Raw genomic sequence first — 70,050 nt, forward strand, 5'->3', positions numbered from 1 at the left:
AACTTCATCCCATTGGAATCCGCCCATCTCTCCAGTCTATCCAGATCCCTCTGCAGAGCCCTCCTGCCTTCCAGCAGGTCGACACTCCCTCCCAGTTTGGTGTCATCAGCAAATTTGCTGATGATGGACTCAATCCCCTCATCTAAATCATCAATAAAGATATTAAACAGGACTGGACCCAACACAGACCCCTGGGGAACACCACTGGTGACCACCACCAGCTGGATGCAGCTCCATTCACCAGCACTCTCTGGGCCCGACCCTCCAGCCAGCTCCTAATCCAGGAGAGGGTACACTTGTCCAAGCCATGGGCTACCAGCTTTTCCAGGAGCATATTATGGGAGACAGTGTCAAAGGCCTTGCTGAAGTCTAGATAGACCACATCCACAGCCTTCCCCTCATCCACCAGGTGGGTCACCTGATCGTAAAAAAGAGATCAGGTTGGTCAGACAGGACCTGCCCCTCCTAAACCCGTGCTGGCTGGGTCTAATCCCTTGTCCATCCTGAAGGTGCTGTGTGATTGCACTGAGGATGATCTGCTCCATAACCCTGCCAGGCACCGAGGTCAGGCTGACAGGCCTGCAGTTGCCAGGGTCCTGCTTGCAGCCTTTTTTGTGGATTGGGGTGACATTCGCCAACCTCCAATCATCTGGGACCTTCCCAGAGAGCCAGGACTGCTGGAAGATAATGGAGAGTGGCTTGGCGAGCTCTTCTGCCAGCTCCTCATCACCCTTGGGTGGATCCCCTCTGGTCCCACAGACTTGTTAGGATCCAGCTGGCTCAGTAAGTCGCTAACTACATCCTCCTGGAATACAGGAGGGCTATTCAGCTCTCTGTCTCTGTCTATCTGCTCTAGAGGTCAGTTGTCCTGAGGGCCACCTGTCTTACTGCTAAAAACTGAGGCAAAGTAGGTGTTAAGTACCTCAGCCTTCTCCTCATCTTTGTTAACTATATTTCCCTCCAAGTCCAACAGAGAATTGAGGTTTTCCTTGCCCCTCCTTTTGCTATTAATGTATTTATAAAAGGACTTTTTGTTATCCCTAACTGAATTAGCCAAATTAACTTCAAATTCCACTTTTCTTTCCCTAATTTTTTTCCTGCATGACCTAGCTCTCTTCGTAAATTCTTCATAAGTAGCCAGCCCTTTTTTCCACAGTCTGTAAACTTTCTTTTTATCCCCGATTTCTTTCAGAACCTCCCTATTTAACCAAGCCGGCCGTCTTCCCCTCCGGCTGGCCTTTTGGCTCACTGGTATAGCCTGTTCCTGTGTGCTCAGAATTGCCTGCTTGAAGCATGTCCATCCCTCCTGGACCCCCTTGCCTTTAAGGGTTGTTTCCCAGGGTATGCCCTGAATTAGTTTTTTGAATAGGCCAAAATCTGCCCTCCAGAAGTCCAGAGTAGAGGTTTTAATGATGGCTCTCCTTACCTCCCTGAGGATTGAAAATTCTATTATTTCGTGGTCACTATGCCCCAGGCAGCCTCCAACCACTACATCATCCACCAGCCCCTCTCTGTTTGTAAACAGTAGGTCTAGCAGGGCCTTACCCCTGGTAGGCTCATTTACCAGTTGATGAAGGAAATTATCCTCTATACACTCCAGGAACCTCCTTGACTGCCTCTTCTCTGCAGTATGAAGCTCCCAGCAGATATCCGGCAGGTTAAAGTCACCCACAAGCACAAGGGCTGGAGATTTTGAGACATCTGCCAGCTGCTTGTAGAATAATTCATCTCCTTCCTCATCCTGGTTGGGCGGTCTGTAACAGACACCCACAAGGATGTCAGCCTTGTTGGCCTTCCCCCTGATTCTGGTCCACAGGCACTCAACCTTGTCACTGCTGACCTCAACTTCAACAGAGTCAAGAGACTCTCTAACATATAAAGCCACCCCTCCACCTCTCCTTCCCTGCCTGTCCTTTCTGAAGAGCTTGTGGCCCCCCATAGCAGCACTCCAGTCGTGGGAGTCATCCCACCACGTTTCTGTGACAGCAACTATGTCACAGTTTTCCTGCTGCACGATGGCTTCCAGCTCCTCTTGTTTGTTTCCCATGCTGCGTGCATTGGTGTACACGCACTTCAGCTGGGCCATTGATTTTATTCTCAACTCGGGCTCTACACCCTTAGGCTTATTTCTGGAGAGCCCAGTTGCCGCCCCTTCCCCCTTCAAAACCTAGTTTAAAGCCCTCCTAACTAACCCTGCCAACTTACGGGCTACAGTTCTTTTGCCCTTCCCAGACAGATGAAGCCCATCTGATGAAGCCAATCAGATGCTGCCGGGACGTCTCACAGAGCTGAGGGAAGAGTTTTGATGTTTAAAAACATGTATCATCTTTACATTTTTTTTTATACTGGCCATGGATAGAAACTTTCTGTGGCTCTAAGTCTCACCAGTTCCAGATCTCCCAAAGAACCCAAACCTGAGGAGTTGTGGTTCCCTCTCCAGTGGCACTTGGAGCTCCCTCCGTACCCAGAGCACAGAGCTCCCTTGTCCCACAGAGTCCTTGGAAATGGAGGCATTAAGGAGACAGGACAGGCTGTGGGGACCAGTTGCAGGGCATGGTCAGAGATTTGGGGTGGTTGTGAGCCCAGGGCAGGACCTGGCACTTGGCCTTGTTGAACCTCCTCCAAGTGGCCTGGGCCCATGGATCCAGCCTGTCCAGATCCCTCTGCAGAGCCTTCCTGCCCTCCAGCACATCAACACTCCCCCCAGCTTGGTGTGCCCTGGGAACTGCCTGAGGCTGCACTCGATGCCCTTGTGCAGATCCTTGAGAAAGAGATTGAAGTGCCCTGAGCCCAGTGCTGAGCCCTGGGAACACCCCTGGATGGAACTCCATTGCCCACCACTCCTTGGGCCTGGCCATCCACACAGATGTTTGCCCAGTGAACAGATGCTGCAGAAGGTGTTTGACAAAGGTCCTGTAAGCCCAGAATATTGGGATGAGTGCAGATTTAGCTCCTCACAGCATCGAAATTCATTCCCTTTCTCCCTTTTCCTACCTTTGTGGATTGAGGGAACTTGTGACTTCAGTGTGTGACTCCCTGTGTGCAAAGGGCAAATATGGACAGAATCCACATGGGCTGGTTGTCTCTGTAGCTCTACATCTCCCCCTGATGTGGCAGAGCACACAAACTGCCCATCCCTGTGTCCCTTTCTCCACTGGCTGTGCTTTGGTTTGGCCCAGAAACCTCCTGAGGTCCCTTCCAGGATGAGTCCCAGTGCACTGCCCTGCACCGTGGGCCTTCCCTTCCTGATGCAGCCTCTGTGGGGCAGCAGAGCTGGGTCAGTGCAGGGACAGGGCTGGCTCTGACAGGGGCCATGAAGCCACTGCCAGGAGGTGACAGCAAGGACAGTTTGCAAAGAACAAATTTAGATAGGGTGCCTTTGTTGGAATCAAGGGGGTCATTGTGACACCAGAGAAAGTCAGGGAATCAATGAGCTGTTGTGAGACTTCAGGGTCTCATGGAACCAAAGGAACCCTGGGACAGTTTGGAACCTCATGGAGTCAAGGGTCTATTGAGACACTGAGAACCTCATGGAAGCAGAGGAATTCTGGGAGAGTGTGGAACTTCATGGAATCAAAGGGCAATTCTGACAGTGGAGGGCCTCATGGATCTGAAGGAAAGCTGGGAGACTGCAGAATCTCCTGGAATCAAGTGACCAGTGTGACACAGGGTCCTCCCAGAAGCAAAGAAACCCTGGGACAGTTTGGAACTTCCTGGAATCAATGGGCCATTGTGACACTGGGGAACCTGATGGAATTGTGTGGCCATTGTGACATTGCAGGGCCTCATGGAATAAAATGAAACCTTGGACACTGGGAAACCACATGGGACTGAGGGGTGCTTGTGACCCTGCAGGACCTGATGGAACCAAGGGAAGCCTGGGACACTGAGGAAACTCGTGGAACCACGTTGGGCACCATCTGCCACGGCTCGAGGGTAAAAGGAAACCTGGGACGTGACACTTTATGACCCTGCAGAATGGCACAGAATCAACATTGTGTCACTGCAGGGCTTCACGGAACCAAAGGAATCCTTGGACACTGTGGAACCTCCTAGAAACAAAGGGCCACTGTGACACTGAAGAACCTCATGGAATCAAGGGGCCGTTGTGGCACTCCTGGGCCTTGTGGATCCAAAGGAATCTTGGGATGCTGTGGAACCTCCCAGAATCAAGGGGCCATTTTGACACCATGGAAACTCATGGAATCAAGAGTCCATTCTGACTCTGCAGGGCCCAGGGAAGCAAAGGAATCCTGGGACACTGTGGAATCTCACAGAATCAAGGGAACAATGTGACCCTGCGGAGTGTCGTGGAGATGAAGAAGCCCTGGGAGACTGGAACCTCATGGAATCAAGGGACCGTTGTGACAGTGCAGGTCCTCATGGAAGCAAGGGAAAATGGGGACACTGTGAAAACTCATGGCATCAAGGGGCCATTTTGACATGCAGGGCTTCCTAGAACCAAAGGAAGCCTGGGACGTTTGGGATCGTCCTGGAATCGAGGGGCCATCGGGACACTGCGGAAACTCCTGAAAGCAGAGGAACCCTGAGACTGTGCAGAACCTGATGGCAGAAAGGAGCCCTCGTGACACTGCAAAACCTCGTGGAATCAAGGGGCCACAGCTTCACATCTGGGTCTCATGGAATCAAAGGAAACCTGGGACACTGGGGAAATTCGTGGAAGCAGGGAGAGCCTGGGACACTGTGGAGCCTCACGGAATCAAGGGGCCATGGGGACACTGCAGGACCTTGTGGGGCCAAAGGAACCCTGGGCTGCTGCAGAACCTCACGGAGGTGGGAAGCTGCTGTGTGGGGGCCCCCACGACGAGTGGCTGAGGCTGCTGAAGGAGAAGTCAATTTGCAGAAGTGGGAGCCGTGGGCAATGCCACTGAGCCCCCTTGCCACGGTCAGTTACCATGGCAACCCTCATACATTCGTGTTGCTACAGTCGGTTACGATGGTGACCATCACACACTCCCATTGCCATGGTTGGTTACCATGGCAACCATCATGCAGTCATTGTTGCTACAGTCAGTTACCATGGCAACCCTCATACATTCCCATTGCTACGGTCAGTTACCATGTCAACCATAATACTTCCCACTACTACAGTCAGTTACCATGGCAACCATCATACAGTCCCATTGCTATGCTTAGTTACCAAGGCAACCATCATACATTGCTCTTGCTATGGTCGGTTACCATGGCAGCCATCACACATTCCTGTTGCTATGGTCGGTTACCATGGCAACCATCAGACATTTACGTTGCAACAGCCGGTTACCCTGGAAACTACCATACTTCCCACTGCTACTGTCACTTACCATGGAAACCATCATACATTCCCGATGATACAGTCAGTTACCATGGCAACCATCATGAATTCCCATTGCTATAATCAGTTACCATGGCAACCATCATACAGTCGCATTCCTATGGTCAGTTACCATGTCAAACAGCATACATTTCCGTTTATACGGTCAGTTACCATGGCAACCATCATGGACTCCAATTGCTACAGTCAGTTACCATGGCAACCATCGCACATTTCCATTGCTATGGTCGGTATCCATTGCAACCATGATACTTCCCACTGCTACAGTCAGTTACCATGGCAACCATCATACATTCCCAATACTACAGCCAGTTACCATGGTAACCATCATACAACCCCGTTCCTACGGTCAGGTCCCCTGGAAACCATTATACATTCCAATTGCTATGGTCAGTTACCATGGCAACCACAATACTTCCCACTACTACAGTCAGTTACCATGGCAACCATCATACGTTCCCGTGGCTATGGTCGGTTACCATGGCAACCATCATACATTCTTATTGCTATGGTCGGTTACCATGGCAACCATCAGACAGTCACGTTGCAACAGTCGGTTACCATGGAAACTACCATACTTCCCACTGCTACGGTCATTTACCATGGCAACTATCATACGTTGTTATTGCTATGGTCAGTTACCATGGAAACCATTACACATTCCCGTTGCTATGGTTGGTTACCATGGCAACCAGCATACATTCCCGTTGCTACGGTCAGTTACCATGGCAAACAACAGACATTCCCGATGGTACAGTCGTTACCATGGCAACCATAATGAATTTCCATTGCTATAATCAGTTACCATGGCAACCATCATACAGTCATGTTCCTATGGTCAGTTACCATGACAAACAGCATACAATTCCGTTTATACGGTCAGTTACCATGGCAACCATCATACACTCCAATTTCCATTTCTATGGTCGGCTTCCATTGCAACCATCATACTTCCCACTGCTACAGTCGGTTACCATGGCAACCATCATACTTTCCCAATACTACAGTCAGTTACCATGGCAACCATCATACAACCCCGTTCCTATGGTCAGTTACCATGGCAACCATCGTTCATTCCCGTTGCTATGGTCAGTTACCACGGCATCCATCATACTTCTCACTGTTACAATTGGTTACCATGGTAACCACCATACATTCCTGTTGCTATGGTCAGTTACCATGGCAACCATCATACAGTCCCATTGCTATGCTTGTTACCATGGCAACCACCATACATTCTACATTCCCATTACTATGGTCAGTTTCTATGGTAACCTCTTGATTCCTCTTGGACAGAAGCAGATGCAGATGAGCCTCCCTGTTGTCCACCAACCTGCCAGCTGTGCTCTAAAGGCCTGTGTGCCAATTGGGGTCTTGAACAAGACCCTGCACAAACCTCTGGGACTCTTTGCATCCTGTCCTGGTGCCTTTCCAGTGAATTCCAGGGCTATCAAAGCCAACTGGAATGGGCTCTTTGTCTCACTCCACAGTGCCACCCAAACCACTCTCTCCTCTCACCCTCACCCACAAAAGTTCACCCAATTCCTTCATCCCCCAGAGCAGCTCCACAGGCCCCAGAAGCTCCTTCCCGCTGAGGACACCTCTCTCCTGCTCTTTCTCTCCTGTGTCTCCTTGGCCTTCTCTCCCAGCCCATCACAGCCCTGCAACCTGGGAACTGTCTCAGCAGGCCTGGGCTGTTATTCCCTCCAAGTGGAAGGAAGAGAGACTTGGGGCTGCAGCTCCTCCTCCTGTGCCCCACACGCAGGGCATTGGGGCCTGTCTGGCTGCAGCCCCTCAGCGGGGGCACCGGGGTAAGAACAGACTTGCAGTGGGGAAAGCTGCTCTGAAAGCCCCGAGAGCTGGGGTGGGCAGAGGCTTTGCTGACAATGGCCTTGGGGGTGGACGTGCTGGGACTCAGGCCCAGGGGGAAAATCACAAGCCTGATCCCTGAGGAGATCAGCACATGCTGCTGAAATGCTGGGGGAGAGCAGAGCCAGCAGAGGGAGGAAACAAGTGTGGACAGCCTGGGCTGATGGGATTTGGACTCGTGCCTGGCCCGGCCTTGGCTGGGCAGAGAAGGGACAGCCTTTGTGTCCCTGCAGGGCTGGGATTCACTCCCTGCCCCAAAGGCCCCCAGTGTGTCTGAGAAGCCCTGGGTGGTGCCTGTCCCACAACTGCTGGGAATGGGGACGGGCTTCCTGCACAGGCCCTGTGCTGTCCAGGGCAGCTGCTGCACTTGTGCTGCAGAGCCCTGGCACCTCCCCTGGCACTACAGGCCCCTCTTTGGCTGTTCAATCCAGGCTCAGCTGCCCTCAATTAGGTTCAGCAGTGAAGGGATGTCCAGGAGACAACTGCCATTGTACTCTGAGGACATGTAGAAAATACCCTGATAAAGAACAGGAGAGAGACCTCTCTCCCTGTGCCACCTGACTCCATTTGGTCACCTGAGCACCTCTAGGGGCTGCCCTGGACAGAAGGAACAGTGACAGGTTCCCCTGTCCTACCTGTGGGTACTTTCTGTCCCTGAAGTTGGCCAAAGCAATGTCCCAGCAGCCTCCAAGGAGATCCCACAGCTGCTGCCCTGTCCCTAGGAACTGCTCCATTGGAGCCTGCAGTTCCCAGCAGGAATCTCGGTCACCTCTGGCCCCTCAGAAGGAACCAGGGCTTTGTGTCCCAGCAGGTCACTCCTGGCTTTGGTCTTCCTTCATTCCCATGGGAGCTGGGACAAGGAATCACCTGCAGGGGCCTGTTTTGGGCCCACTGAGCCGGGGCAGGAGGAATCCCAGACCATGGAGGTTGTGGAGGGAGCTGATTGTCCTTCTGGCTCCAGGTCTGCAGAGCCACAAGGAGACACCTCTGTTGACTCAGCTGAGTCCCTTCCCTCAGTGCAGGTGAAGGAGATCCCTCCTGGGCACTGTATGGGTTTCCTGTCTAATTAAGGGACGTGAAAAGGGGCCTCTTGAACTTAACTCTGTGTCTGTTTGGAGAAATGACAGTGCTGAAAGAAGTGTCTGTGCCCAGCTGAGAGAAGGAACATCATTATTTCCTTCAGCTGTGTGCCAGCAGGTACCCCTGGAGGCCCAGGGACAGCTGGAGGGAGCCCAGAGGGGCAGAGAAAGGGCTGCCTGGGGCTGTTGCTGTGCTGCTGAGCTGGGCCGGGCTCCTGGCACACAGGGAGCTCCTGGAAACCAAGAAAAGCTTCAAAGAGAGCAGCTCTGCTGGTGAGCAGATTTTCTGCACAGCCCAGCAGGGCTGAGGGCACTGCCTGCAGCACCCAGGGCACAGGAGAGAAGGAACAGAGATGAGAGGCAGCCTGGGCTGGGAGGTGACTGAGCTCTCACCACAGGAGAAACCTTCCCAGGATTTGAAGGAAGAATTCTCTGGCTGTAGGAAAGTTCAGCTTCCCTTCCTGGAGGCATCTCCTCAAGCTGGCACATCCCACAGCTTCCAGGATCTCTCAGCAGGACTCTCCCAGTTGCTGCAGTGCAGGGGAAGTGGCCATATGGCAGAGCAGGGCAGGAGCTGCAGGCAGCAAGGGCAGAGAGGAGAAGGGAGCAGGAGGTTCAAGGGATCCTGGGCTGGGAGGACAGGGCAGAGCTGCTCAGGGCAGGAACCTTGCCAGCCCTTTGCCACGGTCAGGCTGTGGCTGCAGAGCAGTGCAGGGGAGTTCCTGCAAGTGCCTCTGCCAGCTGCCAAATGGCAGCAGTGGCAGGAGCTGTCAGGATGGCTCTGCTGGATTTGCTGGGGTGCAGCAGGAGAAGCTGCTGCAGAGCAGGACTTGTTGCTGCCCCCTCAGAGGCCCAGGGCCAGAAGGTTCCCTGTGCCAGGGCTGGCTGTGGGGTGGGAAGGTGGGGGTGCAGCCAGGGGTGCCCAGGGCTGTGGGGCAGAGCAGGGTCCTGCCCCCAGGGCTCTGTGTGCTGGGGCAGGGACTCTGCTGCCTGCCAGGGGCAGCTCTCAGCCCGGCCAAGGAGCTGCCACGGGGCTGGGGGAGAAGGGCTGTGGGGAAGGAACAACTCCTGGGAGGGCAGAGCAGGGCAGAGTCCTTCTGATCTCCACAGTGGGCTGCAGGGATGAGGGCTGGTCACAGCTCCAGATCAAAGCAGGAAATTTCCCAGAAGGTATTTGCAAGAGGCACAGACAGACAGGGGGTACCTTAAAGAGAATGAACCAGTTCTTTCAGTGTTATACTCTGGGTTGTCTGGGTGCTGACTGAGACAGAGAAATCAATCTCTGAGCACAGGAGGAGACACTGAAACTTGAATTCTGTTAGATTAGAGGGGATGGAACCTGAGAGTATCAGACATCAAAACTGTCTTACAGATACATCAGTGTCACTTTCTCAGCCCTGGCCCAGGGAAGCAGCTGCTGGCAGGGACAGCTCCAGGCAGCAGAGCCCTGGGCAGGGAGTGGGGGGCAAGAGCCCCCAAAGTCCTGGGGGAGGGGGCGTTCAGGCAGCTCTGGGGGCCCTTCCCTGCAGCTCTGCTGGGCACTGTGTGCTGGGCCATAGAAATGAGGATTCCTGCAGTGGAAAAGAACCTTCCCCAGGTGTGATTGTAAAAATAAAAACCACAGTAACATTTATTCTAAGCTCAGGCTAAGCTTCTGCTCTGCAGCCCCAGCTCTTCTGAGTCATGAGTGTAGAGGTGGAACTTTGGGATTCAAGGTCTGTTACCTCTGACATTCCTTGTGTGAGAGCTCTACCAAAAAAGTTCCATGTCCCACTGCAGCAGAGCAAAACTGACTCCTTGGCAGTGCATTTGGTGACATTTGACACATCAATTTCTTTTAAAAATGCAGTTGCTTTTTCACAGAGGTCTGTCTTAACTGTTCCCTGTCTTTTCCTTTTCTGAACAGGCCCTATACTAAGAAACAACAAATGTCCAACAGCAGCTCCATGGCCCAGTTCCTCCTCCTGGCATTGGCAGACAGGCGGGAGCTGCAGCTCCTGCACTTCTGGCTCTTCCTGGCCATCTCCCTGGCTGCCCTCCTGGCCAACGGCCTCATCCTCAGCGCCGTAGCCTGCGACCACCACCTGCACACCCCCATGGGCTTCTTCCTGCTCAACCTCTCCCTCACAGACCTGGGCTGCATCTGCACCACTGTCCCCAAAGCCATGCACAATTCCCTCCAGAACACCACAACCATCTCCTACATGGGATGTGCTGCACAGCTCTTTTTCTTTGCCTTTTTCATGTCAGCAGAGCTTTTCCTCCTCACCATCATGTGCTACGACCGCTACGTTGCCATCTGCAAACCCCTGCACTACGGGACCCTCCTGGGCAGCAGAGCTTGTGCCCACATGGCAGCAGCTGCCTGGGCCACTGGCTTTCTCAGTGCTCTGCTGCACACAGCCAATACATTTTCCCTGCCCCTGTGCCAGGGCAATGCCCTGGGCCAGTTCTTCTGTGAAATCCCACACATTCTCAAGCTCTCCTGCTCACACTCCAAACTCAGGGAACTTGGGCTTATTGTGGTTGGTGCCTGTTCAGGGTTTGGTTGTTTCATTTTCATTGTGTTCTCCTATGTGCAGATCTTCAGGGCTGTGCTGAGGATCCCCTCTCAGCAGGGTCGGCACAAAGCCTTTTCCACGTGCCTCCCTCACCTGGCCGTGGTCTCCCTGTTCCTCAGCACTGCAGCATTTGCCCACCTGAAGCCCCCCTCCATCTCCTCCCCATCCCTGGATCTGGCCCTGTCAGTTCTGTACTCGGTGGTGCCTCCAGCACTGAACCCCCTCATCTACAGCCTGAGGAACCAGGAGCTCAAGGATGCCCTGAGAAAAATGATGACTGGATGCTTTTCAGGAGCAATAAAGTGCCTGTTTTCTGGTGTGTAGCATTCAGAATGGGCCTCCTTAATGGCCCAGCCTTCCTGCTCAGGTTTTTCGTGGAGGTCATCGGGTTCTTCCTGCAATAATTTTCTCTGCAATGAAATATTATTTTGAATCTGCCTTCTAATTTAGTGTCTACCCACTGTATTTGACCCAGAGATGTAAAAATGATGTTTTGTGCTCTCTGAGTATTTAAACAAAATAAAGGACCCTGCAGTGCCTTCTTTGTCCAAGACCCTTCTTCTCAGATGTTCCTAAAGGACAGCACACTGCAGGACAGGGTGTATTTGCAAACGGGAAGGGGACAATAATCCCAGCCCAGCAGCACTGCCAGGGAGCAGCAGGGCTTGGTCTTTGCAGAGCTGCTCTCTTGCCATTTCCACACTGTCCTCCTGAGCCCCTTTCTCGGGGTAAGGCCTGAGTGCTCTCTGAGCACAGTCCTGGGGGGTGGAAGCCCTTGGAGCACAGGCAGGGACAGGCCCTGGGAACTTGTGAAGCAGAGCTGGGCTCCCTTCCAGCATCTCCAGGATGCTCTGGGATCTTCTGAGGCCACTGCATGGACTGGGGCACTTCTTCTGTCACCTTGCTCCAGGGCTGGAACTCTCCTGCAGTGTCACCATGACACTCCTGCTCTCTGCTTTCCAGGTTCCATTTTCAGATCCAATCTTCCCCTCCTGTTCCCAGGGACATCCTGGGAGTGCTTCAGAGCTGCCATCCTGGGGCAGCTCCTGCCCAGCGTGGGCAGGCACAAGGTCTCTCCAGCTGCTCCTCTCCCCTCCCCAGTGCCACTGTTTTCTGCAGCCTCCTCATCCTTGCCCAGCACAGCCCTCCTGGCACAGTTGGACACAGCCCTTGTTCTCCCCCCTCCTCAGGCACCTGCCCAACCCCCTCAGCTCCAGCCTGATGGCCACAAACCTTCAGGGCAGGGAGGCACCAGGGAAAATGCTCAGGACACCCATGGACTGCAGGGAGAGACCACTGGAGTGGTGGGTCTGTAGGGAGAAATCACTGCTGCCTCCCTTCTGAATCACCCTCAGGACCTGGACAAGCCTGGATTTTGTTTTGTTTCCATGAGGCCCTGCAGTGTCAAAATGGCCCCTTGATTCCATGAGGCTGCACAGTGTCCCCAGGTTCCTTTGGCTCCAGAATGCCCTGTAGTGTCATGGTGGTCCCTTCAGTCCATGAGGTGTCCTCAGTGTCACAGTGACCCCTGGATTCCATGAAGTTGCACAATGTCCACAGGTTCCATTTCCCCCCGAGTTTCCCCAGTGTCACAATGGCCCCTTGATTCCATCGGGTTCCCCACTGTCCCAAGGTCCATTTGGCTCCAAAAAGGCCCTGTAGTGCCACAGTGGCCCCTTGATTTTATGAGGTTCCACAGTGTCCCAGGGTTTCCTTGTTTCCATGAGGTTCCACAGTGACACAATGGCCCCCTGGTTCCATGAGGTTCCAAAAGGTTTCAGGGTTCCTTTTGTTCCATGAGGCCCCAAATGTTAAATGGTCCCCTGGTTCCACAAGATTTCACAGTGTCCCTGTGTTTCTTTCTTTCCATGAGTCCCTGCAGTGCCACAATGGCCCCTTGATTCCAGGAGGTTGCACAGTGTCATCTCAAAGCTGAGCCCACCGAGATGAAAGTTTGGGGGAGATTAGGAGGAACTGAGACAAAAAGGATTGGCTATTTGGGGAAGAAAATAGGGGCCTGACCAACAGAGAGGAAAGATTTTGATGAGGTAAAACCAGGTTCAGGGACTGCTGAGGGTGCTGAAACACTGACTGTGCAAACATTCCTGATGGACCTTTATGCACTTTTTAACCTCAAGCCCCAACACTACCCAAAAGTGGTGCCCCTCCCATTGAAAGGAATCCACTGCTCTAATTCCAAGCCAAAAAAAGCCCAAACCCAGAACTCCACACTCTTATTTGTCCTCTAGTGCCCACCCCAATCCCAAACCTGTATTACCAGTATGAAAAGCCAAACTTTAATCCTAACCCAGCCCAAAAAGCTCTTCCCCTAATCATGACCCAGACACTGCCAGCAGAACAACAAACCTCCAAAGTTCTGCCTAATCCCCACCCTGAGCTCTAAACCCCAAGCCCTGACCATTGAGCATCCCCACAGCCCTTGGGAGCAGGGCAAGGACCTGCAGGGCCCCGAGCAGGCCCAGGGGGTTGGCAGAGGAATGGGAGGTGACCTGGATCTGCTCAGCTCTGCAGTGACCCCCAGGAGAAGGGCCTGGGCTCTGGCAGGGATGTCCTGTGGCACAGGGGCTCAGGATCCAAGTTCAGAAGGCCAAGTGCACATGGCAACAGCCAGAGCTGGTGCAGAGCCATCAGGGAGGGTCTAGAAATGCTGCTGGGAGGGGGTGGGAAAGCAGGAGGGGTGTGTGCAGCCTGCAAGGCCAGAGCAGCAGCAGGGCCAGGGCAGGACAGCCTGCAGGAGAGATGGCCAAGGGCTCTGGCAGGGCTGCAAGGCCCAAAGGCACCCAGGCCTTTGTCCCCTTGCCTCTGGCAGCTGCCTCTGCCACTCAGGCCACCACAAGCCACTTTCCTGGCAGGTTCTGCCCTTGGGTTCTGCCTCGCCCCTCCCTCAGCAGCCTGGCAGGGGTTGCCCAGTTTTGGGCCTTTGTTGTTCCTCCCCCTCCCATCCCAGTGCCCCCCAAACAGCCCTGAGCCAGCCGGGAGGGACAGGATCTGCTGGGCCAGGGCCTGGGGCTCAGCCCTTGGCCTTTGTGCTCCACAAAACCAAGGCAGGCTTTGCTCAGCATTGCAGGGGCCTGCCCAGAGCCTTGGTCTGCCTGCACTCCTGGCCTCCAAGGAGCTGCTCCAAGGAGTCCCTGGGGAGGCTTTGGCAGTGCCTGCCCTCAGTGGGGCCCAGCAATGCTTCAAGGCACTTGCAGTTTGGCTTCTGACTTCTTGAGCAGCTGCTTCCATCTTCTCTCAGTACCTCAGGATCATGGGCTGGGCTGCAAACACACCGTGGGGCTCATTAAAATGCAGAAATCCCTCAGGATCTCTTTGTCTTCCTTTAATTGTCTTCAAGGCAATTTCATAACAAGTCTTCAAAATTTGTACTTTTTTTTTTAATTCAATAATGGATATTTTTAGTTCAGAGGAGAGGTGATCTTGATGCTGAGTGTCTCCTCAGGAGATCCACACTGACCCTGGATGATCATCCTTGCTCCTCACCCCCCAACCTCACCAGTTCTGACATGATTCATCTTGGACTGAGAACTGATGCAACTCCAAACACACTGTGGGACTCATTAAAATACTGAAAAACAAATTATTTTAAACACTGAAAAACAAATTATTTCCCGTCCTTTGATTGTTTTCAAGTCTTAAAGTCTTCTACAGCTAATTAGAGTTTTTTTGTACTTTAGCTAAGGAGGAAGATTTTAAAGTGGAAGTCACAAAAAATATATATTTTTTTGATGAAAGGGAATTATTTACACAATGCCTTGGGATGCAAGAGGATCAGGGCACAAAGGATTTTTATCCAAAGACAAGGGGGCAAAAGAGTTTAGTAGCACTTAATCATTGACCAATTGAACAATTATCAAGTGATTCAATATCATTTGCCACAATTTTAACAGTGACTGAATTAGAGATTCACAAGAACAACATTCACACCACAGTCAATTCACACCCACACCCAGGCAGAGATGTGTGCACACATCAATAGCTGGCTGTGGAAAGGTCCCTCTCCCAAATTCTCCTGTTGTCAGGGAAACACTCCCCCAAATCCCTTTGTGTTTGCCACCAGACAAGGGTCCCAGCTGGAGGAGTGTTTGTGGAGGGGGGTCAGAATTGTCCTGGCCATCAGCGCCGCTCTTTGGAGTGTTGCAAACTGGAGGGTTCCCGAGCTGGGAGAGGCTGCCAGAGGTGTCCCACTGAGAGGGAGGTGCTGGGGAGCTGCCAGGGCCTCCCTCAGCCCCGCTGGGTGTGGGCTCACAAGGGGACTGGCTTTAGTTATCTGCTGAATTTCCATCCTGGGGTCAGGAATGACTGGAGTTTCCAAACTATTTGGGAATTGTATCCATACCGTTCCATTTGGGCTACAATTCAGGCAGGGAATGTTCCAAGGCTTTCATGGGATGACTGATTATCCTGTGTTCCCAAACTGTTCCACTCTGGATTGTTCCCACCTGTATCATCCAGGAGCACCTGGTCCAGTCCAGGGACACTTCCCCACAGCCCTGGGCCAGTCCAGGGGCTCTTCATTGCTCAGCTGGTTTGGTCAAGGCTTGTCAGGAGCTCCTGAGATCATCGACCAGGCCTGAGGAGAATGGGGGTGGATGCACCAAAACAGAGGCTTCTATGAAAAACTTTTTGTAGAGACTTCTCTGAGCACTCTCCAAGGTGTTTGCAGATGAAAACATTGTGTTCATAGTCTAAGGGATACATTTTACCAAGGCCTGTACTGGAGGAATATGGGACAATGGCTTTGAACTGAAATAGGGGAGCTTTATATTGGATAAAATGAAGAAATACTTCCCAGTGGGGCTGGCAAAAACTGCATCAGGTTCCCAGAGAAGAGGAAGTCCCCTTCCTGGATTTGTTCAAGGTTCGAAACTTTGAGCAGCCTCAAATAGTGAAGATGTCACTGTCCATGTCCAGGAGTTTGGACCACATGAGCTTTTATATCCCTTCCAAGCCAAAGCATTCTGTCATTCTTTGAGTCTAAAGTCCCAAAACTCCTTCTCCAAAGAATTTCCATTGCTAGGACATGAATTACCATGTTTTTGAAGAAGCCATTCTAAGCCCAAAAGGTAAAACATTAATTCCAAGGAAGTTCCAAGGTATCTGTAGGAAACTTAAAGCAAGTGGGTCAATGGTAGAACCTCTCAGGGTGACCTTGCAGCTGAGGATGGGGGATTCAGCCTTGGGCTCTGAGACTCATGATGTGCAGCCAGAAAGGGGATTTGGGGACTGGGCAAGACTTGTCATGGGATGTCTAGGGAAGAACCAAAGCAAGGGTAGGATCACAGTGGTTTCTGAAGGACCAAGTATGAGAAAACAGAGAGAAAAAGGAATGAAAAAGCTGGTCATGGTAAACAGGAAGATGTTCAAGACATGTCCTTGGCTATGCCCTGCAAGTGATCCCTACAACCTGTCCCCTTTTTCTAATAACTCCATTGCCAAGAAGTTTCTGTGGGGAGGGACCTCTCTGCTCCTGGCACAGATTGTGGCCCAAATTCCAGCCACTGCAACGGGAAACACAACTAGTCAGGTCTTGTGTTCTTTGGGGCGCCAGACTCTGCCCAGACTGGGGTGTGTGTGTGTTGGAAGCACAAAAGAGTGAAGCGAATGCAAAGCTAAACACCCAATGTAGGCTGACTTTGTCCCTAAGTGGGGGCTGAGAATTGGACCCAACATGTGCAGGGACAGATGGAGGGGTTTGTCCCCCTGGCCCTGCCCAGAAGGGACACCTTTCAGGAAGGGTTGTGGCCTTGGCTGTGCTGAGGGTTGCCCCGGGCAATGCAGCTTGGGATTGCAGTGGCACTGTCAGGGCTCTGCAGAGCTCCTGGCAGTTCCTGCCTTTGTCCCCAGCAATGCCAGAGACCTGCAGGGGTTGCAGTCACTCACTTGTGCTCTTTGGGACCCCGCCTGGCTCTGCTGAATGTCAGCAGGCCTGGAGTTCCCAGACTGTTCCTGCATCCAGGGTCGGGCCTGCAGTGACGTTTGTGCAGCATTCAATTGGGGCAGTGGCAGGATGGCCATGGATCCATTCCTGCACAAACACAATGGGGCTCCATCCCAGGCAGGGAGAGAATGGGCCCACACATTTTGGAAGGATAAGAACCAGGGGGTTTTGGCCCTGTGGAACCCCATGGAACCAAAGGAACCCTGGACACGGCGGAACCTCCTGGAATCAAGGGGACATTGTGACCCTGCAGCACCTCCTGGAACCAAAGGGAGTCTGGGACGTGGCAGGGCCTGATGGAAACAAAGGAACCTCCTGGGAACAAAGGGACCCTGGACACTGCCAAAAGTCAGGGAGACAAGGGAACCCCAGGACACTGTGGAATCTCTTGGAATCCAGGGGCCATTGGAATCCACTGGGGCCTCCTGGAACCAAAGGGAACATGGGACACTGCGGAACCTCATGGAATCAAAAGGACCCCGGGACTTTGTGGAATGTCAGGGAATCAAGGGGCCAGTGTGACATCCCAGAACCTTTTGGAACCAAAGGGAACCAATGGGACATTGCGGAATCTCATGGAATCAAGGGTCCATTGTGACCTTGTGGAACCTCATGGAATGAAGGGTCCATTGTGACCCTGGGGAAAATGATGGAATCAGTGGGCCATTGTCACACTGCAGGGCCTTCTGGAGCCAAAGAACGCTGGGAAACAGTGCAACCTCATGGAATCAAGGAGTCATTGTCCCACTGTGGAGCCTCAAGGAATAAGGGATCCAATCTTTGCCTCAGATTTTGTCAACAAATTAAATTTAAGGAATTACAGAAGGATTGAACCACTTTTGTCCCACAGGTTTTAATGATTGGCCAAATGAGAATATTTCTATAAAATGAATCCTTTATTCGTACAAATGATCAGACGAAAGATCTTAATCAGAATTATTTACTACACAGTATAAAGGCTAAAACTACTAGTAGTACAGTATAGGATAGCATATTGCACTGTATTGAAGCAATTATTGAAACAATGATATTAAAACCAGCAAAAAGAAACAATTATTACGTAGAGATCTGATGGAACTCACCCAGACCAACAGTCGTGGGGAGATTTCTTTTGCTCAGCCTTGAGGAGTGTCCTTGGAGGGCGTCCCCACCCAAGGCAGGAATCTCCACACATCTACCCCAAGAAGGGCTGTGTTAGAAGAACCTGCCTGGATGAAAGGGGACTGGACTTCTCTAGTAGGAAGGGATTGACTGCTCCTCACAAATGGACAGGCCAGTGAGCAGCTTCTCTGTCCCATCCAACTTCCAAAAGCAGGAGGTGTGTTTGGAGTTGGGTGAACCAGGCTGGTTTGAGCATCATTCAACACCAAAACCATTCCCAGGGTGCCACCGGTAACTGGCAGATCTCACAGACAGCTTGCATGAGAGCTGGCACTGTTGGCATTGTCTGATGGCATTTTAGGCCTTATCAGGGCAGGCCCTCCTGCCCCCCGGGTGGAGAGGTTGGCTGTGAAAGTCCATCCTGGAGATGCACAGGGAGCCAAGAGTTGGGCTCCTGAGTGACATCCAACAATGGACAGGGGGATGGGACTGACCAGATGAAAGTGTCTCAGGTAGATCTGACCACTCCTTGGGCCTGGCCATCCACACAGATGTTTCCCCAGTGAACAGATACTACAGAGGATGTTTGATAATGTTTCTGTAGCCCCAGAATATTGGAATAAATGGAGATTTAACTCTGTACAACCCAGAAATTCATTCATTTTCTCTTTTCCTCCCTCTGTGGATCAGGGAACTTGTGACTTCAGTGTGTGACTCACTGTGTGCAAAGGGAAAATATGGACAGAATTCGGAGCAGGGAGTGTTTGGGGGATCTGGGGATCTGTGCTTGACACAGAAGGTGTTTGCCATTGGTCTAAGACTATCTACTGTGCAAAGTGGACTTCAGTGGAGGCAATGTGGACTTAATATACAGCATGGGAAAGACTTCTGGTTTTTCTTGAGCTGTGCCTTCCTCTGGTTTTGTTTGCTGGCAATAAATAAACATCCCTCTGTGTCTCGGGCAGCTCTTTCTCCAAGCCAAGCAGGTGGGAGTTGGTGCCAAGGAGCTGAAACCTGCAGGTCCAGCCTTGAGTGGAGGGAGCTCCGATTTGCCCAAGGCTGCTTTGAGTGCCAGGGGTTTGATGAGGGAATGGTGGGGTGGGGATAGGGATAAAGTCTGATGGATTGTCAGACATAAAGGCTCTTGATTTTCTTATCTATTCAGGCTGAATTGGGACATGCCTGGGATCAATATCAAATGGAGATTGCTCATATCAGTGTATAAACAGGAAAAAAGTAAACAGGCCACAAAAAAGGAAGTATTTTCTCATTTCTTCTTTAATACAATATATTCACTTTGAATGTACTTCTGAGATTCTGAGATCTAATTAACCACAGAAGAAATGAAGACTTACAAGGAAATTATCTCCAAGGGGCTTGTCTCATTAAGATGCCAACACTGAAAATAGAGTGTGGAGGAATGAGCAAAGAGACCATCCCTGGGCCTGGGGAAGCAGGAACTCAGAGTCACTGGTTCCAGGTAGCAAATGGACTGGGGGATGTTTCTGGGAGAGCCCCTAAAGTGTCTGCTGGTTTCAGGGGGAGTACAGTTAAATTTCTTCCCCATGGCTGGTGCAGGGCTGTGTTTTGGTTTGTGCTGAACACAGGGTTGATAATCAGAGAATGACAGAATAGGCTGAGTTGGAAGGGACCCACAAGGATGATGCCTTAAGCCCCTAATGTTTTTTTATTTTTCTAATATTTGTAAGACTTGTAAGTTTTATAAGTAGGTTTTAAAAGCAGAACCCCCTCCCTCCTTTGTCCCTTGTCCCTTTCCCTTTCTCCAGTACCCTTGTTTATACATTCCTTAACCCTCTTACCCCATTCTATGCTCCCTATATCGATCCTACTTCTGAATACAGCAGAGATGTTTAGTCTCTTGTCAAGGCAAGGCCTGGATTGTTGGCAGAACAGAATATCAGGGCCTAAACCACAGAATACGGTCAAGAATTAGGTAACTATGTACCCTTTGTGCTCTGATGAAGACAAAGATGGGATGAATAAGGGGTCCCGAAATACACCCCAGACCCATTTTAAGGGGATGGACCCGGGGCGGACCAGAGTAAAGGCCACAGGGTGGACACATCTGGGATTGGATGGATGGTATTATAAAATGTAACCTCTCAGGCACGGCTGGCGCGCGTCCTGTAACATCTCGCCTTGGCAGAATAAAACCCTTTCTTATCTCACCCCTAATTAACTGCTCTGGAGATATTTTTTCTGCACCAAAATACAGCGGCAACAGAGCAGTTAATTAGGGGTGAGATAAGAAAAATAAAAAAAAAACATTAGGGGCTTAAGGCATCAGTACCTTAAAGAGCATCTCAGTCCAACCCCCTGCCATGGACAGGGACACCTTCCACTAGACTCAGAGCTCAGAGCCCCATCCAACCTGGCCGTGAACACTTCCAGGGATGGGGCAGCCAGAACTACTCTGAGTAATCTGTGCCAGGATCTCACTACCATCACAGTCCAGAAATTCTTCCTAATATCCCATCTAACCCTTCCCTCTGTCAGTGTGAAGCCATTCCCCTTGTCCTGTCACTCCAGGCCCTTGTCCAAAGTCTCTCTCCATCTTTCTTGTTGGCTCCCTTCAGGCACTGCAAGGCCACAATTAGGTCACCCCAAAGCCTTCTTTTCTCCAGCCTGAACAATCCCAATTCTCTCAACCTTTCCTCACAGCAGAGCTGCTCCATCCCTCTGATCCCCTTGCTGCTCCCCTCTGGACTCGCTCCAGCAGGTCCATGTCCTTCCTGTGCTGGAGCCCAGAGCTGGAGGCAGCTCTGCAGGGGTGACAACATTACAGCCCTGTGTGTTCCAGCAAGGACACTGTGGAACCTCCTGGAGTAAAGGGGCCAGTGTGACACTGCAGGGCCTTCTGGAGCCAAAGGAATGCTGGGACACTGTGGAACCTCCTGGAACCAAGGGAGCATTGTGACAATGTGAAAACTCATGGAATTAAGAGGCCATTGTGACACTGCAAGGCCTCATGAAACCAAAGGAACCCTGGGACACTGTGGAACCTCCTGGAACCAAGGGTTCATTGTGCCATGAAGGGCCTCATGGAACCAAGGGAGCCCTGAGACATTTTGGGCCCTCATAGAATCAGGGGCCACTGTGACACTGAGGAACCTCGGGGACTCAGAGGCCACTGTGACACTGCAGGGCCTCATGGAACCAAAGGAACCCTGAGACTTTTCAGAACCTCATGGAATCAAGGGGCCACTGTGACACTGCAGAGTGTGAGGGAGACAAAGGGACCTCAAGAAATCAAGGGCCCATACTGGCACTGTGGAACCTCATGGAATCAAGGAGACACTGCAGGGTGTTATTGACCCTAAGTGACCATTGTGACACTGTGGAACCTGATGGAGTCAAGGGGCCTTTGTGACATGTGGGGCCTCATGGAACCAAAGGGACCCTGAGACATTTCAGAACCTTGTGGAATCAAGGGACCATTGTCATCCTGCAGAGCCTTATAGAGCTAAATGGACCCTGGGACACTGTGGAATGATGGAATCAAGGGGCCACTGTGACACTGCAGAAGCTCATTCAACCAAAGGAACTCTGGGACAATGTGGAACCACATGGAATTACCAGACCACTGTGACACTGCAGGGCCTCACGGAACCAAAGGAACCCTGGGACACTGTGGAATCACATGGAACCAAGGGGCCACTGTGATATGTGGGGCCTCCTAGGACCAAAGGAGTCCTGAGACATTTTGCAAACTCATGGAATCAAGGGTCCATTATCACACTACAGAGCCTTACGAAGCCAAATGGACCCTGTGACTCTGTGGAACCTCATGGAATCCAGTGGCCATTCCCACACTGTAAAACCTCATGGATACTGTCACGTTCCCATTATGAAAAGACGCCTCTGCCCAAATTCAGCTGCAAAGGAGACCATGTGCCAAAGTCAGCAGTCCAGGTTTGATTTAACAGTAAATATGAGGGAGAGAGAGAGAAAGAAATAGAAAGAGAGAGAAGAAGGAGGTGGTGGAAAGACAGTGAGAGAGAGACAGAGATGAAGTAAATGTATCACCCCATGGAGATCCCTGGGGCATCCTGTCAGTCCTTCACCCTGCTCTGCTCGGTGGAGGGTCCCCAAGTTGTGCTTCTGGGCTATCACTTTTATACAGCCCAAGCCCTGGGTATTCAGGGGGGTAGATGCTGTTCCCACAGCTTGGGCTGGCACGTGGACAAGGACTTGCTTCCTTTCCCACAGTTTGCCACGGTGGGAGTTTTGCCCGGTGTGCTTCCAGTCTGCAGGTGGGAATCTTTGTCTGGATGGGTTCCCCAGACCTGCCTTACCAGCCCTGGCTTCCTGTTGGGGCTGTCTGCTCTTTCCCACACTCTGCACAGTGCAATTCTGTCCTGGGGGCTACTTCCAAAGCTTCACCTCCCTTTAGGCCTTGGAATTAAAGGCCTTCCTGTTTGCCACCAGTGCTTATGTGTTGTGGTGCCTTATGGGATTTTCCTGCTTTGACAGTGTTTTGAGACAGTTCATTGTGCCCTTCAAGTCCTTCCATGTGCACACACACCCCACTCTCACCAGTGTCTGGCCCTCCAAAGAACACCAGCCCTGATGATTTGTAGCTCCCACTCCAGTGGTTGGCACTTGGAGCTCCCTCCTTACCCAGAGCTCAGAGCTCCCTTGTCCCAGAAAGTTTAAAGAGATTGTGCCTCATTCTGCCAAGACAACCCTTGGAAAAAAGTGTCATTCTGTGTTTCCTGGGATAAGGGCACTTTATTGTCATCTTCCAAAACCTTGGAGAGGTCCCAGAGATCTCCCAGGAAGGAATTTGGGGCCTCAAGCACATGACCCATATATAGAGGCTGAGGACTCAGTGGTGTGAAGATTGAGGACAGTAGAGGAGCAGCCTGAGAGGTCTGGAAGGGGGGTGTCAGAGCTGGTGGAGTTTTTCTTCCTGTCAGAAAACAGCCTAAGAAAGAACTAGTGCCACCAAGGGTAACTGGGGTGGCCTAGACCGGTGACAAGAAGTAAGAAATTTCCCTCCAAGGTCAGTGTTGTGGTGCAATATGTCACAAAGGAGTCTGGATGAGGCCAAGGCTTTGTGTGTGCAGGAAGAGCCAGGGAGGACGCAGAGATGTCAGTGCAGGAAGGTGCCAGCCAGGTGGGGCAGCCGGGGGGATGACGACAGCCTGCAGGGAAAGGGGCAGGGCATGGACACCGTAGGACAGCCTGGGCTGGAGAGGAGACAGGGAGGGGGAGAAGCTGAAAGGCCCTGACAGAGCCACCTTCTGCAGGCCTTTGGCCATGGCTGCTGTCTGTGCCCCTGAGGCCAGGAGGAGGGGAGTGCCCCTTGCAGCCCTGGGGCCTCATGGCCTCCTTGTCCCTGCTCAGCAGCCTGGCAGGTGCCACCCCATGGGCCTGCCCTTGGAATTGCACATCCCACATCCCAGGGCCCCAGGAAGAGCCCTGAGGAATGAGGCAGGGACAGGATCTGCCTTCCCAGGGGCTGTGGGTCAGGGCTTGGCCCGTTGGATTAATGAAACACATCCAGGTTTCTTCAGCATCAGAGTCACCTTTCCCTTGCTTGTCCATCCTTGTCATCACTGTCTGCAGTTTTCTACTCTAACTGGAACCTGGGGACACGTTCTCAGTTGTGTCCCTCAGTGAGACTCATTAGCACTACAAGAAACTTCAATGTTTTAATCTCACTTTGACTTCTAGAGAAGTTGTTTGAACTTCCTCTCAGGGACTGAGTCTCATGTAAACAACATCAAACCCCCCTGAGGGTCATGAAATGCCTGGGGCTGTTGCTGTGCTGCTGAGCTGGGCTGGGCTCCTGGCACACAGGGAGCTCCTGGCAAGCAAGAAGAGCTTCAAAGAGACAGCTCTGCCCAGGAGCAGCTCCTCTGCACAGCCCAGCAGGGCTGAGGGCACTGCCAGGCCAGCTCAGGGACACCAGCAGGGCACAGACAGAGCTTCAAGGGGCTCAGCACTGGCAGGATGGCTGAGAGCTCCCTGCAGGAGGAACCTTGGCAGGGCTGCACATGGTGAGTCTGTGGCTGCAGGGCAGTGCAGGGGCAGCTCCTGGAGGCATCTCCTAAAGCTGGCCCAGCCCCAGCTGATGGGATGGGTGAGCAGGGGCTGTTTTGGGGCACTTTGGAAGAGCTGTGAAGCCGGGGGTGCAGCCGGGGGTGCCCAGGGCTGTGGGGCAGAGCAGGGTCCTGCAGCCCAGGGTGCTGTGCTGGGCAGGGACTCTGCTGCCTGCCAGGGGCAGCTCTCAGCCGGCCCGGGGAGCTGCTCCCAGGGCTGGGGCACAAGGGCTGTGGGCAAGGAGCAAACCTGGCAGCTGAGGGAGGATCTTTTCCATGTCTTGGTGTTTGCAGGGTCAGACCTGCTCACAGCTCCACACCACTACACCATATGGAATGGAGAATGTTTTGCAAAGCTCACAAAAGACAGGGGCTACAGGAAAGGAATTAGTCCTGAGGTGTGTTTCCAGCTTAGGCATTGTAGCAGAGACATTGTTCTCTCAGGTCAGGAGGCTGCACTGAAATTCAAACTCTTTTACTCTCAGAGGTGAATATTTCAGGCAGGATCAGAAATGAGCACAGGATCCTGGGCAGTGCTGAGCCTTCCCTTGGGGGTGGGCACTCTCCTGTCCCAGCCCTTGGCTTCCCTGCGGGAGGGCTCCTGTCCTGCTCTGTCCAGCACAGCTGCACCTCTGGGCTGGCACAGGGGACACTTCCCAGAGCTGCCCTTTCAAGTAGCACTGCCCTGCTCTCAGCACAGATCTTGGTGGGGTTTTTAAAGATGAATCTGTGTGTGAAGTCATCTTCAAGGCAGCCCAAGGGACAGTGCAGGGTAGATGGGAAACAGGCTGAGAGGCACTGCAGCTCTCCTGGCTCTGCAATAAGCAACGGAGAGCTCAGCCCTTCTGCCTGTCCTGGCTCAACACTCTTCAGATTTCTAGTCAGAAATATTTGCCCATAAAAAAACACACCTCGGGGGTTATGATTGTAACCAAAATACCCAGTCAAAATTATTTTAAGGATAAACTGTGCCTCTCTTCTGCAGCTTAAATTGCTCCAAGAAAACACTAAAGGAACTGAGCTTTTCCATCAAAGCTGGGTTCCATGTGACATCCCCTGTGATCATGAGAGCTGTCCCAAACCAGCTCCGTGTCTGCACTGCAGCAGAGCAAAATCTGAGTCCTTGGCAGCACATGGGCAGAGCTCCTGCTCCTCACAGCACCCTCAGAGAGCACAAACCAGGGAAAAGAAATGCCTTGACTTGGAGGGGATTTCCCTGAAAACTGCACTGGCTTTGCTGAGAGGGGGCTGCTTTAATTGTTCCCTGTGCTTTCCTTTTCTGAACAGACCCTGTCCTAAGGAACAGCAAATGTCCAACAGCAGCTCCCTCACCCAGTTCCTCCTCCTGGCATTGGCAGACAGGCGGGAGCTGCAGCTCCTGCACTTCTGGCTCTTCCTGGCCATCTCCCTGGCTGCCCTCCTGGCCAACGGCCTCATCCTCAGCGCCGTAGCCTGCGACCACCACCTGCACACCCCCATGGGCTTCTTCCTGCTCAACCTCTCCCTCACAGACCTGGGCTGCATCTGCACCACTGTCCCCAAAGCCATGCACAATTCCCTCTGGGGCACCACAACCATCTCCTACATGGGATGTGCTGCACAACTCTTTTTCTTTTATTTCTTCATCTTAGCAGAGTATTCCCTCCTCACCATCATGTGCTACGACCGCTACGTTGCCATCTGCAAACCCCTGCACTACGGGACCCTCCTCGGCAGCAGAGCTTGTGCCCACATGGCAGCAGCTGCCTGGGCCACTGGCTTTCTCAATGCTCTGCTGCACACAGCCAATACATTTTCCCTGCCCCTGTGCCAGGGCAATGCCCTGGGCCAGTTCTTCTGTGAAGTTCCACACATCCTCAAGCTCTCCTGCTCACACTCAGGCTACCTCAGGGAAATTGGCTTTCTTGTGGTTACTGCCAGTTTAGCATTTGGTTGTTTTGTTTTCATTGTTTTCTCCTATGTGCAGATCTTCAGGGCTGTGCTGAGGATCCCCTCTCAGCAGGGACGGCACAAAGCCTTTTCCACGTGCCTCCCTCACCTGGCCGTGGTCTCCCTGTTCCTCAGCACTGCCACATTTGCCCACCTGAAGCCCCCCTCCATCTCCTCCCCATCTCTGGACCTGGTGGTGTCAGTTCTGTACTCGGTGGTTCCTCCAGCACTGAACCCCCTCATCTACAGCCTGAGGAACCAGGAGCTCAAGGATGCCCTCAGGAAACTCATGACTGGGTGTTTTTCAGAAGTAATAAACTCTCCTTCTTCTGCATGTTATGGACCTCATTAAAGACCAATCCTGTTGTGGACTTCACTAAAGGCCCACCATATCTTCTCTATTTTTTGCTTCTGGTAGGGGTGTTATTTTTGTGAAAATTTGTTCACACAAAAAAATTGTTACATGTATAAATATCTATATATAAACATATATATATATTTCTATGTACATATAAACACCATTTTCAATTCAGTGTTTGCCTTTCTAGCCAGGCCCAGAGGCTGTACAAATTGGCAATTGTACTCACTGACTGCTTAAACCAAATAAAGAACTCTGCCTTGACTTGTTTGCCTGACATCTTTTCTCTCTGACTTCTCTGCAGCTGCAGGGTCGGTGCCTCTGTGCAGAGCTGGGCCACAAGAGTCCCAGCAGAGCAGCACTGCCAGGAAGCAGCAGCCCTTCTCCTCCATGGCCTCCTCTCCCTTCCCTTCCACACTGTCCTGCAGAGCCCTGTGTTGGTGGAGGCCTCAGTGCTCTGGCAGTCGGTGCCAGTCCTGCTGCAGGACTGTCCAGGGACTGCAGGCAGGGACAGCCACGGGCACTGCTGGCACAGAGCTGACCTCTGCAGCAGCACTGCCATCCTGCAGGGGCATCTCCTCAGGCCAGGGCCTCAAAGCTTCCATCTGCTTTCCACTTTGCTCTCCAGGATGTGCCCAACACAACGCCCTGCAGAGGAAACCAGCAGTGACCAGCACAAGGGGGGGAGTGCTCAGGGTGGGGGCACCCAGCAGTGCCCTGGCACAGCCAGCGCCGCTCCCAGCACTGGCCTCTCACCCCAGGCCATTGGGCTTGTTCTTCCCTCCAAGGAGGGACAGCAAATGACCAGCTCAGGAGTCCATGTTTGCCCTGCATGGACAAGACATGCCCCTGTGTCACGGCTTGGGGCTGGGGGGTGGAAGGCTCAGACAAAGTTGATGGCAGAAGCCGTCTCGCTGAGCTACGAGGTGCAGAAAGGACCCCCTTGCTTTCCAAATTCCTTCTCAGAGAGGAGCCTGGCTGTGGCTGGATCCAGTCTCAGGCTCTGATTTTGGTTTAGATTGAAGGAATTATGGAGGTGTGATTCAATCACTTTGTCCTGAAGGTTTTAGTGATGGCAAATCAGAAATATTTCTATAAAATGAATTATTTATTATGACAAATGAACAGAAAATTTTCCAGACAAGTGAACAGACAAAAGACCTCAATCAGAATTATTTACTACACAGTATAAAAGCAAAAAACTCCTAGCAGTATAGTCTAAGATAGGACAGTGCAGTCTATCAAAGTCATTCTATTAAAGCAATTGGATCAAAGCCAGCAAAAAGAAACAATCCTGAAGCAGAGATTGAGGTAACTCACCCCACAAGGACAGGGGGTAGTTCTCTCTCTTTCACTTAACCCCTGGGCAGTGACCATGAAGAGCTGTCCCTGCTTCATGGCAGAAGCTCCACGCATTTCAAGGAAGTCTGGGGAAGAATCTGCCACGTGAAAGTTGGACGGGGCTTTTATAGTTATCAAGGGTTTGACTGCCAGACATATTTGCAGGCCAGGGAGCAGCTTCTCTGTAAAATCCTGCTTCAAGAAAGCAGGATGTGTGTTTGAAGTTTCAGGAAGCATTTGGGGTTTAGCATAATTCAACATTAAAAACAGCACTTTGACACCAGCAGTAACTCACCACAGAGAGCTTGCATTGTTTGCATTCTCTGACCATTTTTTAGGTATTATCCTGCCAGAAATGGCCCCTTGATTCCCTAAGGTTCCAAAAACTCTCAGAGTTCTTTTGGTTCCATGAGGCCCCGCAGTGTCACAGTGGCTCCTTGATTCCAGGATGTTCCAGAATATCCCAGGGTTCCCTTGGCTCCAAGAGGCTCCCCAGTGTCCCACCGGCCCCTGGATTCCAGGAGGCCCTGCAGTGTCCCAATGGCCACTCGGTTCCAGGAGCTCCTGTTGCGGTTGAGCTCAGTTTCCCCATCCCCTGCTGTGCTCCGATGCCGTGAGAACTGCAGAGAAGCGAGCTGAGAACACGGCGGGCCCTGGTCCTCTTTGGTCCCCGGGGCTGCCCCGAGAGGGAGTCCCCGGCCCTGCCCCCGGAGCCGCCGCGCCGTCCCCTGAGCGCCGCTGAGGCGGCAGCGCTGGAGCGGGGCCGTGTCTGCCCGGAGCCTCCGCTGCCACGAGGCCGCCGCCGCTGCCGCTTTTGGCCCGCGCTGCCCCGCAGCCGCCCGGGACCGGCTTCCCAACACTGCCGGCGCCCGCGAGCGGAGCCGGCGCTCCTGCAGCGCCTCGGAGTCGCTGCTCCGCCGCCACAGCGGCTGCCGCCGGCGTCTGTGCCCGGAGCCGCCGCTCCCACGGGGCTGCCGCACTCACCGCCGGGGTTGCCGCTCGCGCAGCCGCCGCTCTGCCCCGGCTGCACCGGGACCCGGCACCGCCTCGGGCCTGCGCTGCCGCCTCAGCGGCCACAGGGACACAGGGATGGGGGACCTTTGCTCTGACACTGATGGGGCCTGCCTTTGTTCTGCTGGGGTCTGGGCTTTAGGAAAGTTGCTGTTCATTTTCGTGCTCCGCTGGAACACCTCCTGAATTCCAAAGGTTTCCTAATCCAGGGGGAGGGGTTTCTGTGGCATCGGAGGTGCCGCCCCTCGGGACACATTGTCAATAAACCATCCAGCTGACTGGGATGGGTTGGCTTGTGATCAGTCAATGCTTTGCGGAATGCTCTATTCTGGTTCAATGTTGCCCTAGAACCTTTTGCCAAGCTTCCTTTTTTTCTAAAGTTTGCCATTAAAAGTGTGTTTTTTGACCACTTGAGAAAACGTGTGCAGTGTCTTCTCCCTTGTGATCTCTCTCAAGGTATTAAAAGAACTGAAGGTCCTTTTCAAATCTGTGGTTGGCAGAATATTTTTCAAAGTAAAACCCCTTTGCTGAGCTCGTAGCTCAAACCTGGGGTCTTACAGTCACCATCCCTGGAAGTGTTCAAAAAACATGGAGCTGTGGCACTTGGGGACATGGTTCAGTGGTGACAATGCCAGTGTTGGGTTAACGGTTGCACTCCATGATCTCAGAGGTCTTTTCCAACCTTAACAATTGTATGATTCTGTGGTGGCTTAACCACTTCCCTGGACATTCTGTTCCAATGCTTGATAACCCTTAGTCATCCCTTTGATGCTGCAACCAAGGAACAGACCAGTGATTTTCACAGTGTTCCTGGATCACAGGAATCCAAAACCAAGGACGTTTTCCTCAGCACCTTGTCCTTCCTGCAGATCAGAGTCACCTGAAGCCTCCAGGCCCCCCACGGTGGCAGAGACCCCCCAGGCAGCAAAGCCCTTTAGCTCCTTTAGGTCTGGAGGTTCTTTGCAGCAGCTCTGTAGCAGAGCTGCCAGATGGGCCATCAAAGGGGATGCTCAGCTGGGTCTGAAACCTGGGTGATCCTTGTCAGCCTTGGCTCCAGTAGAATGATGGAAGAGTTTTGGTAGGAAGGGACCTTTGAAGTTCTTCTATTCCAACTCCCCTGTAATGAGCAAGGCCCTGTTCACTTACATCAGGTTGCTCAGAGCTCCATCCAACCTGACCTTGAATGTTTCCAGGGATGAGGCATCACCTCTCTGGGCAACCTGTGCCAGTGTTTCACCGCCCTCAGTGAAAAAAATTCTTGGTTATATCAACTTCAAAACTGCCTTTTTTTAATTGAAAACTATTTGTCCTATCACACCATATCTAGGGCCTACAAAAAGTTTGTCCCCATCTTTCTTAGAAGCCTCTGTGGTGGTGCATCCTCCCCCCATTCTCCTCAGGCCTGGTCAAGGATCTCAGGAGCTCCTGACAAGCCTTGACCAAACCAGCTGAGCAATGAAGAGCCCCTGGACTGGACCAGGGCTGTGGGGAAGTGTCCCTGGACTGGACCAGGTGCTCCTGGATGATACAGGTGGGAACAATCTGGAGTGGAACAGTTTGGGAACACAGGATAATCAGTCATCCCATGAAAGCCTTGGAACATTCCCTGCCTGAATTGTAGCCCAAATGGAACAGTTTGGATACAATTCCCAAATAGTTTGGAAACTCCAGTCATTCCTGACCCCAGGATGGCAATTCAGCAGAGAACTAAAGCCAGTCCCCTTGTGAGCCCACACCCAGCGGGGCTGAGGGAGGCCCTGGCAGCTCCCCAGCACCTCCCTCTCAGTGGGACACCTCTGGCAGCCTCTCCCAGCTCGGGAACCCTCCAGTTTGCAACACTCCAAAGAGCGGCGCTGATGCCCAGGACAATTCTGATCCCCCTCCACAAACACTCCTCCAGCTGGGACCCTTGTCTGGTGGGAAACACAAAGGGATTGGTGGGAGTGTTTCCCTGACAACAGGAGAATTTGGGAGAGGGACCTTTCCACACCCAGCTCTTGATGTGTGCACACATCTCTGCCTGGGTGTGGCTGTGAATTGACTGTGGTGGGAATGTTGTTGTTGTGAATCTCTAATTCAGTCACTGTTAAAATTGTAGGAAATGCTTTTGAACCACTTGATAACAGTTAAACAGGTCAATAATTAAATGCTACTAATCTCTTTTGCCCCCTTGTCTTTTGATCCAAATCCTTTGTGCCCTGATCCTCTTGCATCCCAAGGCTCTGTGTAAATAATTCCCTTTCATTAAAAAAAAAAAAATATATTTTTTGTGACTTCCACTTTAAATCTTCCTCCTTAGCTAAACTACAAAACAACTCCGATTGCTAAAGTACAAAAAAACTCTAATTAGCTGTAGAAGACTTTAAGACTTGAAGACAATCAAAGGATAGGGAAATAATTTGTTTTTCAGTATTTTAAAATAATTTGTTTTTCAGTATTTTAATGGGGCCCACAGTGTGTTTGGAGCTGCATCAGCTGTCAGTCCAAGATGGGCCATGTCAGAACTGGTGAGGTTGGGGGGTGAGGAGCAAGGATGATCATCCAGGGTCAGTGTGGATCTCCTGAGGAGACACTCAGCATCAAGATCACTTGGAGAACACCTCTATCACCTTTGCTCTGAACTACAAAATAACCATAATTAAAAAAAAAAAAGTACAAATTTTGAAGACTTATTTTGAAATTGCCTTGAAGACAATTAAAGGAAGACAAAGAGATCCTGAGGGATTTCTGCATTTTAATGAGCCCCACGGTGTGTTTAGAGATGAGTCCACCGTCCTCATGTACTGAGAGAAGACTGAAGCAGCTGCTGAAGAAGTGAGAAGCCAAACTGCAAGTGCCTTGAAGCATTGCTGGGCCCCACTGAGGGCAGGCACTGCCAAAGCCTCCCCAGGGACTCCTTGGAGCAGCTCCTTGGAGGCCAGGAGTGCAGGCAGACAAAGGCTCTGGGCAGGCCCCTGCAATGCTGAGCAAAGCCTGCCTTGGTTTTGTGGAGCACAAAGGCCAAGGGCTGAGCCCCAGGCCCTGGCCCAGCAGATCCTGTCCCTCCCGGCTGGCTCAGGGCTGTTTGGGGGGCACTGGGATGGGAGGGGGAGGAACAACAAAGGCCCAAAACTGGGCAACCCCTGCCAGGCTCTGAGGGAGGGGCGAGGCAGAACCCAAGGGCAGAACCTGCCAGGAAAGTGGCTTGTGGTGGCCTGAGTGGCAGAGGCAGCTGCCAGAGGCAAGGGGACAAAGGCCTGGGTGCCTTTGGGCCTTGCAGCCCTGCCAGAGCCCTTGGCCATCTCTCCTGCAGGCTGTCCTGCCCTGGCCCTGCTGCTGCTCTGGCCTTGCAGGCTGCACACACCCCTCCTGCTTTCCCACCCCCGCCCAGCAGCATTTCTAGACCCTCCCTGATGGCTCTGCACCAGCTCTGGCTGTTGCCATGGGCACTTGGCCTTCTGAACTTGGATCCTGAGCCCCTGTGCCACAGGACATCCCTGCCAGAGCCCAGGCCCTTCTCCTGGGGGTCACTGCAGAGCTGAGCAGATCCAGGTCACCTCCCATTCCTCTGCCAACCCCCTGGGCCTGCTCGGGGCCCTCCAGGTCCTTGCCCTGCTCCCAAGGGCTGTGGGGGTGCTGAATGGTCAGGGCTTGGGGTTTAGAGCTCAGGGTGGGGATTAGGCAGAACTTTGGGAGGTTTGTTGTTCTGCTGGCAGTGTCTGGTTCATGATTAGGGGAAGAGCTTTTTGGGCTGGGTCAGGATTAAAGCTTGGTTTTTCCTACTGGTAATACAGGTTTGGGCATGGGATGGGCATTAGAGTACCAATAAGAGTGTGGAGTTCTGGGTTTGGGCTTTTTCTGGCTTGGAATTAGAGCAGTGGATTCCTTTCAATGGGAGGGGCACCACTTTTGGGTACTGTTGGGGCTTGAGGTTACAAAGTGCATAAAGGTCCATCAGGAGTGTTTGCACAGTCAGTGTTTCAGCACCCTCAGCATTCCCTGAACCTGTTTTTACCTCATCAAAATCTTTCCTTTCTGTTGGCCAAGCCCCTCTTTCCTTCCCCAATTATTTTATCCCTTTTGTCCCAGTTCCTCCCAACCTCCTCAGAACTTCCATCAGGATGGGCTCAGCTGTGTGATGATGCTCTGCAACCTCCTGGAGTCAAGGAGCCACTGTGGAACTGCAGAACCTCATGGAATTACGGGGCCATTGTGACCCTGGGGAAAGCCATGGAATGAAGAGGCCACTGGGACACTGCAGGGCCCCATGGAGCCAAAGGAACCCAGAGACAGTGGGCAACCTCCTGGAATCAAGGGGCCACTGTGACACTGCAGGAACCCATGGAATCAGGAGGCCATTGTGGCACTGCAGGGCCTCTTGGAAACAAAGAAACCCTGGGACACTGTGGAACTTCATGGAATCAAGAGGCCATTGTGACACTGGGGAACCTCATGGAACAAAAGGAATCCAGGGACACTGTGGAACTTCATGGAATCAGGAGGCAGTTGTGACACTACAGAGCCTTATGGATCCAAGAGAACACATGGAAACTGTGGAATCTCATGGAACCAAGAGACTGGTGGGGCCTCATGGTGATATAGGGGGCTAGGCCCAAAGAGTTAACTGAGATTTGGGTCTGCAAACAAGTTGATTTGGGCCTGCAAACAAGTTACCAATATTCAAAACGATCTGTACCCGTTCTGTTCTACTTACTGGACCAAAAGCTTAAGAGAATAGTACAAGAACATGTAATAGACTTAGAAGCAATAAATTAGAAGTATAACAGGATCAGGTAGACATTTGAATAAGAGAAATAGGCCTGGAGCCAGGGCCTTTTCCAAGCTTCATTGAGCGGGTCAAGAACAATGGAAAGGAAGAAGGGTCAAGCTGAGGAAGATGAGTTAGAGACCCCTGCCCTATGGATGAAGACTGGAACTACCCCTCGAAATGGGGTGCCAAGAAAAGCACCACCCTGAGCTCCGCCTATACTCCGCCTATTTTTAATATGTATTGATAGATGTTGTAATCGTTTGAATATGCATTTAATCACATCTGAAAATTGTATAAAAGTGCTGATTTTCTGAGGAGCCAGTGAGCAAGTTTGTCCAGCACGAGCTGGCTTACTCCCAACGTTGAATAAACAAATACCTTGCTGCTTAAAGATAAAAAAGTCTCTGAGCAGTTTGTCAGACCGATTTTTCAGATTCAATGGAACAAAAGGAACCCTGAGACATTTTGGAAGCTCATGGAACAAAACGTCCATTGTGGCACTGCAGGGCCCCATGGAAACGAAGGAACACAGGGACACTGAAATGTGGTGGAACCAAGGGGCCATTTTTACATGTGGGGCCTCATGGAAGAAAAGGAATCCTGAGACATTTTGGAAGCTCATGGAACCAGGGGGCCATTCTGACCCTGAGGAACCTCATGGACTCAAGGGGACACTGTGACACTGCAGGGCCTCCTGGCACCAAAGGAACCCTGAAACATTTCAGAACCTCCTGGAACCAAGGGGCCACTGTGCCTGCCCAGAACTCCATGGAATCAAGCAGAGCCGCTGCCTCCCCCCCGCCGCCGCACGGACTGGAGTCGCCGGCTCTGCCCCGCTTGGACACCTCTGGGGTCAGCGTGTCATGGTGTCACTGCAGGGGAGTTCCAGCCCTGGAGCAAGGTCACAGAAGAAGTGACCCAGTACATGAGGGTCACAACGAGTGTCTGCGACAAGCAGGAAATTGTGACTGTAGATGACAGAAAGGCCCTGAGCCAGGGTGCAGCTCTGCTGGAGACAACCCTTCCAGCCCATGGTTCTTGCAGAGAGCAGGGATGGCAAACAGCCCAGTGCTGGTCATGGGATGGGGCCACAGCAGGAAACACTCTGCACATGCCAAAGGTGCAGGAAATGGCAGTGACAGTGCTGGGAGCAGAGGCTGTGCTGTCCCCAGTCAGGGGTCACTCAGGGTGGTGGAGCTGTAGCAGGTTTCCAAATTTTTTCTCCAGCAGCCCCATGATAAGTCTGTTCCCATACACAATCATGAAGCAGGTTACAAGAGAGAAGAAAAAAAGATTTTTTCTGAAGTCTGAGGACATGACCCATTCCCATGAGGGATAACTCCATTGATGAGGTCTGACTTTCAATTTTCTATCAAAATATTTAGCTCTTCATATCCCCTCTCCCCTGCTTGGACTCCTGTGAGTGAGAGCATTTTTCTCTGTTTGGTGCTCACTGAAGCTGTGCAGGCAGCTCAGAGGGTGACCCATGGAGCTGTAGGTGCCTCTGGCTGTATCCCAGTGCCCAGCTGTGCTCTGGGCTTTGGGAAAGGGCAGAAGTGCCTCTGCTGGAGGGCAGTGCTGCTCCTGCCTGCAGAGCCCTTCCTGCCTGCCCAGGGGCAATGCTGCCCAGCCGGGCTGCTTTCCTGCTGGGCAGGGAAAGGGACAGGCCAGAAGGCAGGGCAGGGATGGAGCAGACATGCTAAAGTGTCCTCAGTACAAAGCAAATGTTCACTTCTGACCTGGTCCCTTGATGTCCCTCCACGGAGGGACAACCAACCTCCTGCAGGTGGGGTGAGAGGCCAGGGCTGGGAATGGGGGTGGCAGGGGCTGCTCTGTGACAGTGGCCCTGGGGCACCTTCCCAGGCTGTCCCTGGAACAAAGACACAGCCCAGCCCCTGCTCTGCTGCTCCCTCGGGTCTGTGCCAGGAGCTCTGGCTGTGCCAGGACACTGCTGTGTGCTCCCACCCTGCACACCCCCACTCTCAGCTGGGCACTGGCATTTGCTTTGCCAGGGCATTCCTGGGGCACATTGCTGACAGGGACTGTGGAGGAAGAGCCTGAAGCCTTCCTGCCCTGCCCTCAGGAGATGCCCTTGGCTGATGCAGGTGCTGGTGTGGAGCCCAGTTCTGTGCCAGCAGTGCCAGGGCCTGTCCCTGCCTGTGATCCCAGCACAGACACACAGCAGGACTGTGCCCAAGCTGCCAGAGCACTCAGGCCTTGCACCCACAGCAGGGCTGGGAAGGACAGTGTGGAGATGGAAAGAGCAGATGTGGAAGGAGCAAGTGCCCTTGTCCCTGGCTGTGCTGCTGTGCTGGGAGTCTCTTCCCTCCAGCTCTGCTCACAGACACTGCCCCTGCAACTCCAGAGAAGGGCTGAGGAAGCATCTTGGACATTCAGGTCAGGGCAGGGAACTTTATTCTACATAAATGTACAGAGAACAAGCCTTTTGAAAGCCCTTGGATTAGAGAAGGATGGTAGATATTGATGTAGAAATTTATGAGCAATGCCATTGATTTGTGGATAATATAAAAGTAGAAAAAGAATAAGAAAATGCACAAACGAAAAGAAGACTAAATAGGAGAAAAAAAGCTCAGATTGTAGTTACCTTCTGCATGCTCTGCAGAAGAAGACACACTTTATTATTGCCTCTAAATCCAGCCACCAGTTTCCTCAGGGCATCCTTGAGCTCCTGGTTCCTGAGGCTGTAGATGAGGGGGTTCAGTGCTGCAGGTACCACAGAGTAAAGAACTGATAGTGTCAGATCCAGGGATGGGGAGGAGATGGAGGGGGGCTTCAGGTGGGAAAACATGCCAGTGCTGAGGAACAGGGAGAGCACGGCCAGGTGAGGGAGGCACGTGGAAAAGGCTTTGTGCCGTCCCTGCTGAGAGGGGATCCTCAGCACAGCCCTGAAGATCTGCACATAGGAGAAAACAATGAAAATGAAACAACCAAACCCTAAACAGCAACTAACCACAAGAAGCCAAACTTCCCTGAGGTGGGAGTCTGAGCAGGAGAGTTTGAGCATGTGTGGGATTTCACAGAACTGGCCCAGGGCATTGCCCTGGCACAGGGGCAGGGAAAATGTATTGGCTGTGTGCAGCAGAGCATTGAGAAAGCCAGTGGCCCAGGCAGCTGCTGCCATGTGGGCACAAGCTCTGCTGCCCAGGAGGGTCCCGTAGTGCAGGGGTTTGCAGATGGCAACGTAGCGGTCGTAGCACATGATGGTGAGGAGGGAAAATTCTGCTGACATGAAGAAATAAAAGAAAAAGAGCTGTGCAGCACATCCCATGTAGGAGATGGTTGTGGTGTTCTGGAGGGAATTGTGCATGGCTTTGGGGACAGTGGTGCAGATGCAGCCCAGGTCTGTGAGGGAGAGGTTGAGCAGGAAGAAGCCCATGGGGGTGTGCAGGTGGTGGTCGCAGGCTACGGCGCTGAGGATGAGGCCGTTGGCCAGGAGGGCAGCCAGGGAGATGGCCAGGAAGAGCCAGAAGTGCAGGAGCTGCAGCTCCCGCCTGTCTGCCAATGCCAGGAGGAGGAACTGGGCCATGGAGCTGCTGTTGGACATTTGTTGCCTGTAGATGTGGGGCACTGTTCAAGGAGGAAATAACAGTGACAAGTTAGGGAAGAACATTCTAAGAAAAATCAAATCCACTTTCCAACACCCCTCTCACTGCTCCACTGGTTTTCATTTTCTAGGAGTCTCTCCTTCAGCTCCATGGCTGGAGCCCTGGTTGGGGCTCACTATATCTCTCATGAGGAGTGTTCCTGGGTGTCAGAACCCCTCAGCACGTCTGATGCACTCAGGGAGAACAGAGCAGGTCCTACCAGGCAGGAAGATTGTCTGGGGCTTAGTGCAGAGTGAGGGGAGCTGGTCTGGCCCTCTCTCTTGTTCCCAACTGCCCTGGCTTTGCTCCTTCCTGAGATGGAGATTGATCACACTCCTAGTTTGGTCTGCAAAGTCACCAGACACTGTTGAGAGCAGAGGGATCCATCCCAGACCCCTCAAGGTCTCAGCCTGTCTCAAGGGCTCAGCACCCACTTGGAGCCAAGGACACCCGTGGCTCATCTCCCCAACCCAACAGCATCTCCTGGCATGGGCACAGCATCTCTGCCCCTCTCCACTGGGGCTTTCAGAGAACACAGCTGTGCTGGGAGGATGATTTGCATTCTCCAGGGCAGCTCCCAGCTTGGAAGGACACCTCAGAAAAGAGCCAAGTGTCCTAATGACGGGGTCTGATTGAGGGAAAAAGAGCTCCTTACCCAGGCCCACAGACTTCACTGCCCACAGCCCACAGGGCAGAGGACAATTGGAATGTCTCATTCCCAGGGACACCCCTGCCATAGGGGAATCCCAGGATGAGTGTTGGACTGTGTAGCTTGAACTGCCCTCCCCAGTGAGCCTGCCTGAGAGAAGGAGGGAACAACCTCAGGACCACGGGCAAGCTGAGAACCGAGGAAATGCACAGGGAGGGTCCAGCTGGGAGAGGCCAGGGCAGAGCCCACTGGGCACTCAGGGCAGCGTCACCCTGAGCCAGCTGTGCCACCTCCCAGACACCAACAGTGCCAGCAAGTTGTTCTCAGCCCTGGGCAGCTCCTCACAGTTCCCTCTGGAACTCAAACCACCAGGCATGTGGCTTGAGAGCTTGAGAGAAATCCCTCCTTGGACCTTCCCCTTGAAGTATCCCCTGGAAAATATCCTGGGGTGCTCTGGTTCTGTGAGCAGCCCTGACCCATGAAACTCTCACTCGATAGCAGAAGAAACCTGCCCTCCCTGCCAGGCTTTGCTCTTTCCACCCCCAGCCTCTGCCCAGCCCTGAGGGAGCTCCCCAGCCCGGCTGAGAGCTGCCCCTGGCAGTGGCAGAGCTCCTGCCCCGGCACAGCCCTGGGCTGCAGGACCCTGCTCTGCAGGACAGCTTGGGGCAGCCTGGGTGGCACAGCCCGGCTTCACAACCCCTCAGCCATCCCTGGGAGAAGGGAACCCTGCTGGGATGTGCCTGGGATGGTGCAGCAGGGAGTGGGATGTGCCAGCGTTAGGAGATCTTTGCACCAACTGCAGACACATTGCCCTTCATGCTGACTCACCGTGAGGGAGCCTGGAAAGATTCCTCCTGCAGTGGATCTTCCTCTGGACTTCCCTCCCAGCCCAGGCTGTGTGTAACCTCTCTCTGCCTTGCTTTTGTGCCCTGGGTGCTGCAGGCAGTGCCCTCAGCCCTGCTGGGCTGTGCAGAGGAGCTGCTCCTGGGCAGAGCTGTCTCTTTGAAGCTCTTCTTGCTTGCCAGGAGCTCCCTGTGTGCCAGGAGCCCGGCCCAGCTCAGCAGCACAGCAGCAGCCCCAGGCATTTCATGACCCTCAGGGGGTTTGATGCTGTTTACATGAGACTCAGTCCCTGAGAGGAAGTTCAAACAACTTTTCAACAAGTTAAAGTGAGATTGAAACATTGAAGTTTCTTGCAGTGCTAATGAGTCTCACTGAGGGACACAACTGAGAACGTGTCCCCAGGTTCCAGTTAGAGCAGAAAACTGCAGACAGTGATGCCAAGGATGGACAAGCAAGGGAAAGGTGGCTCTGATGCTGAAGAAACCTTGACTTGTTTCCTTAATCCAGAGGACCAAGCCCTGACCGCCAGACCCTGGGAAGGCAGATGCTGTCCCTGCCTCATTCCTCAGGGCTCTTCCTGGGGCACTGGGATGTGGGATGTGCAATGCCAAGGGCAGGCCCATGGGGTGGCACCTGCCAGGCTGCTGAGCAGGGACAAGGAGGCCATGAGGCCCCAGGGCTGCAAGGGGCACTCCCCTCCTCCTGGCCTCAGGGGCACAGACAGCAGCCATGGCCAAAGGCCTGCAGAAGGTGGCTCTGGCAGGGCCTTTCAGCTTCTCCCCCTCCCTGTCTCCTCTCCAGCCCAGGCTGTCCTACGGTGTCCATGCCCTGCCCCTTTCCCTGCAGGCTGTCGTCATCCCCCCGGCTGCCCCACCTGGCTGGCACCTTCCTGCACTGACATCTCTGCGTCCTCCCTGGCTCTTCCTGCACACACAAAGCCTTGGACTCATCCAGACTCCTCCTGGGTGATGTGTGGCAGCACAGCGCTTTCCATGGAGTGAAATTCCTTTTTCCTCATGTCCACTCGGGACCTCCCCAGCTGCACTTGGCATTAATTCTTTCTTTCTCATGCTGTTTCCTGCTATGACAAAAGGATCCACCATCTCTGAACCCCCCCTTCAAGCCCTCTCTGGCTACTCCTGCACTGTCCTCAGTCTCCACGCCATGGAGCCCAGAGCTCCTTAGTCCCTACAGAGTGGTCATGTGCTTGAGACCTCCAAATCTTTTCTTGGGAGATCTCTGGGTACTCTCCAAGGTGTTTGCAGATGAACACATGGTGCTCATGGTCTAAGGAAATCACAGGGATACTTTTTACCAAGGTCTGTAGTGGCAGAATAGGGGGCAATAACTTTGAACTGAAAGACTGGAGTCTTATATTGATAATAGGAAGAAATATTTAACAATGAGGGTGGCAAGAACTCAGACAGGTTCCCAGAAAACTGGATGTTCCATCCCTGGATTTGTCCAAGGTCAGGGACTGTGAGTAACCTGAATTAGTGGAAGATGTCACTGTCCATGTCCAGTGTCTTAGACAAGATGACCTTTTATCTCCTTTCCAACCCAAACCATTCTGTGATTCTTTGAGTCCTCAACTCCTTCTCCAAAGAATTGCCATATCTAGGACATGAATTACCATTCTAGGCCCAAAAGGTAAAAAAAAAATTAAAAGAGAGTTCCAAAATATCTGTGTGAAGGCTTCACCAAGTGGGTCAATGGCAGAACCTCCCAGGATGACCTCACAGATGTGGATTGAGTTTTCATGCTTGAGGTCTGAGACTTATGATGGGCAACAAGAAAGCACATTTGGGGACTGAGGAAGACTTGTCATTGGATTCCTAGGAAAGAAACAAAGGAAAGGAAAGAATGGGATCACGGCAGTTTGCGCAGAAAAAAGCATGAGAAAACAGAGGGAAAAGGAATGAAAAAACTGGTCATGGTGAACAGGAGGATGCTCAAGACACTTCCCAGGCCATGCCCTGACACTGATCCCCACAGCCTGTCCCGTTTTTTCTTAATAACTCCATTTCCAAGAAGTTTCTCTGTCCAGGCTCTTCTCTGCTCCTGGCACAAATTGTAGCCCAAGTTCCAGCCCCTGCAGTGGGAAACACTAATAGTAAACTCCTGAGTTCTTTGGGGGGCCCAGACTGGTGTGTGTGTGTGGGTGGGTTGGAAGCGCAAAACATAATGAAAATGCAAAGCTCAACTCGCTACAGGGCCCGTGGGGATCAGAGCAGACACGGAAATGAGATGAAAGTCCTGTGGTTTGTGTTGACATATCACAGATGAGGAAAATGGAGCAGGGTGGAAGCTGCATGGTCTCTTTGTTCTCCTTGATACCCACAGATATTTTGAACAAACCAAGTAGACCTCCTACCAGGAAATATTCTGTACAACATGCCCACAAATGAAATCGAAGTTGGACCACAGTCCCACCCACAGCACTTTGCACAGTCCTGGTTTATAAGGTATAAAATGTAGGCTGACTTTGTCCCTAAGTGGGGGCTGAGAATTGGACCCAACATGTGCAGGGACAGATGGAGGGGTTTGTCCCCCTGGCCCTGCCCAGAAGGGACACCTTTCAGGAAGGGTTGTGGCCTTGGCTGTGCTGAGGGTTGCCCCGGGCAATGCAGCTTGGGATTGCAGTGGCACTGTCAGGGCTCTGCAGAGCTCCTGGCAGTTCCTGCCTTTGTCCCCAGCAATGCCAGAGACCTGCAGGGGTTGCAGTCAATCACTTGTGCTCTTTGGGACCCCGCCTGGCTCTGCTGAATGTCAGCAGGCCTGGAGTTCCCAGACTGTTCCTGCATCCAGGGTCGGGCCTGCAGTGACGTTTGTGCAGCATTCAATTGGGGCAGTGGCAGGATGGCCATGGATCCATTCCTGCACAAACACAATGGGGCTCCATCCCAGGCAGGGAGAGAATGGGCCCACAAATGTTGGAAGGAGAAGAACCAGGGAGTTTTGGCACTGTGGAACCCCCTGGAACCAAAGGAACCCTGGGACATGGTGGAACCTCATGGAATAAAGGGGACCTTGTGACCCTGCAGCACCTCCTGGAACCAAAGGGAGTCTGGGACGTGGCAGGGCCTGATGGAAACAAAGGAGCCTCCTGGGAACAAAGGGACCCTGGACACTGCCAAAAGTCAGGGAGACAAGGGAACCCCAGGACACTGTGGAATCTCCTGGAATCCAGGGGCCATTGGAATCCACTGGGGCCTCCTGGAACCAAATGGGACACTGTGGAATCTCATGGAATCAAAAGGACCCCGGGACTTTATGGAATGTCAGGGAATCAAGGGGCCAGTGTGACATCCCAGAACCTTTTGGAACCAAAGGGAACCAACGGGACATTGTGGAATCTCATGGAATCAAGGGTCCATTGTGACCTTGTGGAACCTCACAGAATCCAGGGGCCATTCTGATTCTGCAAGGCCTTCTGGAGTCAAAGGGACCATTGTGACACTGGGGAACCTCATGGAATCAAGGGTCCATTGTGACACTGGGGAAAATGATGGAATCAGTGGGCCATTGTCACACTGCAAGGCCTGATGGGTCCCAAGAACACTGGGAAACAGTGCAACCTCATGGAATCAAGGAACCATTGTTGCACTACAGAGCCTAAAAGAAATAAGGGATCCAATCTTTGCCTCAGATTTTGTCAACAAAATACAGTTAAGGAATTACAGAAGTGTGATTGAACCACTTTTGTCCAACAGGTTTTAATGATTGGTAAAAAGAGAATACTTATATAAAATGAATCCCTTTATTCTTACAAATGATCAGACAAAAGATCTTAATCAGAATTATTTACCACACAGTGTAAAAGCTAAAACTACAAGTAGTACAGTATAAGATAGGATAGTGCATTATATTGAAGCAATTATTGAAACAATTTTATTGAAGCTAGACAAAAGAAATAATTACTACATAGAGATCTGATGTGACTCACCCAGACCAACGGTTGTGGGGAGATTTCTTTTCTCAACCTTGAGGAGTGTCCTTGGAGGGCGTCCCCACCCAAGGCAGGAATCTCCACACATCTACCCCAAGAAGGGCTGTGTTAGAAGAACCTGCCTGGATGAAAGGGGACTGGACTTCTCTAGTAGGAAGGGATTGACTGCTCCTCACAAATGGACAGGCCAGTGAGCAGCTTGGCCCTCCTGGCTGCCAGGGCACTGCTGACTCAGGGCCAACTGGCCACCCACCAGCACCCCCAGGGCCCTTTCCCGGCCCTGCTTTCCAGCCTCTCCTTCCCAGTCTGTCCGTCCATGCGGGGTTGCCCCATCCCAGGGCAGAATCCGGCACTTCCCCCTGTTGAAGTTCTCAGGGTTCCTAAAGAGCTCTGATGTCACGGGATGTCCCAGGGCTCCATGGTGACCTGCCAGTGTCTCCCTGAGAAATCTCTTTGAATCAAGGGTCTATTGGGACACTGCAGGGTCATATGGAGTCAAGGGGCCCATGTGAAACTTTGGAAACTCATGGAATGAAGGAACCACTATTACACTGCTGAGACTGTGCAGAACCTGACGGCAGAAAGGAGCCCTCGTGACACTGCAAAACCTCCTGGGATCAAGGGGCCACGGTTTCACATCTGGGTCTCATGGAACCAAAGGAAACCTGGGGCACTGGGGAAACTCATGGAAGCAGGGAGACCCTGGGACACTGTGGAGCCTCCCGGAATGAAGGGGCCATGGGGACACTGTAGGACCTTGTGGGGTCAAAGGATCCCTGGGCTGCTGCAGAACCTCACGGAGGTGGGAAGCTGCTGTTTGGGGGCCCCCACGACGAGTGGTTGAGGCTGCTGAAGGAGAAGCCAATTTGCAGAAGTGGGAGCCGTGGGCAATGCCACTGAGCCCCCTTGCCACGGTCAGTTACCATGGCAACCCTCATACATTCGTGTTGCTACAGTCGGTTACGATGGTGACCATCACACACTCCCATTGCCATGGTCGGTTACCATGGCAACCATCACACAGTCATTGTTGCTACAGTCAGTTACCATGGCAACCCTCATACATTCCCATTGCTATGGTCAGTTACCATGGCAACCATCTTACAGTCCCATTGCTATGCTTAGTTACCAAGGCAACCATCATACATTGTTCTTGCTATGGTCGGTTACCATGGCAGCCATCACACATTCCTGTTGCTATGGTCGGTTACCATGGCAACCACCAGACATTTATGTTGCAACAGTCGGTTACCATGGAAACTACCATACTTCCCACTGCCACTGTCACTTACCGTGGAAACCATCATACATTCCCGATGATACAGTCAGTTACCATGGCAACCATCATGAATTCCCATTGCTATAATCAGTTACCATGGCAGCCATCATACAGTCGTGTTCCTACGGTCAGTTACCATGGTAAACAGCATACATTTCCGTTTATACGGTCAGTTACCATGGCAACCATCATACTTCCCACTGGTACGATCAGTTACCATGGCAACCATCATGGACTCCCATTGCTACAGTCAGTTACCATGGTAACCATCGCACATTTCCATTGCTATGGTCGGTATCCATTTCAACCATGATACTTCCCACTGCTACAGTCAGTTACCATGGCAACCATCATACATTCCCAATACTACAGCCAGTTACCATGGTAACCATCATACAATCCCGTTCCTACGGTCAGGTACCCTGGAAACCATTATACATTCCCATTGCTATGGTCGGTTACCATGGCAACCATCAGACATTCCCATTGCTATGGTTGGTTACCATGGCAACCATCATACATTCCTGTTGCTATGGTCAGTTACCATGGCAAACAACAGACATTCTACATTCCCATTACTATGATCAGTTTCTATGGCAACCTCTTGGTTCCTCTTGGACAGAAGCAGATGCAGATGAGCCTCCCTGTTGCCCACCAACCTGCCAGCTGTGCTCTAAAGGCCTGTGTGCCAAGGGGGGTCTTCACCAAGACCCTGCACAAACCTCTGGGACTCTTTGCATCCTGTCCTGGTGCCTTTCCAGTGAATTCCAGGGTTATCAAAGCCAACTGGAATGGGCTCTTTGTCTCACTCCACAGTGTCACCCAAACCAGTCTCTCCTCTGACCCTCACCCACAAAAGTTCACCCAATTCCTTCATCCCCCAGAGCAGCTCCACAGGTCCCAGAAGCTCCTTCCCGCTGAGGACACCTCTCTCCTGCTTTTTCTCTCCTGTGTCTCCTTGGCCTTTTCTCCCAGTCCATCACAGCCCTGCAACCTGGGAACTGTCTCAGCAGGCCTGGGCTGTTATTGCCTGCAAGTGGAAGGAAGAGAGACTTGGGGCTGCAGCTCCTCCTCCTGTGCCCCACACGCAGGGCATTGGGGCCTGTCTGGCTGCAGCCCCTCAGCGGGGGCACCGGGGTCAGAACAGACTTGCAGTGGGGAAAGCTGCTCTGAAAGCCCCGAGAGCTGGGCTGTGCAGAGGCTTTGCTGACAATGGCCTTGGGGGGGACGTGCTGGGACTCAGGCCCAGGGGGAAAATCCCAGGCCTGATCCCTGAGGAGATCAGCACATGCTGCTGAAATGCTGGGGGAGAGCAGAGCCAGCAGAGGGAGGGAACAAGTGTGGACAGCCTGGGCTGATGGGATTTGGACTCGTGCCTGGCCCGGCCTTGGCTGGGCAGAGAAGGGACAGCCTTTGTGTCCCTGCAGGGCTGGGATTCACTCCCTGCCCCAAAGGCCCCCAGTGTGTCTGAGAAGCCCTGGGTGGTGCCTGTCCCACAACTGCTGGGAATGGGGACGGGCTTCCTGCACAGGCCCTGTGCTGTCCAGGGCAGCTGCTGCACTTGTGCTGCAGAGCCCTGGCACCTCCCCTGGCACTACAGGCCCCTCTTTGGCTGTTCAATCCAGGCTCAGCTGCCCTCAATTAGGTTCAGTATTGAAGGGATGTCCAGGAGACAACTGCCATTGTACTCTGAGGACATGTAGAAAATACCCTGATAAAGAACAGGGGAGAGACCTCTTTCCCTGTGCCACCTGACTCCATTTGGTCACCTGAGCACCTCTAGGGGCTGCCCTGGACAGAAGGAACAGTGACAGGTTCCCCAGTCCTACATGTGGGCACCTTCTGCCACTGAAGTTGGCCAAAGCAATGTCCCAGCAGCCTCCAAGAAGATCCCACAGCTGCTGCCCTGTCCCTAGGAACTGCTCCATTGGAGCCTGCAGTTCCCAGCAGGAATCTCGGTCACCTCTGGCCCCTCAGAAGGAACCAGGGCTTTGTGTCCCAGCAGGTCACTCCTGGCTTTGGTCTTCCTTCATTCCCATGGGAGCTGGGACAAGGAGTCACCTGCAGGGGCCTGTTTTGGGCCCACTGAGCTGGGGCAGGAGGAATCCCAGCCCATGGGGGTTGTGGAGGGAGCTGAGTGTCCTTCTGGCTCCAGGTCTGCAGAGCCACAAGGAGACACCTCTGTTGACTCAGCTGAGTCCCTTCCCTCAGTGGGGGTGAAGGAGATCCCTCCTGGGCACTGTCTGGGTTTCCTGTCTAATTATGGGACGTGAAAAGGGGCCTCTTGAACTTAACTCTGTGTCTGTTTGGAGAAATGACAGTGCTGAAAGAAGTGTCTGTGCCCAGCTGAGAGAAGGAACATCATTATTTCCTTCAGCTGTGTGCCAGCAGGTTCCCCTGGAGCCCCAGGGACAGCTGGAGGAGCCCAGAGGGGCAGAGAAAGGGCTGCCTGGGGCTGTTGCTGTGCTGCTGAGCTGGGCCGGGCTCCTGGCACACAGGGAGCTCCTGGCAACCAAGAAAAGCTTCAAAGAGACAGCTCTGCTGGTGAGCAGCTCCTCTGCACAGCCCAGCAGGGCTGAGGGCTCTGCCTGCAGCACCCAGGGCACAGGAGAGAAGGCAGAGAGATGAGAGGTAGCCTGGGCTGGGAGGTGACTGAGCTCTCACCACAGGAGAAACCTTCCCAGGATTTGAAGGAAGAATTCTCTGGCTGTAGGAAAGTTCAGCTTCCCTTCCTGGAGGCATCTCCTCAAGCTGGCACATCCCACAGCTTCCAGGATCTCTCAGGAGGACTCTCCCAGTTGCTGCAGTGTAGGGGAAGTGGCCATATGGCAGAGCAGGGCAGGAGCTGCAGGCAGCAAGGGCAGAGAGGAGAAGGGAGCAGGAGGTTCAAGGGATCCTGGGCTGGGAGGACAGGGCAGAGCTGCTCAGGGCAGGAACCTTGCCAGCCCTTTGCCACGGTCAGGCTGTGGCTGCAGAGCAGTGCAGGGGAGTTGCTGCAAGTGCCTCTGCCAGCTGCCAAATGGCAGCAGTGGCAGGAGCTGTCAGGATGGCTCTGCTGGATTTGCTGGGGTGCAGCAGGAGAAGCTGCTGCAGAGCAGGACTTGCTGCTGCCCCACCAGAGGCCCAGGGCCAGAAGGTTCCCTGTGCCAGGGCTGGCTGTGGGGTGGGAAGGTGGGGGTGCAGCCAGGGGTGCCCAGGGCTGTGGGGCAGAGCAGGGTCCTGCCCCCAGGGCTCTGTGTGCTGGGGCAGGGACTCTGCTGCCTGCCAGGGGCAGCTCTCAGCCCGGCCAAGGAGCTGCCACGGGGCTGGGGGAGAAGGGCTGTGGGGAAGGAACAACTCCTGGGAGGGCAGAGCAGGGCAGAGTCCTTCTGATCTCCACAGTGGGCTGCAGGGATGAGGGCTGGTCACAGCTCCAGATCAAAGCAGGAAATTTCCCAGAAGGTATTTGCAAGAGGCACAGACAGACAGGGGGTACCTTAAAGAGAATGAACCAGTTCTTTCAGTGTTATACTCTGGGTTGTCTGGGTGCTGACTGAGACAGAGAAATTAATCTCAGAGCACAGGAGGAGACACTGCAACTTGAACTCTGTTAGATTAGAGGGGATGGAACCTGAGAGTATCAGACATCAAAACTGTCTTATAGATGCATCAGTGTCACTTTTTCAACCTCCCCAGGGTTGCTCTGACATTGCCATCAGAGCCTGTCCAGCCAGAGATGCCCCTGGGCAGTGCCCTGTGCTGCTGGGAGGGCTCTGCAGGGCAGAGCTGAGCCCCCAGGGCTGGGCTGGGCTCTGGCAGCACTGGCAGGGCCCAGCCCTGTGCCCGGGGAAGCAGCTGCTGGCAGGGACAGCTCCAGGCAGCAGAGCCCTGGGCAGGAAGTGGGGGACAAGTGCCCCCAAGGCCTTGGGGCAGCTCTGGGGGCCCTTCCCTGCAGCTCTACTGGGCACTGTGTGCTGGGGCATAGAAATGAGGATTCCTGCAGTGGAAAAGAACCTTCCCCAGATGTGATGGTAAAAATAGAAAACACAGGCAAAATTATTCTAAGCTCAGACTAAGCTTCTGCTCTGCAGGCCCAGCTCTTCACAGGTGTAGTGAACTTTTGTATTGAGGGTGTGTTACATCTGACATTCCTTGTGTGCGTGAGAACTCTACCAAAAAAATTCCATGTCCCACTGCAGCAGAGCAAAACTGACTCCTTGGCAGTGCATTTGGTAACATTTGACACATTGATTTCTCTTAAAAATGCAGTTGCTTTTTCACAGAGGTCTGTCTTAACTGTTCCCTGTCTTTTCCTTTTCTGAACAGGCCCTATACTAAGAAACAACAAATGTCCAACAGCAGCTCTATGGCCCAGTTCCTCCTCCTGGCATTGGCAGACAGGCGGGAGCTGCAGCTCCTGCACTTCTGGCTCTTCCTGGCCATCTCCCTGGCTGCCCTCCTGGCCAACGGCCTCATCCTCAGCGCCGTAGCCTGTGACCACCACCTGCACACCCCCATGGGCTTCTTCCTGCTCAACCTCTCCCTCACAGACCTGGGCTGCATCTACACCACTGTCCCCAAAGCCATGCACAATTCCCTCCAGAACACCACAACCATCTCCTACACAGGATGTGCTGCACAACTCTTTTTCTTTCTGTTCTTCATGTCAACAGAGTATTTCCTCCTCACCATCATGTGCTACGACCGCTACGTTGCCATCTGCAAACCCCTGCACTACGGGACCCTCCTGGGCAGCAGAGCTTGTGCCCACATGGCAGCAGCTGCCTGGGCCACTGGCTTTCTCAATGCTCTGCTGCACACAGCCAATACATTTTCCCTGCCCCTGTGCCAGGGCAATGCCCTGGGCCAGTTCTTCTGTGAAATCCCCCCCATCCTCAAGCTCTCCTGCTCACACTCAGGCTACCTCGGGGAAATTGGGCTTCTTTTGTTTAGTGTCTGTTTAGAGTTTGGTTGTTTCATTTTCATTGTTTTCTCCTATGTGCAGATCTTCAGGGCTGTGCTGAGGATCCCCTCTCAGCAGGGACAGCACAAAGCCTTTTCCACGTGCCTCCCTCACCTGGCTGTGGTCTCCCTGTTTATCAGCACCTCATTCTTTGCCTACCTGAAGCCCTCCTCCACTTCTATCCCATCCCTGGACTTGGTGGTATCAGTTCTGTACTCGGTGGTGCCTCCAGCACTGAATCCCCTCATCTACAGCCTCAGGAACCAGGAACTCAAGCTTTCCCTGAGGAAAACAATGACTGGATTCTTTTCAGGAGAAAAAAGCTGCCTTTTTTCTTCTGTAAATCATTCCTTACATTACTTGCTACAGGTCAACCCTCTTTTCTCAGGGTTATGGAGGGGCTAGGAATGTTTTCTTTTATATTTTGACTTTTTGTGATGTAGTGCACAACAAAATTTTGTTCTGGATTCCACTTCTAATTCACTGTCTTCCTCCTGAATTTGACCCTGCCCTGTGTAAATGAGGAACATTCTCTGTATATTAAAACAAATGAAGGGACACAGTAGAAACCTGGTGTTTTTGAGATGGTTCTTCAGAGACCTTTGTAAAATGTCAAGGCCTGTGTTCAGGGGGGATGAGGAAAAGGGGACCAGAAGAGCAGCACTGCAAGGGAGCAGCAGAGCTTGATCCTTCTCAATCCAACACTCTCCTTCTGTGCCTTTGGGGAAGGTCCCTGAGTGCTCTGGCTGGTTGGTCACTGTTCTGCTTGGTGTCAGTGCTGTGACCACGGGCAGGGACAGGGCCTGGGCACTGCTGGGACAGAGCTGGGCTCAAGTACAGCAGAATCCTGCAAAGGCTGGAGTCACCCAGAGATAAAGTACCACGTGTCTGGGGTAATCCATGGGAGCACAGGGCACACAGCAGGAACAGGGAAAGGAGTCTGGGGAGTGACTCATCTTGCCCTCAGTGACTTCCACAGGTTTATCAAGAGCCTCCGAAGCCATGTCCCAGCTCTGGAACAAGGCAGGGCCCTGCTGAGCCCCCTCCATGGCCACACAGGAGGGTCTGTGGGAAGTGGTCAGTGCAGGGAGCACCATCAGCTGGCTCTGCCTCCCAGCTTGAGCAGCACAGCCCAACAGAGTCCCCCATGGCCCTGAGCCCCACAGCCCCCATGCTCTGCAGAGCAGCCTCCCCAGCTCGGGGGCTGTGGGGAGCACGGCAGGGGGTGCAGGAAGGGCTGCTCAGGCCAGCACAGACGTGTTCCCCTGGGGAAAGGCTCTGGGGGGAGATGGGATGTGCCAGGAGAAGAGCAGCACACCCTGTGTGAGCACAGGGGCCATGGGAAGAGGCTGCCCTGGCCCTGGGGAAAAGAGGGGGTGGAGCAAAATGTGGGAAACTCTCTGGTCTGAGATCAGTTGTGCTGCCCAAGAACACGCTGACTCCAGAGGTGTCCAAGCGGGGCAGAGCCGGCGACTCCGGTCCGTGCGGCGGCGGGGGGGAGGCAGCGGCTCTGCTTGATCCCATGGAGTTCTGGGGAGGCACAGTGGGCCCTTGGTTCCATGAGGCTCTGAAATGTCTCAAGGTTCCTTTGGTTCCATGAGGCCCCGCATGTCCCTTGGTTCCACAAGATTCCACAGTTTCCCTGTGTTCTTTTGGATCCATAAGGCCCTGTAGTGTCACAACTGCCCCTTGATTCCATGAAGTTCCACAGTGTCCATGGATTCCTTTTGTTCCATGAGGATCCCCAGTGTCACAATGGGCTCTTGATTCCACGAAGTTCCACAGTGTCTGTGGATTCCTTTTGTTCCATGAGGTTCCCCTGTGTCACAATGGCCTCTTGATTCCATGAAATTCCACTGTGGCCCAGGGTTTCTTTGTTTCCAAGAGGCCCTGCGGTGCCACAATGGCCTCCTGATTCCATGGGTTTCTGCAGTGTCACAGTGGCCCCTTTATTTCATCAAGTTGCCCACTGTCCCTGGGTTCCTTTGGCTCCATGGGGCCCTGCAGTGTCCCAGTGGCCTCTTCATTCCATACCTTTCCCCAGGGTCACAATGGCCCTGTAATTCCATGAGGTTCTGCAGTTCCACAGTGGCTCCTTGACTCCAGGAGGTTGCAGAGCATCATCACACAGCTGAGCCCATCCTGATGGAAGTTCTGAGGAGGTTGGGAGGAACTGGGACAAAAGGGATAAAATAATTGGGGAAGGAAAGAGGGGCTTGGCCAACAGAGAGGAAAGATTTTGATAAGGTAAAACCAGGTTCAAGGAATGCTGAGGGTGCTGAAACACTGACTGTGCAAACACTCCTGATGGACCTTTATGTACTTTGAAACCTGAAGCCCCCACACTACCCAAAAGTGGTGCCCCTCCCATTGAAAGGAATCCACTGCCCTAATTCCAAGACAGAAGAAGCCCAAACCCAGAACTCCAGACTCTTATTTGTCCTCTAGTGCCCACCCCAATCCCAAACCTGTATTACCACTATGAAAAGCCAAGCTTTAATCCTAACCCAGCCCAAAAAGCTCTTCCCCTAATCATGAACCAGACACTGCCAGCAGAACAACAAACCTCCCAAAGTTCTGCCTAATCCCCACCCTGAGCTCTAAACCCCAAGCCCTGACCATTCAGCACCCCCACAGTCCTTGGGAGCAGGGCAAGGACCTGGAGGGCCCAGAGCAGGCCCAGGGGGTTGGCAGAGGAATGGGAGGTGACCTGGATCTGCTCAGCTCTGCAGTGACCCCCAGGAGAAGGGCCTGGGCTCTGGCAGGGATGTCCTGTGGCACAGGGGCTCAGGATCCAAGGTAAGAAGGCCAAGTGCCCATGGCAACAGGCAGAGCTGGTGCAGAGCCATCAGGGAGGGTCTAGAAATGCTGCTGGGAGGGGGTGGGAAAGCAGGAGGGGTGTGTGCAGCCTGCAAGGCCAGAGCAGCAGCAGGGCCAGGGCAGGACAGCCTGCAGGAGAGATGGCCAAGGGCTCTGGCAGGGCTGCAAGGCCCAAAGGCACCCAGGCCTTTGTCCCCTTGCCTCTGGCAGCTGCCTCTGCCACTCAGGCCACCACAAGCCACTTTCCTGGCAGGTTCTGCACTTGGGTTCTGCCTCGCCCCTCCCTCAGCAGCCTGGCAGGGGTTGCCCAGTTTTGGGCCTTGGTTGTTCCTCCCCCTCCCATCCCAGTGCCCCCCAAACAGCCCTGAGCCAGCCGGGAGGGACAGGATCTGCTGGGCCAGGGCCTGGGGCTCAGCCCTTGGCCTTTGTGCTCCACAAAACCAAGGCAGGCTTTGCTCAGCATTGCAGGGGCCTGCCCAGAGCCTTTGTCTGCCTGCACTCCTGGCCTCCAAGGAGCGGCTCCAAGGAGTCCCTGGGGAGGCTTTGGCAGTGCCTGCCCTCAGTGGGGCCCAGCAATGCTTCAAGGCACTTGGACTTTGGCTTCTGACTTCTTCAGCAGCTGCTTCAATCTTCTCTCAGCACCTCAGGACCATGGGCTGGGCTGCAAACACACCGTGGGGCTCATTAAAATGCAGAAATCCCTCAGGATCTCTTTGTCTTCCTTTAATTGTCTTCAAGGCAATTTCAAAACAAGTCTTCAAAATTTGTACTTTTTTTCTTTTAATTCAAAAATGGATATTTTTTAGTTTAGAGGAGAGGTGATAGAGGTGTTCTCCAAGTGATCTTGATGCTGAGTGTCTCCTCAGGAGATCCACACTGACCCTGGATGATCAACCTTGCTCCTCACCCCCCAGACTCACCAGTTCTGACATGGCCCATCTTGGACTGACAGCTGATGCAGCTCCAAACACACTGTGGGACCCATTAAAACACTGAAAAACAAATTATTTTAAAATACTGAAAAACAAATTATTTCCCTATTCTTTGATTGTCTTCAAGTCTTAATGTCTTCTACAGCTAATTAGAGTTGTTTTGTAGTTTAGCTTAGGAGGAAGATTTTAAAGTGGAAGTCACAAAATATATATATTTTTTTGATGAAAGGGAATTATTTACACAATGCCTTGGGATGCAAGAGGAACGGGGCACTCTTATAAGTAATCAGAGAGTAAAATTTGCAGATCAAATAAAGTTGGGTTAAGGATGTTATAATGTTATATTTAATGCTTTGTCGAGTCACAAGTCTAAAGGTTGTGTAATGGTTAACCGCAAGTTCTGTTAAGCTGCAGCCTAACAAAACCATGACACAGTGATGAATGGTCATGTTATCCCTTGCTATTCTAAAAAGTGCTTGTTTAAGTATATTTATAAGGAGCAGAGCGGATAAAACAAAAGGAGAGGGTCGACCACGAGGGTCGAATTAAGAAACCGTTACCTACAGTGGAAAATTCCAGCATCACGGTCCATAGAGACTATGGACAATTGAACTATTGGCTGATACCCCTCAGCAACAGGACAAGCCTGTGAAAAGAGGACCCAAATAGAGACCAGCCCGCGAAAGGGGAACCAAGCAGGACTTAGCCCGCGAAACAAGGACCAATGGAGGGATGACACGATACCAGGGGGAGGTGGTTGCAAAAGGGTATAAAAGATGATGTCTTGCTGTTCCCTTTGCGGACCGTGGCAGGAACAAGGGGTTTCCTCCGGTCGCCTGGTTAGCCGTTTTGCTTATTTGCCTTTAATAAATTCTTTTATATTTTCAAATCCAAATTTCTCTAGTCTATTGTTTATAACAGCACAAAGGATTTGTATCCAAAGAAGAGGGGGCAAAAGATGTTAGTAGCACTTAATCATTGACCAAGTGAACAGTTATCAAGTGGTTCAACAGCATTTGCCACAATTTTAACAGTGACTGAATTAGAGATTCACAACAACAACATTCCCACCACAGTCAATTCACACCCACACCCAGGCAGAGATGTGTGCACACATCAATAGTTGGCTGTGGAAAGGTCCCTCTCCCAGATTCTCCTTGTTGTCAGGGAAACACTGCCACCAATCCCTTTGTGTTTGCCACCAGACAAGGGGCCCAGCTGGAGGAGTGTTTGTGGAGGGGGATCAGAATTGTCCTGGGCATCAGCGCCGCTCTTTGGAGTGTTGCAAACTGGAGGGTTCCCGAGCTGGGAGAGGCTGCCAGAGGTGTCCCACTGAGAGGGAGGTGCTGGGGAGCTGCCAGGGCCTCCCTCAGCCCCGCTGGGTGTGGGCTCACAAGGGGACTGGCTTTAGTTATCTGCTGAATTTCCATCCTGGTGTCAGGAATGACTGGAGTTTCCAAACGATTTGGGAATTGTATCCAAACTGTTCCATTTCGGTTACAATTCAGGCCAGGAATGTTCCAAGGCTTTCATGGGATGACTGATTATCCTGTGTTCCCCAATTGTTACACTTGGGTTGTTCCCACCTGTATCATCCAGGAGTACCTGGTCCAGTCCAGTCCAGGGACACTTCCCCACACCCATCGTCCAGTCTGGACTATGAGACCCAGGTTTGAGCTACAAGCTCATGCAAGGGTTTTTACTTTGAAAAATATAAAAGGCACCAAAAATTTCTTCCCTCTACATATTTGAAAAAGGCCTTCAGTTCTTTTAATCCTTTGAAAGAGACCACAACGGAGAGGACACTGCACACCTCTCAGGTGGTGAAATAACACATTTTTACAAGGAAACTTCAGAAAATAAGGGAGCTTGGTAAAAGTTTAAATGGCAACATTCAACTAGAACAGAGCATTCCCCAAAGCACTGACTGATCACACGCCAAGCCATCCCAGTCAGCTGGATGGTTTATTGACAATGTGTTCCCAGGGGCGGCACCTCCGATGCCACAGAAACCCCTCCCCCTGGATTAGGAAACCTTTGGAATTCAGGAGGTGTTCCAGCGGAGCACGAAAATGAACAGCAACTTTCCTAAAGCCCAGACCCCAGCAGAACAAAGGCAGGCCCCATCAGTGTCAGAGCAAAGGTCCCCCATCCCTGTGTCCCTGTGGCCGCTGAGGCGGCAGCGCAGGCCCGAGGCGGTGCCGGGTCCCGGGGCAGAGCGGCGGCTGCGCGAGCGGCAACCCCGGCGGTGAGTGCGGCAGCCCCGTGGGAGCGGCGGCTCCGGGCACAGACGCCGGCGGCAGCCGCTGTGGCGGCGGAGCAGCGACTCCGAGGCGCTGCAGGAGCGCCGGCTCCGCTCGCGGGCGCCGGCAGTGTTGGGAAGCCGGTCCCGGGCGGCTGCGGGGCAGCGCGGGCCAAAAGCGGCAGCGGCGGCGGCCTCGTGGCAGCGGCGGCTCCGGGCAGACACGGCCCCGCTCCAGCGCTGCCGCCTCAGCGGCGCTCAGGGGACGGCGCGGCGGCTCCGGGGGCAGGGCCGGGGACTCCCTCTCGGGGCAGCCCCGGGCACCAAAGAGGACCAGGGCCCGCCGTGTTCTCAGCTCGCTTCTCTGCAGTTCTCACGGCATCGGAGCACAGCAGGGGATGGGGAAACTGAGCTCAACCACAACAGGAGCTCCTGGAACCGAGTGGCCATTGGGACACTGCAGGGCCTCCTGGAATCAAGGTGGGACACTGGGGAGCCTCTTGGAGCCAAGGGAACCCTGGGATGTTTTGGAACATGGTGGAATCAAGGAGCCATTGTGACACTGCGAGGCCTTGAGGAACCAAAGGATCCAAGAGACACTCTGGAACCTCAAGGAATCCTTGTGCCACTGTGACACTGCAGGGCCTCATGGAACCAAAAGAACTCTGAGAGTTTTTGGAACCTCATGGAATCAAGGGGCTGTTTCTGCAGGATGCTTTGTTCAGATAATACCCAAACAATGGTCAGAGAATGCAAACAATTCAGGCTCTCTGTGGTGAGTTCCTACTGGTGTCAAGGTGCTGTTTTTAATGTTGAATTATGCTAAACCAAAAATGCTTCATGAAACTTCAAACACACATCCTGCTTTCTGAAGCAGGATTTCACAGAGAAGCTGCTCCCTGGCCTGCAAATATGTCTGGCACTCAAACCCTTGATAACTATAAAAGCCCCGTCGAACTTTCTATGGCCGGCAGGAGTTCTGGAACACACGCAGATGATCAATATGATCAGGCAATGTTCAATTTATTATTTAAATGAGTTAACTTTTATACAGTTTAGTTTTTTCTGGGTACGTGCTTACAACAAGGTGATTGGATAGCTCAGTCTGTGCACGCGTCTCATGCCTTCAGTTCATTGGTTCTGGTGCTCTGTCCACGTGGCCTGACATCATATGTGCCACTCAAAGTCCCTCCTATCAATCCACCTTCAGGGACTTTCCAAGATTTTGCAGGTGTCTCTTTATCTCCAGTTTTCCCAAAACTTACAACTATAAACACAGGATTTTCTCATACCTACAACTACAAACATATAGCTAACAAGTATAAACACTGCGTAGTTTCACAGTTTGTAAGTATAAACACAGAGCTTTCACACAGTTTGCAACCTCCAAAGTCATGTCAAGCAAGGCCTAGTGCTTCTTAAAATATGGATTGTTCAAAATGTGTCCATTTTCCTGCCACAACTTTCCTGTGACAGATTCTTCCCCAGACTTCCTTGAAGTGTGTGGAGCTTCTGCCATGAAGCAGGGACAGCTCTTCATGGTCACTGCCCAGGGGTTCATGGTCAGCTCTTCAGGGTCACTGAAAGAGAGAGAACTACCCCCTGTCCTTGTGGGGTGAGTTACCTCAATCTCTGCTTCAAGATTGTTTCTTTTTGATGGCTTTGAGATAATTGCTTTAATAGAATGACTTTGATAGACTGCACTGTCCTATCTTACACTATACTGCTAGGAGTTTTTGGCTTTTATACTGCGCAGGAAATAATTCTGATTGAGGTCCTTCATCTGTTCTCTTGTCTGATCAATTTTCTGATCATTTGTAATAATAAATAATTCATTTTATAGAAATATTTCTGATTTGCCATCACTAAAACCTGCAGGATAAAGTGATTGAATCACACCTCTATAATTCCTTCAGTTTAAACCAAACTCTGAGTCTGGATCCAGCCACCCCCAGGCTCCTCTCTGAGAAGGAATTTGGAAAGCAAGGGGGTCCTTTCTGCACCTCGTAGCTCAACGAGACGGCTTCTGCCATCAACTTTGTCTAAGCCTTCCACCCCCCCAGCCCCAAGCCGTGACACAGGGGCATGTCTTGTCCATGCAGGGCAAACATGGACTCCTGAGCTGGTCATCTGATGTCCCTCCTTGGAGGGAAGAACAAGCCCAATGGCCTGGGGTGAGAGGCCAGTGCTGGGAGCCTCTGGGCAAGGCTTGAAAGGAAAACACTGAATTGAAAATGGTGTTTATATCTATATAAATATATATAGATATTTATACACATATATATATATATAAAGATTTTTTAGTGTGAACAAATTCTCACAAAAATAACACTCCTAGCAAGAGCAAAAAATCGAGAAGCTATGGTGGGCCTTTAATGAAGTGTATAACAGGATTGGTCCTTAATGAGGTCCATAACATGCAGAAGAAAGAGAGTTTATTGTTTCTGAAAAACACCCAGTTATCAGTTTCCTCAGGGCATCCTTGAGCTCCTGGTTCCTGAGGCTGTAGATGAGGGGGTTCAGTGCTGGAGGCACCACTGAGTACAGAACTGACAGGGCCAGATCCAGGGATGGGGAGGAGATGGAGGGGGGCTTGAGGTTGGAAAACATGATAGTGCTGAGGAACAGGGAGACCACGGCCAGGTGAGGGAGGCAGGTGGAAAAGGCTTTGTGCCGTCCCTGCTCAGACGAGATCCTCAGCACAGCCCTGAAGATCTGCACATAGGAGAAAACAAGGAAAACAAAACAACCAAATGCTACACAGCAAATAACCACAATAAGCCCAATTTCCCTGAGGTAGCCTGAGTGTGAGCAGGAGAGCTTGAGGATGTGTGGGATTTCACAGAAGAACTGGCCCAGGGCATTGCCCTGGCACAGGGGCAGGGAAAATGTATTGGCTGTGTGCAGCAGAGAATAGAGAAAGCCAGTGGCCCAGGCAGCTGCTGCCATGTGGGCACAAGCTCTGCTGCCCAGGAGGGTCCCGTAGTGCAGGGGTTTGCAGATGGCAACGTAGCGGTCGTAGCACATGATGGTGAGGAGGAAATACTCTGCTGAGATGAAGAACAGAAAGAAAAAGGCCTGTGCAGCACATCCCGTGTAGGAGATGGTTGTGGTGTTCCAGAGGGAATTGTGCATGGCTTTGGGGACAGTGGTGCAGATGCAGCCCAGGTCTGTGAGGGAGAGGTTGAGCAGGAAGAAGCCCATGGGGGTGTGCAGGTGGTGGTCGCAGGCTACGGCGCTGAGGATGAGGCCGTTGGCCAGGAGGGCAGCCAGGGAGATGGCCAGGAAGAGCCAGAAGTGCAGGAGCTGCAGCTCCCGCCTGTCTGCCAATGCCAGGAGGAGGAACTGGGCCATGGAGCTGCTGTTGGACATTTGTTGTTTCTTAGCACAGGGTCTGTTCAGGAAAGGAAAGGACAGGGAACAGTTAAGACAGACCTCTGTGAAAAAGCCACTCCATTTCTAAGAGAAATTGATGTGTCAAATGTCACCAAATGCACTGCCAAGGAGTCAGTTTTACTCTGCTGCAGTGGGACATAGAATTTTTTTGGTAGAGCTGTCAAACACACAAGGAATGTCAGATGTAACAAACGTTGAATACAAAAGTGCCATCTCTACACTCAAAAGAGCTGGGCCTGCAGAGCAGAAGCTTAGTCTGAGCTTAGAATACTTTTGCCTGTGTTTTCTATTTTTACCATCACATCTGGAGAAAGTTCTTTTCCACTGCAGGAATCCTCATTTCTATGGCCCAGCACACAGTGCCCAGCAGAGCTGCAGGGAAGGGCCCCCAGAGCTGCCTGAACGCCCCCTCCCCCAGGCCTTGGGGGCTCTTGCCCCCCACTCCCTGCCCAGGGCTTTGCTGCCTGGAGCTGTCCCTGCCAGCAGCTGCTTCCGTGGGCCCAGGGCTGAGAAAGTGACAGTGATGTATCTATAAGACAGTTTTGATGTCTGATACTCTCAGGTTCCATCCCCTCTAATCTAACAGAGTTCAAGTTGCAGTGTCTCCTCCTGTGCTCAGAGATTGATTTCCCTGTTGCAGTCAGCACCCAGACAAACCAGAGTATAACACTGAAAGAACTGGTTCATTCTCTTTAAGGTACCCCCTGTCTGTCTGTGCCTCTTGCAAATACCTTCTGGGAAATTTCCTGCTTTGATCTGGAGCTGTGACCAGCCCTCATCCCTGCAGCCCACTGTGGAGATCAGAAGGACTCTGCCCTGCTCTGCCCTCCCAGGAGTTGTTCCTTCCCCACAGCCCTTCTCCCCCAGCCCCGTGGCAGCTCCTTGGCCGGGCTGAGAGCTGCCCCTGGCAGGCAGCAGAGTCCCTGCCCCAGCACACAGAGCCCTGGGGGCAGGACCCTGCTCTGCCCCACAGCCCTGGGCACCCCTGGCTGCACCCCCACCTTCCCACCCCACAGCCAGCCCTGGCACAGGGAACCTTCTGGCCCTGGGCCTCTGAGGGGGCAGCAGCAAGTCCTGCTCTGCAGCAGCTTCTCCTGCTGCACCCCAGCAAATCCAGCAGAGCCATCCTGACAGCTCCTGCCACTGCTGCCATTTGGCAGCTGGCAGAGGCACTTGCAGGAACTCCCCTGCACTGCTCTGCAGCCACAGCCTGACCGTGGCAAAGGGCTGGCAAGGTTCCTGCCCTGAGCAGCTCTGCCCTGTCCTCCCAGCCCAGGATCCCTTGAACCTCCTGCTCCCTTCTCCTCTCTGCCCTTGCTGCCTGCAGCTCCTGCCCTGCTCTGCCATATGGCCACTTCCCCTGCACTGCAGCAACTGGGAGAGTCCTGCTGAAAGATCCTGGAAGCTGTGGGATGTGCCAGCTTGAGGAGATGCCTCCAGGAAGGGAAGCTGAACTTTCCTACAGCCAGAGAATTCTTCCTTCAAATCCTGGGAAGGTTTCTCCTGTGGTGAGAGCTCAGTCACTTCCCAGCCCAGGCTGCCTCTCATCTCTCTGCCTTCTCTCCTGTGCCCTGGGTGCTGCAGGCAGTGCCCTCAGCCCTGCTGGGCTGTGCAGAAAAGTTGCTCACCAGCAGAGCTGTCTCTTTGAAGCTCTTCTTGCTTGCCAGGAGCTCCCTGTGTGCCAGGAGCCCGGCCCAGCTCAGCAGCACAGCAACAGCCCCAGGCAGCCCTTTCTCTGCCCCTCTGGGCTCCCTCCAGCTGTCCCTGGGGCTCCAGGGGAACCTGCTGGCACACAGCTGAAGGAAATAATGATGTTCCTTCTCTCAGCTGGGCACAGACACTTCTTTCAGCACTGTCATTTCTCCAAACAGACACAGAGTTAAGTTCAAGAGGCCCCTTTTCATGTCCCATCATTAGACAGGAAACCCAGACAGTGCCCAGGAGGGATCTCCTTCACCTGCCCTGAGGGAAGGGACTCAGCTGAGTCAACAGAGGTGTCTCCTTGTGGCTCTGCAGACCTGGGGCCAGAACCTGGCCCTTGGTGTCTCCTTGTGGCTCTGCAGCCCTGGGGCCACAACCCCCATGGGCTGGTCCAATTCCAGCTCAGTGGGCCCAAAACAGGCCCCTGCAGGCTCCAATGGAGCAGTTCCTAGGGACAGGGCAGCAGCTGTGGGATCTTCTTGGAGGCTGCTGGGACATTGCTTTGGCCAACTTCAGTGGCAGAAGGTGCCCACATGTAGGACAGGGGAACCTGTCACTGTTCCTTCTGTCCAGGGCAGCCCCTAGAGGTGCTCAGGTGACCAAATGCAGTCAGGTGGCACAGGGAGAGAGGTCTCTCTCCTGTTCTTTATCAGGGTATTTTCTACATGTGCTCAGAGTACAATGGCAGTTGTCTCCTGGACATCCCTTCACTGCTGAACCTAACTGAGGGCAGCTGAGCCTGGATTGAACAGCCAAAGAGGGGCCTGTAGTGCCAGGGGAGGTGCCAGGGCTCTGCAGCACAAGTGCAGCAGCTGCCCTGGACAGCACAGGGCCTGTGCAGGAAGCCCGTCCCCATTCCCAGCAGTTGTGGGACAGGCACCACCCAGGGCTCCTCAGACACACTGGGGGCCTTTGGGGCAAGGAGTGAATCCCAGCCCTGCAGGGACACAAAGGCTGTCCCTTCTCTGCCCAGCCAAGGCCGGGCCAGGCACGAGTCCAAATCCCATCAGCCCAGGCTGTCCACACTTGTTCCCTCCCTCTGCTGGCTCTGCTCTCCCCCAGCATTTCAGCAGCATGTGCTGATCTCCTCAGGGATCAGGCCTGGGATTTTCCCCCTGGGCCTGAGTCCCAGCACGTCCACCCCCAAGGCCATTGTCAGCAAAGCCTCTGCCCAGCCCAGCTCTCGGGGCTTTCAGAGCAGCTTTCCCCACTGCAAGTCTGTTCTTACCCCGGTGCCCCCGCTGAGGGGCTGCAGCCAGACAGGCCCCAATGCCCTGCGTGTGGGGCACAGGAGGAGGAGCTGCAGCCCCAAGTCTCTCTTCCTTCCACTTGGAGGGAATAACAGCCCAGGCCTGCTGAGACAGTTCCCAGGTTGCAGGGCTGTGATGGGCTGGGAGAGAAGGCCAAGGAGACACAGGAGAGAAAGAGCAGGAGAGAGGTGTCCTCAGCAGGAAGGAGCTTCTTGGAGCTGTGGAGCTGCTCTGGGGGATGAAGGAATTGGGTGAACTTTTGTGGGTGAGGGTCAGAGGAGAGACTAGTTTGGGTGACCTTGTGGAGTGAGACAAAGATCCCATTCCAGTTGGCTTTGATAACCCTGGAATTCACTGGAAAGGCACCAGGACAGGATGCAAAGAGTCCCAGAGGTTTGTGCAGGGTCTTGTTCAAGACCCCCCTTGGCACACAGGCCTTTAGAGCACAGCTGGCAGGTTGGTGGACAACAGGGAGGCTCATCTGCATCTGCTTCTGTCCAAGAGGAACCAAGAGGTTCCCTTAGAAACTAACCATAGCAATAGGAATGTATGCTGTTTGCCATGATAACTGACTATAGCAATAAGAATGTATGATGGTTGCCATGGTAACCGACCGTGGCAACAGGAATGTATGCTGGTTGCCATGATAACTGCCCATAGCAATGGAAATGTATGATGGTTGCCATGGTAACTGACTGTAACAATGGAAATTATGATGGTTGCCATGGTAACCGAGCATAGCAATGAGAATCTATGATGGTTGCCATGGTAACAAACCGTAACAATAGAAATGTGTGATGGTTGCCATGGTGACTGTAGCAACGGGAATGATTGATTCTTGCCGTGGTAACCGACCGTAGCAATGGGAATGTATGATGGTTGCCATGGTAACTGACCATGGCAATGAGAATGTATGATGGTTGCCATGGTAACCGACTGTACCAAAGGGAAATATGATGGTTGCCATGGTAACTGACCATAGCAATTTGAATGTATGATGGCTGTCATAGTAACCAACCATCAAAGCGGGAATGTATGCTGGTTACAATGCCAACCGACCGTAGCAGTGGGAAGTATGATGGTTACCGTGGTAACTGACTGTGAAACAGGAATGTATGCTGGTTGCCAGGGTAACCGACTGTAGCAATGGGAATTTATGGTGGTTTCAATGGCAACCGACCATAGCAGTAAGAATGTATGAAGGTTGCCATGGTAACTGACGGTAGCAACCTAAATGTGTGATGGTTGCCATGGTAACTGACTGTAGAACAAAAATGTATGCTCATTGCCATGGTAACTGACCATAGCAATGGGAGTGTATGATACCTGCCATGGTAACCAATCATAGCAACAGGAATCTATGATGGTTGCCATAGTAACTGACCATACCAATGGGACTGTATGACGGTTGCCATGGCAACTGACCTTTGCAGTGGGAAATGTGTGATGCTTACCATGGTAACTGACCATAGCAATAAGACTGTATGATGATTGCCATGATAACTGAGTGCAGCAATGGCAATGTATGCTGGTTGCCATGGTAACCAACCATAGCAATAAGAATGTATGATGGTTGCCATGGTAACTGACCCTAGCAACTGGAATGTGTGATGGTTGCCATGGTAACAGACCAAAGCAATGGAAATGTTTGATGGTTGCCATGGTAACTGACTGTAGCAAGGGGAATGTGTGATGGTTGCCATGGTAACTGACTGTAGCAAGGGGAATGTGTGATGGTTGCCATGGTAACTGACTAAAGCAATAGGAAATGTATGATAGTTGCCATGGTAACCAACCATGACATAAAGAATGTATGATGGTTGCCATGCTAAGTGACCCTAGCAAGTGGAATGTATGATGGTTGCCATGGTAACTGACCCTAGCAAGTGGAATGTATGCTGGTTGCCATGGTAACTGACCGTAGCAGTGCGAATGTATGATGATTGCCATCGTAACTGACCGTAGCAATGGAAATGTGTCATGGTTGCCATGATAAACTGACTGTAGCAACTGGAAGTATGATGGTTGCCATGGTAACTGACTGTAGCAACAGGAATGCATGATGTTTTCCATGGGATCTGACCGTAGCAACAAGAATGTATGTTAGTTGCCATGGTAAACGACTATAGCAACATGACTGTATGATGGTTGCCATGGTAACCTACTGTAGCAATGGGAATGTATGGTGGCTCTTATGGTAACTGACTGTGGGAATGAGAATGTATGCTGGTTGCCATAGTAACTGACCGCAGCAGTGGGAAGTATGATGATTGCCATGGTAACTGACTGTAGCAATGGGAATGTATGCTAGTTGCCATGGTAACTGACCGTAGGAATGGGAATGTATGCTGGTTGCCATGGTAACTGACGATAGCAATGGGACTGTATGATGGTTACCATGGTAACCAAGCATACCAGTGGGAATGTATGATCATTGCCATGGTAACTGACTGTAACAATGGGAATGTATGATGGTTGCCATGGTAACTGACCATAGAAACTGGAATTCAGATGGTTGTCATGCTAACTGATCGTGCCAACACGGCTGTATGATGGTTGCCATGATAACTGATTGTAGCAGTGGACCGTATTATGGTTACCATGGTAACTGACCACAGCAATGGGAATGTATGATGGTTGCCATGTTAACCGACCGTAGCAGTGGGAATGTATGGTGGTTGCCATGGTAACTGACAGTAGCAAAAGGAATGTATGATGATTGCCTTGGTAACTGACCATATGTAGCAGTACGTTCGGATACATGTCCGGAATAAAGACAAGTGCCAAAAAATACTCAAGCACACAAAATATCTTTTATTACAGTGAGAATAATAATACTAGTAAGAAACTTAGCAAGAGGAATTAAAAACTAAAAAAAAAAGGATACAAAATAACTATCTTATCGGGTGGCATTAAAACAAATACTACAAACAGCATTTAATACAGTATTAACTAGTGAAAAAAAAAAAGGAATACCAAAAAAGGATCTTAACACAATATTATGGATAACATGATATTGGTTAGTAAAGAGGGAAACTAAAGGAAAAATACTATAAACATAAAAGGGGAATTAAAGGAACACTAAAAGGATATTAAAAAGTTTGTTCTCTCAGTTGCTTCCTCTCAATAACCTGTGCTTACCCCCACAGACAGGCCAGGGCTGTCAGGATCTGCAGCAGCTGGTCGGTGCCCGTGCTTAGCGGGCGTCCCCGCGGAGCAACACAGGCTCGGTGGCAGGATGAGGATCGCTCAGCTCAGCAGCTCTGACACCCCATTTTATCAGCTCCACATTACACCACGTAGGGCCAGTACGTAGCATAAGGTGATGCCTGAATGGCAGCCAAACACTGCCTAATCATGACCTCATGGCAACAGTCTGCGCATGCCCTACTTGTAGGGCAAGGGGCGAGCGACCCCTGCCCACATCATCTTCCTCCCATCATCATCTTCCTCACCCCTATGGATGACCTCTACCATTGTGTTTCAAGGGTAGATGTATCTATCTTGCAATATGTAGCAAAACCAAGGAAAAACTCAGCTCTGATAATAGAGGATATCAAGCTGACTTGCTAAAAAGCACAATGGACCTTACAATGAGCTTCTGCCATAAGTTACATTGTACCATACTCTAGCTGGTTTCACATCCTAATATGATTTCGTTCTCACGCCTCTATGCTCCATTGATCATCTAATTCAAAAGTACCCCCCTTACATACCACCGCGTGATCAATGGTAGCAAGAGGGTGATAACGAACTACTCGAGATTGTAATGCATTTAGCTTGGTGTTTATCATTCGACGTACACATGTTAGTATACAGGGAATCATACACAATATGCATGTTATTATACATCCAACTATTGACAAGCCTATTAACGCTTTTCGTAACCAGGGCCATCCCCATTTCCAATCACCAAAGAGGTTCCATTCATCACGAACATGTAATTGTTGAGTAAGGGCTTTCAATTTCTGGATGCTAGCATGAACAGATTCAGAATGATCACTTAAATTCATGCAGCACATGCCCTCAAAATCTTGACAGCCATGTCCCTGGGCTAACAACAAAAAATCAATAGCAGCTCTATTTTGTAAACTTGCATGTCTAACAGAGTCTACATCTGTGAGCAATGCACTCAAAGCAGCAGAAGTAGCATTAGCTTCTTTAGCCAACCAGCATCCTAGTTTATTTAAAGAAGCCAAAGCATGAGCAGTCCCTATCTGAGATATTATACTAGCAGTTATTCTTTCGGCTTTATTCCAAAACCTTACATCAGAGTTACAGTCCGGAGTAAATCGCCGTGTGTCACGTCTGCGTCTTCTTAGTTTAGGCAAGGTTACGCTGCGAGGATGAAAAAAGGTTAATTGTCCAAAGGTACAAGGGCCTCCTACAGCCTTTCCCGGAATACCTTTCCATGCTCTTTGTCCACAAATGAGAAACAGATCATTTGGGAGACCTATCGCATCAGATCCAGGAATAAATTGTTTTTGCAGAGTCTCATTGCACCAAGCTGATGCATTCCGGTAGATATCTCTAGGAAAAATGTCAACTCCTCCTTCATTAACCTTGGTACCTGACGTATAGATTAGGTAGAAGCATCGAGTTGTAGTTAATGTCCCTAAGATGTCCAGCTCATGTGGTTGAATGGGTAAAGCAGGAAAATTATGCATGTATGCTAAAGACTTAATATACCAAGTAGCGTCCTTTCCGCCTTTAGCTCGCCACGATGCCTGGCAGCACCAAAGAGGTTGTTGAGTTCCTGGATGTGTGCAGTTTGCTAACATGGTCTCATTATACAGAGTTTCCCACCGGTAGTTATCAATAGGTACTCCAACCAGACAGGTGCGAAAAGGACTCGTGGGAGTTACCATGGTCACACATATCACATCCATCTTCGTCACGTTGGCCAGGGTGGTCCACACATTGACATCTAAAACAGAAGTCAGTAAACAAGCAAAGTATAGCTGATATCTTTCTGGAAGGTACAGTTGGGTCTGGAAAAGGCTCTGCTGCTCTGCACCCTCAGGGGAGAAACCAACTCCTGGGGGCTGTTGGATTCCATCCCACCGCGTGGTCCATGGTTGGACCATGACACTGGTGAATGACTCGAACAGCGTATTGATGAAGTGTCATTTCTAAAAATGTAAACAACATACCAACTGAGTAACAGCGAAAATACAGACAATAATATAATCATGTCCATCCCCAGTGAGGAGATCTAAGTGGATTACAGTGGTCATTTACTTGGAGTCAACAGTACTTGAGATAATCTTTTCCCGGTTGACAGACCTAGTTTCTAAGTTTGGACAGGTGAACAGGTGTGTCCAATCATATGGGCTCAGACAACGCAATGAATCTCAGGAATTTCTGCAAAATATAAAGTCTAGTACAACAGAACTTCTCATTTCAGAATTTTATAGTTTGGATTCATCTTTTATAGTATGAAGTGGTTGACTGCCAGTCACACATTTATAGGCCTGTTAGGAGCCATCACAGGCAATGTATATCTGGAGTTTGATGCAACACCAGACAACATCCTGGTCTCACCAACCACTCCCACAGAAAGCTTGCACTCTCTGTACAGATTCCAGGCCTCATCGGGAGCAAACCGTCCTGCCCCAGTTTACCCCTGACTGCAGTCAATCCCCCTTCACCTCATGGAGTGATAGTACAGGTTATCTCTTGCCTCCATGCTATAAAAGAATTTTATCTATCTTTACATTAACTATACCATTGAGTGTGAAATCATTTCTGTACTTAGCTAGAATATTACCAATTCATCATAAGAAAATTGTAAACATGATGCAAGCCAGAGCCCATAGGGAGGTCCACAAACATCAGTCCTTCATTTGCAGTCTTGCCAACCAGCTTTTCAACATAAGCTTTTCTTCTGCGAGGCCTAGCACCTCACACATGGTTATTTCACAGTCACATATATTCTTGTATAGACTCGTAAGCTAAAAGGTTTCTGTCATTTGTTGATTCCAAATAATTCTTGCCACCTGCTGTAACACTACTGGGACAAAACACATACAAATATGAGCATGCAAAACAATCAGTGTCTGATTTAGAATTCTCAAACCACACCGTTCTGCCTGATCTTCACAATCATCACTGGTGTGACATGAATAGCACAGAAACGGATCGTTCTATACAGTGATGACCATTAGGCTTCAGGATGTTATAAGTTTTATAGTTTTCCATTGTCTTCTTTCCCCCCTTAGTGGTATGTCTGCCTCATCCCAGGAGACAAAACCAAGCACAATTGCAGTCCCTCTGCACACAGCATCACATATGTCTTTCACTTCTTGAAGCCAGGGCTTAGCTTTAGCCTTTACCTTTAACACTGCTGCCAGAACAACTTAGCAGCACACAGTTCAGGAATAATATTCCAATTCTGATTGTTGCTTACCAGTAATACAAAACAAAGCATACAGATTGTTGGTGCAACTCATCTAAGAAATATAAACCTTCTTATCTCTGGAATAGTAGATCCAGGGATCCATTGGGACACGAGACCTGCTATGCAGAAAAGAATAACCAATCCATCTTGTTATTCAAGATACATGACCTGCACTGAATAGGCTAATGCAAGAGTAGTCATGGCTGTGGTAGGTATATCCCCCCAGCCTCTGACCAGGACATTGTTCATTACATGAATCACAACATCAGGTGTGGACAAGACACACAAGAGACAGGTACACGATAACTGAGTCATTACACCAGTTAGCAAAAGTTAGTAGACACAATTAACTATATTTAGGATATGTTTTTCTTCCATGTGATATTCGGGCTGGTCTTGTGTCGCTGATAAGTGTCGGAACGGCCAAAGCGACACAAAAAAAGGTTCCAGCAAAGTTTATTCCAAGAAAAAAGCAGGGACGGCCGGGGCTGCTGCGCAGCCCCTTAAGTACAGTTTTTGAACACACGTAATGCACATGGATAGGACAGTTCAAACTTTCACACCAGAATTCTTACAGCTAATAGGTGCATTTTCTAAACTCTACTTTCTCACAACAACTTTGCTCTTTCTCAAAACAGCCCAGTTCTTTCCCACAACAGTCCTGAGCACCTGCTCTTATTTTTCTCTCATGTTGATGTTCTTCCCAACCACTCTCGTTCAAAACAGGTCCTTGTTCTCATGAGACAGTGCTCCTGTTTTCATGAGACAGTGTTCTCTGTTCCCACAGGACAGCTTCTTCAGGATGCATCAGTATGTTGTCAGGATCAGGGCCTCCATTTTCAGTCCTCTCTTTCAGTCCATCTCAGGGGTATACTTTGATCTGGTCAACATCTATTGCTTCATCAGTATGTGCCAAGGTGCCGACAGACCCGCTGTCACCCGTGACAATTCCCCCTTTTTTGTATTTGTGCGACAAAGATGGCCTTAACAGTCTGTTGCAGGGTCCTTTGCAACAGGCTGATCAAGCAAGGCATCAGTATCGACAACCCCTGATTCAAAGCTAAGAAGAAATGCACCATTTCCCAATGAGGATGGATAACAACACTTCACCAAGAAAAAAGAGAGTTCATCTACCATCTAGAATAAGGACTCACTATGGTCCGACAGATTCATGTAACACATTCCTTTAAAATCTTGACACTCATGTAAAGTATTTTTTAAGTCTACACACATATACATCTACACAGTTTCTCTCTCTCATACAATCTTTTTCCAGTCATTCATTGGTGGCCACCTCAGTCACACTTCACTCACACATAGCTGGAATTTCTATTATACTTTTATATTTTAATTACACACTTTATATTTTTAAGTAGCTATTGACTGTGTACTTCTCAGTTTGTCATCTTTGGCAGTCACGTCCAACAACTGTACCTGGCCTGAAAAGGAATACATACAAGGAACATAAGGCCTAACAAATTTAAATGAGATCTACTCCGATTTAGCATCTGTTTATGCACCTGCATGGTCTCTTTCCCCCCTTTTTATATTTTAAAATGTTCATTTGATGTGTAAAATGTTTTCTTGACAACAATTTGTCCTATAAGTGAGTTAGGAATCTCTGTATAATTGTTTTAGCTCTGGAAAACCAGCAAATTACAACATTACTTGTCTTTACAGTTTTTCAAAACTTCCTAAATTGTGGAGAATTAAACCAATGTCTGAGTTGCATGAGTAATGTGTGATTGGCAGCAACACATGATTTCTGTCTATAGTCGGTACCTAGAAAAATGAATAGATAAATCATTATTACAGTCTGCTAATACAGCTTGAAATTCAGGGTCTTCTGTGAGAAGTCAGTCCAAGTCGTCTCTGATGTCTGGGACGTAATTGACTCTCAGTTCTTGTTCATCTGCTTCTTTTAGTTGTTCTTCACCTTTAATAAAAAACTCACAAATTTGTTATTAATAGTTCAGTCAGTTTTAAGTGGGTATCATGGGTAATTTTGCAGTTTTTCTTTGAATCTGAAGGCCTAGTGATGATTCTTTGCAGTATAATTCTCTCTGTAGGAGATAGGTTATATGGCTTGGTTTTATGAATTTTTTCCTGGAGCATTCTTCAATCCTGCTTCTCAAAGAACATTGGTTAGAACAATCACATTTAGTTTTTGCTCATCTTTTTAGGTCTATAACTTCTGTATTTACTTTTACTTTGCTTTTATCATTTTGAGCAGCATTTTATCATATTGTACTGCAGAAAAATTCTCTCCTATTGTAAAGGAAAACACTGAATTTCAGGAAGGTCACTGTAACTTCAATAAAAGCAAATAGCAGCTTTCATTATGAAGAAACAATTGACCGTTCAAAATCCCAGCATATGGAAATCTTTCAGAGGATGGGATTACTGATTTTTATAAGGTCTCAGTTGCATAATTGGATTAAATATAGTTTTGTATCTTTTACTTTTCTATTATCAAGCCACACATGGCTTGTGATTTGAACAGGATTCACAAATTCATAGGGCAGATTCCTGCCTCTCTGAATGTAAAAATGAAACTGGAGAACAGTCATGTCCTTCTAAAACTTAAGCAGTCTCACCCAGCCTCTGAAACGATATGATCAGCTAGGATTTATAAGCAGCTAATTCTGAATTTTTACTGATATTTATATATATATTTC

General features: G+C 51.4%; 5 protein-coding genes across 5 annotated transcripts; 3 read left to right on the forward strand and 2 right to left on the reverse strand.

The window, feature by feature from the left end:
• Positions 1-10,211: 10,211 nt before the first annotated feature.
• On the forward strand, positions 10,212-11,126 carry LOC113993252 (olfactory receptor 14J1-like; the record flags this gene model as incomplete). The annotated part of the gene is made up of 1 exon (XM_027731224.2): positions 10,212-11,126. A coding segment is annotated over exon 1 (915 nt), but the record flags the coding sequence as incomplete, so codon positions are not given.
• Positions 11,127-25,284: 14,158 nt separating this feature from the next.
• LOC113993249 (olfactory receptor 14J1-like) lies at positions 25,285-26,256 on the forward strand. Its single transcript, XM_027731220.2, has one exon. It carries the CDS (start codon positions 25,285-25,287, stop codon positions 26,254-26,256), a length of 972 nt encoding a protein of 323 aa, XP_027587021.2.
• Positions 26,257-35,954: 9,698 nt separating this feature from the next.
• LOC113993251 (olfactory receptor 14J1-like) lies at positions 35,955-36,929 on the reverse strand. Its single transcript, XM_027731223.2, has one exon. The coding sequence runs from the start codon at positions 36,927-36,929 to the stop codon at positions 35,955-35,957; it is 975 nt and encodes a 324-aa protein (XP_027587024.2).
• Positions 36,930-48,016: 11,087 nt separating this feature from the next.
• Positions 48,017-56,471, forward strand: LOC113986082 (olfactory receptor 14A16-like). Its single transcript, XM_039390514.1, has 2 exons — positions 48,017-48,923; positions 55,672-56,471. Exons 1-2 carry the CDS (start codon positions 48,017-48,019, stop codon positions 55,722-55,724), a joined length of 960 nt encoding a protein of 319 aa, XP_039246448.1. The 3' UTR covers positions 55,725-56,471.
• Positions 56,472-57,060: 589 nt separating this feature from the next.
• Positions 57,061-57,616, reverse strand: LOC114000013 (olfactory receptor 14J1-like; the record flags this gene model as incomplete). The annotated part of the gene is made up of 2 exons (XM_027743897.2): positions 57,061-57,069; positions 57,152-57,616. Coding segments are annotated over 2 exons (474 nt in total), but the record flags the coding sequence as incomplete, so codon positions are not given.
• Between the last annotated feature and the right edge of the window lie 12,434 nt (positions 57,617-70,050).

The sequence above is a fragment of the Pipra filicauda genome, unplaced genomic scaffold, assembly GCF_003945595.2.
Source record: "Pipra filicauda isolate LSUMZ 115617 unplaced genomic scaffold, ASM394559v2 scaffold832_size114360_pilon, whole genome shotgun sequence".
In the NCBI taxonomy this organism is placed as follows: domain Eukaryota; kingdom Metazoa; phylum Chordata; class Aves; order Passeriformes; family Pipridae; genus Pipra; species Pipra filicauda.

Bases quoted from the DNA above. Each gene is read 5' to 3' on its own strand.
- LOC113993251 (XM_027731223.2), bottom strand. From the start codon at position 36,929: ATGTCCAACAGCAGCTCCATGGCCCAGTTCCTCCTCCTGGCATTGGCA.
- LOC113986082 (XM_039390514.1), top strand. From the start codon at position 48,017: ATGTCCAACAGCAGCTCTATGGCCCAGTTCCTCCTCCTGGCATTGGCA. The intron at 48,924-55,671 runs CAATGACTGGAT...ATGAGTTAACTT, and splicing joins CAAGCTTTCCCTGAGGAAAA to TTATACAGTTTAGTTTTTTC.
- LOC113993249 (XM_027731220.2), top strand. From the start codon at position 25,285: ATGTCCAACAGCAGCTCCCTCACCCAGTTCCTCCTCCTGGCATTGGCA.